This window comes from Myodes glareolus, chromosome X, assembly GCF_982192425.1.
Source record: "Myodes glareolus chromosome X, mMyoGla1.1, whole genome shotgun sequence".
Lineage (NCBI taxonomy): Eukaryota > Metazoa > Chordata > Mammalia > Rodentia > Cricetidae > Myodes > Myodes glareolus.
In genome coordinates, this window is record NC_142053.1 from 81,111,661 (window position 1) to 81,181,939 (window position 70,279).

Here is a 70,279-nt window from a genome sequence, read left to right on the forward strand (position 1 = left end):
TGGGAGTGGTCTGCGGGACAAAAGGATAATCGGTTGAAAGGGAGAGCAAGGTGGTAATAAAGATTAAAGTGTGCTGTGAGGGAAACTTGAAGGGAGAATGAAAGGAAATTGAACGCAGGGCGTCCATGAGACTACTGAGTGCCTGGTGAATGTTTTCCCATGTGGGGAGTGAAGGGATGGAGGGCACCTGGGAAGACAGCTGTCAGCTTCTGGGCTTTGGTGTGATCGCCGAGGGAGTCCTGAGGCTTCCTGTGCATTCTTCCTGTGTGAGTGCATTGTGAGTCTGAGGCGATCTACCCTGTAAAGGAGCCAATGCCAAGACATTCTTGGGGGTGATGGTGAGGGGAGGTGGTGGGTGAGAGGACATCCTGGTGAGGGTGGAGACTCTGTAAGCACAAAAGGGAGACAAAGGCCAAGGGAAACCATGGCAGGACAAATTGGTAGTAGTAGTAGTACTATTGGGGAGCCTGTTGGAGAAGATTCTAGCCACCGGAGAGGGGTTATTTTTGTTTGTTTATTCGTTTGCTTTGCTTTGTCTTATTTTCTTTTTGCTGAGATAAGAGCAGTTACTCTTTTTCTTTCCAAAATTTTTACTACATTTTAAAATTTATTTTGCATACCAACCATAGTCTCCCCTTCCTCCTCTCCTCCCACTCCCTACCATCACCTCTTTCTACCCACCCCAATTCACTCCTCAGAAAGTGTAAATCCTCCCATGGGAGTCAACAAAACGTGGCCCAACAAGTTGAGGCAGGAACAAGTCCCTCTGCCTTGCATCAAGGCTGAGTGAGGTAGCCCATTATAGCGAATAGTTTCCAAAGAGCCAGCTTATGTGCTAGTGACAGATCCTGGTCCCACGGCTAGGGGTCCTACGTGCAGACCAAGCTACACAACTGTCCCCCACATGCAGAGGGACTAGGTCGGCCCCGTGCCGGCCCCCTAGCTGTTGGTCTGGTGACTGCGGACTCCCACAAGCTAGGATCACAGTCTCTATGGGTTTTCCCATCATGATCTTGACCCCTCACACACACCTTGCTCATATAATCCCCTCCTCCTCTGGACTCCCAGAGCTCAGCCCAGGGCTTGGCTGTGGATCTCTGCATCTGCTTCCATCAGTTACTGGATGAAGTTTCTATGATGACAATTAGGACGGCTATCAATCTGGTTCTGAGGGGAGGCCAGATCAGGCACCCTCTCCACTATTGCTAGGAGTCTTAGCTAGGGTGATCCTTGTGGATTCCTGGAAGTTTTCCTGGCACCAGGTTTCTCCCTAACATCATAATGTTCCCATTTTCATTGGAAAAAGCAGCTACTCCTAGGCCATGGGGATCCAGTGGTATTTCTGCTCTCCACCCCAGAACCATGGAACAGCAAGACGAAGTGGATGTTGTCAGTGTGCCCTCCGACTCGGAATGTAACATGGGGAACGAGACTGGAGCCCCACTGGTCTTTTGTCCTGGCCTCAGAGGACGTGCAAGCCGCTGTGGCAGAGGCCGCAGTTCTACCACCAGAACCCAGGCCAGGTGAGAAACCCGCCTTCTTGTGCCTATGGTGTCTAGGTAGGGGAGGGGGTACGGCTTGCTTTGCAAGTGGAGATACACTGGTCTGGGGAATACACGGGCCAATGCAGTGGCGTTGGCGGTACAGTGGCATTTCGGCTCTCCACCCCAGACCTATGGAACAAAAAGACAAAGTGGATGTGTGCTTCTGGCCCCACAACACGGAATGCAGCATGGAGAACGAGACTGGAGCCCCACTGGTCGTCGGTCCTGGCCTCAGAGGGCCTGCAAGCCACCGTGGCAGAGGCCACAGATGTGCCACCAGGACCCAGGCCAGGTGAGTGAGCCGCCTCCTCGTGAGTGTGGTGTCTAGGCTGGGGAGAGGGTCAGGTTCCCTCTGCACTTGGGGATACATGGCATGGGGGATACTCATGGGGATACAGGGGCCATGGAGGTATAGTGGGGTTTCTGCTCTCCACCCCAGAACCATGGAACCAAAAAGCAAAGTGGGTGTCCACTTCTGGCCCTCCAACTTGGAATGTAACATGGGGAACGAGACTGGAGCCCCACTGGTCATTGGTCCTGGCCTCAGAGGACGTGCAAGCCGCCGAGGCAGAGGTGCCACCTGTGGTACCAGGGCCCAGACCAGGTGAGTAACCCGCCGCCTCGTGAGTATGGTGTCTAGACTGGGGCTCAGAGGGTCAGGCTCCCTCTGCACATGGGGATACAGCAGCATGCGGGATGCTCATGGAGGTGCAGTGGCCGTGGGAGTACAGTGGCATTTCTGCTCTTCACCCCAGAACCGTGGATCAAAGCAACCAAGTGAATGTCTGCTTCTCGCCCCCCAACTTGGAATGTAACATGGGGAACGAGACTGGAGCCCCACTGGGAATCGAATCTGGCCTCAGAGGACATGCCAACCACCCCGGCAGAGGCCACTGTTGTGCCACCAGGACCCAAGCCAGGTGAGAATTGCATTCCTCACACTCTCAGGTCTTTGAGTGTCTCAGGTGTGCTGCCTCCTTTTGGGTATCCTGTGTGAGTTGGGGAGGCGGTCGGGCCCCCTTTGCACAAAATTAACAGGAGTCCTCCATACCCCTACTGTAGGGAGCACAGCGAGGCCCTGCCTGCTCTGGGTTCTGAGAGGAAGGTGCATGGTGCACTGCTAAAGAGAAGACAGGTTCGACTACTAAGGACGACTAGGGCTGTAGCCGGCAAACCCCTCTGTCAGGGCAAGAAGTCCTCTGCCAAAGCAAGAGGTCACAGTGAGTGTCCTTGGCTGGGGAGGGAGGCTGGGTTTGATTGGAGGGAAGTGCAGCGTGAGTAACTATGTAGCCAGCCCTGTCTGTCTGAGAACTGCAGTGTGACCCTGAGCGAGTACACCCTGGACCTCAGTGCCCCAGGTAGAAGACATGGTATCAATGATAGCAGCACTAGTTTTCAGGAAGCAGAGATTTGGGGTGGGCTCTTTGCGCAGGTCCATTGTGAGGAGTTCTCAGAATGGTGGTGAGTATCTGCGGGAGAGGCTGGCAGGCAGCCAGCGGGAAGGAATTGGTGGTCTTTTTACAGCTGAGAATGAGAACACTGTAAGCCAGCCTGAAGTCCTGCCCCTCACAAGCCCCCAGGAGGTAAGGAGAATCTGTTGCTAGAGTGGGCGGCTCCTGCCTTTCACTGTCAAGTCCCTTTCAGCTGTGTCTTAAAGTCAGGGCTTCCACCTCTAACACTTGGTCAGCACACAGCCTTGTGTGTGGCCCTGGGAAAGGTCACTTCCCCTTGGGCCTCGGTCTCCTCAGTGCCGGTAGACCATGCTGAGATTGGAGTGGGGTTCTGCAGGCTCCTCAGAGCCCTGACATCCTGGGTACCTGCCCTCAGCCTAAAATTTGCCCAGCCCTTCTCTTCCTGGCTGGCCCGGAACCCAATCCCCGTGGTCCATGTCTCTGCAGGAGAGCTCCCAAGGGCCTCCGTTCCTCTGCTGGCCCCCAGCATTTTCACCTGCGCCCTACATGACAACGACATTGGGCCAGCGGTTGATTGCTTTGCCTTCCATGGTGGTCCATGAGGCTTTTGCCGTGTCCGACCCGTGAGTAGAGAGGGACCATGGAGCCGGCTGTGTCTCCTGTCAGTGTGTGTCCAGCCCCGGGATTGCTGCAGTAGGAGAAGCAGGAAGGGGATGATTGTGGGAAGGAGAAGGCTACTTGTCAGGCCGTGGGGGCAAGGACAGGATCCTCTCCGGATTTGACAGTTCCCACTCCAGAGACTTGGTACATGTGGCTTTATTTTCCAAGCATGCATTTCCTAGTGGGCATTTTGTCAAAAGCTTCCTATACCTCTCCCACTGAAGAAAGCACCGGCGCAAGGCCTGCCACACAGTGGGCCTTCAACACGTGGGCACTGCTTCTCTACATGGCTACAGATGGGTGAGACAGAAGGTCCTGGTGAAACCTAGGGTCATGCTGGCAAGAGCCAGTCCCCGAAAAGAGAAGGCCACCATATCTCTGCAGGGACTTTGCAGATCAAAATGCAAAAACTGGTGGTTCCCTGATGTCTTCCTCAATGTGTATCTGGGAGAGAATTAAAAAGGGCTTGTAACAATTAATGTCTCAGGAAAAAACGTGTCAGACGGGGTGTGGAAAGGAAAACAGGCTGTGCAGGACAAAGGGCATGCCCAAGCCATGGTGTCTAAGGTCTCCCACAGTCCTTCAGACGCCTACCTTCTGGTACTGCAGAAACCTTGTCAGTCTCAAAGTATCGGTGCTGCCCACCCATCCAAGTGTTTAATCCCCTCACCTCTTGTTTCCAGATGCACGGATCTGACCCCCCTGCCATGTTCCTCCATGGAGTATCATCCACCAGAGCCACAGGTCCCTGCAGAGAAGTTTGGGCTCCAGAATGTTGGGCAGGAGGAGCTAAGTGGATGTGTCGAGCAGACCGCCCAGGGGTTTGGGAGCAGCTGGGCACTGAAAGGGCATTTGTACTTCTGAGAAGAGGTGGTGGGTGCCCAGCTCCTGTTCTCCTCACACCTGTTTCTCTACAGGGCCCCGTTGCCCCTGACCAGGCCTCGGTTTCTGCCACCTTCGAGTGTGAGGAGATACTGGAGGCTGCCGCGGCCCTGATGACTCTGAAGAACTCTTCTTGGACCTGGCGCCAGACCCACAGCTAACCAGGTAGCTGGCTTCTTCAACAGGACCATGGGGTGGAGATGGGTGGGAGATGGGAGGCTCTGTGGCAAGTTGGTCATAGCTGGGCACAAGGGGGTAAGTTGGTAGCTTGAATGACTTGGGGCAGGGTACCCCAGACGTCTGGAGCAGACTTCAGAGAGGGCACTTGAGGATTGCTCAGAGAATGCCCAGCTCCTCTAGTTTTGTGCTCACCAGCAACCGGCTGGTGTCCTGATGTCCAGAGAGAGAAGGAGACCGAGGCTCTTGGGGGTTGCAGGCACTTGCCCCAGGGCGGGCCGCATGTTACATGGAAGAAATAGAATAAGCCAGGATCCTGCTTCCTCACCCAGGCCCCGTGGCCCCATTCTACTGCATACCGTAGTGGTCTGTAGAAGACATACATGGAAGGAGATATATATAGTCTCTGGTCTCAGGGCGAATCTCAGTCCAGATGCACAGCCTGGGTTCCTCCTCAAGGTGTATTTTGCCACCAAATCTCTAATGGCCCACCCAGAGGGCAAGGGCCTCATGAGCTGAGAAGCCAATTAAACGTCTAGGGTGTCTGGAAAGCAAGGCTGGACACTGTCGAGCACAGAGGCAAATGGGGCCTAGGGAGTGTAGGAGGCAGCCACCCCGGACAGACCTGCTGGAATGGAAGGGTCACGGTGAAGCTGGAGAGGTGGCTGACTGATCACAGGGCTCTGGCAAGGGTGGGAGAGGAATCCTAGGCCAGGGCTTCTCGAAGCTTCCTGTCTTGAAACCCCTTTCCAACTGAAGAAATGTTTATAGGACCCACACACAAGCAAAACATTTACAGACAATAAACTATAAAGAAATTTAATTCAATACTAGTCCTTGGTGTACATGTAATTTCCCATTTATTAAAGATAAATGTGAATGCCAAGGAAATGGACGTGCTTGTTTAATTTTGCCCAAAGAGTTAAATCTTAACCCAAAATTGGACACTGTGGGGCACAAAGTATCTTCCACATTTTTCCGAGTGGATTGGTACTTTTAATTTATTATCTATCGTCAGTGTCGAGGATGTTGCATCACAGAGATATGGAGTGAAAAATGGCAGAAGTATGTTTAGGGCCACGTCTCAAGTGTCAGGAGTACCGCCTAAATCCCAAGCCAAAACTCATCTGACAGTTTTTCACAAGCTTCAAGTCAGCACCTCAAACAGCAGTTTTAAAGTCAAGCATCCTAAAACATGGCGAGGAACCACAGAAGGAAAATATTTAGAGGTTTTTGTTTGCCTCATTTAAACCACCATGTTTCTGTTAGAGCCCTCAAACAGGTCTCAAAGCAACCTTTAAACAGGAAGGGAAAGACTGATACCCCAGGCCATATTCTGACTTTCCCATACCAACACTTATTCTGAAACAACACCAGTGTGTGTTCCCCCTCTTCTCTCGGTCTCTGTCTCCTTCTCTCTCTCTTTCTTACACACACACACACACACACACACACAAACACACACACACACACACTCACACACACACACGTCTGTGCATGCACATCTAGGCCAGGGACCTGGGTCATGGAAATCCAAAGAGCTTTCCTGACATCAGGAAGGCTATATTAGAGACCATGAGCTTGACTGGAATAGGTTGGTGGTCGGTGATGGAGGAATGAGGAGGGAATGTGAGGCTGGAGGTGGGGAATCCAGGCAGGAATATGTCTGTCAATCCACATGTGTCAGTGACAAATCTTCAATTACAGGAGACAAAGAAGAAAGGGGAGCGAGTCAGGAAAGGGATTCGGGGATTTGTGATCCTTAGGTGGTCCTCATCTCATCCTTTCTCCCTTCAGGTCTTGCATGAGTTGGAGCAGTGAAGCCTCCCAGCCCCTCCTTGTGACTGGGATCCACTGGCTGGCTCCCTCTCGCTTCCTACTGGGAATCCGGCCTGCACCTGCCTCTTGAGCTTAAGGGCCCAGAGAAGGGGGTGCAGGTTTGTTCGAACACTGAGTAGTTTATAAGTTGTACAATTCCTGTCTGGAATGCTTACATGTGCTTTATAAGCCTTCAGGCATTTCATAAGCTTTCAGACTCTTTTCATAATGTACATCAGTTCCTTGGCTTACATACTATGTTTTGTACCTCCATCCCTTGTTCCTTTGGAAGCTAGCACATTTTAATGTATGTTGTGTAGGTAACATGATAATATGGCCTGCCCATTGGTGGGATTCTGCATGGGTTGGTATTGCCAGTGTTTGCATTTGTTTTGTGATGGTGTATGTGCCTGGGCACTCCTGTACTTAATACCTGCATTGTGGACACATGAGATGTTTCAGTTTGTGTCTAGGCCTGTGTATGTGAATAAATAAACAATAAAACATTGGTGAGAAGCACTACTCAGGTCTTCACTGTAACTGGCTACACTTTCCCCAATGGTCCCTCTTCTGGGACTCTGACCCTACCACTTGTTCCAAGCCTTAGTCACTCTGCACACCTGTTAATGTCTTCAAAACATGTACCACCCCAAATAGAGACTCTTACACCTTACCGAGCGTGGCTGTAGCATGTAATTTTGCCTTGGCACCCTCTGGATTTTTTGGGTTAAGGCTTCACCCCAGCCCCTGGCATCCTTATATTCCAAAAATCTGATGTTTAGGTGAAATTTTGCTTCCATGTCCCCTCCCTTGGACATTGCCTCAGTCCAGACTCCACCTCTGAAAAAGCCCACCAAATAGTGAACATCCCTCAGAGATGCTCAAAACCACTCCCACATTGTATTGAAACAGCAACCCTGAGAACAAATATATGTTTCTCTGGTCTTCCTTCCCCTGCCTCCCTGGGAGCTTTTGTATCCACTAAACCTGAGCTTTTTCTAATTCTTTTTTTTTTTATTTTGCTTTGTTTTTCGGTTTGATTTGGATTATTGTGTTGGTGGTGAGTTTTATTGGGCTGCAAAAATTTTACATCTGGAGGTCCCACCGACAGGTTTGCTTTTCTCACATGCCAAGGGTCACATCCTGGGTAAACACCTCCCCACCCCCCCCGCTCATGCCAGGCTAATATCGGCTTTGTCTGGGTAACTTCCGATTTCCAAGTTCTTGCCTTTAGAGGCCCAGCGAGTCATACAATTCAGGCTGTCCTAGAAATATGCATTCTTTCCAGGGTCCCAATCTGACCAGAATAAGGACCTGCCTTTTTCCAGGGATTAGGGTCTCCCTTGTCTTTCTGGGATCCTTTGTCAAAATACATCCTGTTAAGGAATTTCTTACACCCATCTGGTTTTTGTGCCCCAAAGTATATCACTGTGGATTCACTGTGCTAAACATAGAGTCCCAAGTCTAGGGATGGACTTAGAAAAGGAATGCTGACAATTCGATTCCTGATCTCCAAATGCCCTTGGGCCTCTTTGTATAAAATCTTTTTCAGTTGGGAATATCTGACACCTTATGTATCTTATACCTAAAATATGTTTTCCTGGCACAAAACAAACAAGCCCCCAAAGGCCCATGATTTCTGGATGCTATGCTTCTTCTCCTGTTCCCCCTCTCTAACCTCCATCCTTGCTTCTCTAGTTGTTTGTTCTTGGACTGACAGATAGTCAGTCTTACGTTATAAGGAGTAAAGAAAAATAAGCCATTTAAAAATGGAAAATTAACAGAGGGTCTGGATTATGTATATAATTGTGCAATCTTTATATTTTGTTGACCATTTATGAACTAAGTACAGAGAGACATTTCATAGTGTGGGCTGCTAAGCTAAACCAGCATGTGTATTTTAAAGGTATCATGACTTACAAACTTGAGTCTAAGAATATGTTGTTTTAGAAATGAGGTTCTTCTTTTGTTTTTAAGAAAATGAGAATTTATGGATGGCTTCCAGATCAATATGGTTTGATAGATCACGCCCCCATGATAGGTTGTAGTGAACACCCTCAATAAGTACTTCGCCCAGCTGCTGACTGCGATGAACCTAGCACACAGGATACACCATCGAAGACCTGATTAACAGTGCCTCCAATCAGCTGGAGGCAGGATGGAAGATACTAAGCCCATATTCCCAAATATTGTGTATAAATGTTTATTTACATTTAAAGGGAGATATGCTATAGAGTTGGATACATTGCATTAGCATGCATTTTGGTTTACTGATAGAAATTTAAGGTCAATTTTGTTATATGTATATTTCTGTGTTGGATCCCAGGCCTTTCCTAGCTCCTCGAGGTGCTATGCAGGACTGTTTACCCAACCAGTCTAAGCTTCCTGCCATCTCCTCTGCTTGCTCCACTGGCTAGGGGAATTAGCATAGAGAGCTTTAGCCTATATTGGCATGGTAATTCCACCTGCAAAGAAAGGTTCTTGCAGCGGCGCCTGCCACGTCTGTCACTGCAGCTTGCTCAGTACCCCTCCCCGGTTCCTCCTGTCACTCAGCACCAGGCGCCCAACACCTTGATCTCACTCCAGATGGAAGGGGGTTCTCGTGCTTCGGCCCCCAAGTATTTAAACCTGGAATTTCGCAGAATAAAGTTGACATTTATGTTTTGGGCAAATGATCCAGGTCTCTGTGTGTGTGTGTGTGTGTGTCTGTTTTTAACTCCTAGGACATTGTTCCAAGCTCGTGGTTCGATACGGGAAGCGTGCACCCGTATCGGGGAATAGGGGCTCTCAGAATTGGGTGGAACATTTCTGCTCTTGATTAAGGTTTTGTGATTGGGTATTTCATTTAAAAATATAATGTGTAATTAAGAAAAATAGGTTATTAGATAGCCATCTATAATAGTCAAGCTTGTAGTCACATTAGTTAGAATTTTTAGATGTATAGAGATATATTTCAATTAGATAGGTAATCTTCAAATCTTTCAGAATATGGCATTTAAAGTGTGTTAAGAACTTAGGACTTTTCATGACAACGACACACTTCTGCTCCTAGCAGCACCAGTCTACTTCAAGAGGAAGATGGGCATTAAAGAGGCTCCCTATGGAGTTTGTGAGATGAACCGGACATGCAGGATCCACAGAGAAATGACTGATAAAACTCGCCTAATCGTGAGATGATTTTTCAGGATTCCTGCTTCATGAAAGTATCTGCGAGACATTCTGAAGGATACAGAATACCGAAGAGTGTTTGTAAATGCCTATAAGATGTTGAGAAAAGTTGGATTAACCAATAATGTGACGAAGCATGGTACTGATCTGATGATACTAGTAAAATTTGATATTGACCAATAATGCTGAGAAATATGATATTGACCTAATGGTTTTTGTAACCGCTGAGAAAAGTTTGTCATACCATGTAAATGATGGGGTTTAATGCGTATGTTAAAGATTTTTAGATTTTGATACAATGTATAAGATTTAAGAGGTTCTCCTGTTAAAAGAAGTCTCCCATTGGGGGATTGATTTATATCAGTGAGTGATTACAGTCTGTCTGAAATTTCACTTAATTGAAACATTACATAAGAGAAGAGGGTGGTTTCATGGCAGCCTTGGCTTTATCAGGTGCAGAGATTAACAAGGGAATAGGGACCAGAGAGAATGTTGAACTTTTCAGTTGGAGTGCTGTTACACAGAAGAGAGGTCAGTAGGACCCTGTCAGCCCTGAATCACACCTGGATAAATTATAGGTAATTATTTGTGGGAAGTACTACGTGCACTGGTGGATCCCACTACAGCCTTGTGCCTCACAAGTAACTTCCCTGAGCCTCTTACAGGTTGGATGCCCTTTGCTTATCGCCAGGGTAACACATTCAGTTCCTGGGACACATTGCAATGCTTTAAATCTTGCTTGCTTACGTACACCAGGACTAAGAGCAGTGTCAGACCAAAGAATAGTCCCGCCATGTCACCAGCCCTCTTACTATGAGCAGGTATGTATCTTGAAGAATTCTGCAAACATGCATTTACATACATCCATGTGTCCCCATGCATATACTCGGTTCTGTTTTCTTGGCATAAAAATAGGCCCATACTTCAGAGTGTCAAAACATTTGGTTTTTATCATTTTCCTTGAGGACTAGGTAATTTTCCATGTCATCTCATGGAACACCATCACATGGTGTTTGTAACATGTAATGTACTGCCTTATTTGTGTCCAGATGTAAGGACCTTGACCTGGCTCTTTACAGTTTTCAACTTTTCACATGATTCTTAAGTACCCTCATTCCAGAGTCTGTTTCTCTAGAGGAGAAACAGGGACACAGAATTTGAAGGCCACACTAAGCATACATTTAAAGAACCTCTAGTGAGTGTATCTCTAAGAAAGAGTTGTGAATCTGTAAGCCCAGGGTGGTGTTCACTGTCTTCAGCCTTGTTCATTTGGTTATCCCAGATACATTCCTCGAATGCCCGAAATCCGTATAGAAATTGGCTCTCCACCTGCAAACTCAGTGTCCAACATCTACTCTGTGGGTGTCTGGGCTTTGAATTGGGGGCAGTAAATGGGAGAATATGCATTAATGTTCCAGAGCAGAATCTAGGAGCCACACAATTTAGTGGATGCATAATTACCACCTCAGTTGGTCAGTACATGGTGCCCTAAGACAGGGACTGCTCATTCCCAAATCAGCAAGACAAAGTTCTGCCCATTGGAGTCTATGTATGGCAATTATGGCAGTGTCCCTAACAGAAGCCACACATTAGTGTGCAACAGATATGGCTGTACAAAGAGTACATTGTAAGTGGGCATGTGCAGTAAATCCTTGTGTAGAATCTCAAGGAAGGATTGATGGTGTGTGGACTGAGAGGGAAAGTCTCTTATAGAATCCCTTCATTTGGAAATGCCTGATGGATAGAGAAGCCTCCACGGACTGATTAGAAATATATCCAGCCATGTAGATGTTGGGCTTTCTAATGAACCATCTCTAGGTCATGACAGAAAGGCTAAAGCAATGCATACCTGAGTGGCTGCCCAAGTGGCAAAGCACAGATCATGTCCTCTGTGGCCTGGGGGAGCCTGAAGGAGCCATATAATTATGACATTGATAGTATTTAATCCAATCACCAGCCTGGCCACAGAAAAGGATGGAGTCCCCACCTCATATGGAAACCACGGCAAGAAGCAGAATTATGGGGTCAGGTCCCTGACACAGGAAGTCAAGGAGAGCAGGGAGATTTCAATGGGAATGAAAGGGATGATACAGGAAAGGCAGGGGGCTTAGAGGACAACGAAGGAACATGTCTGGCCCTCTGTCTAATCACAGGGCCTCATTCTGTGTTCTGATAAGGCTCCCTGTCTCTTCCTCAGAGCAGAATTGTTGAGAGATGTATCCTGTTTGATCTGCTTCCCTTTCAGGAGAACAAAGGTTTTTGGGCTACCTCCTGGAGATATATTTACCTACAGTTACTTATTATGCACCAGAGGCCTCCTGAATCAGTAGGAGATCACCTGAGAGTGGACAGTGGGTACCAGATCATCAGCCTTCACATTGGAACCTACTATTTCCTAAGTGCCAAGAGGATCCCACATACATCCTTAGATAGATAGATTGTGTGGATTACAACCAGTATTGCCAGGTGGTGTCAGTCAAGTTCATGGAGTAACTGACCCAGTGCAGGGGCATCACATGATCTGTTCAAAGTCATAAAGATGACTCATACCAAACCTGGGACTTGACCCTAAGTCTGACTGAGAGGTGTGCACATCCTGTGTCCTCTGAGCCACATGAAACTCTCCCAGTCTGACTCAGGCCCACTGCCACTTGTCCACAGTGCCAGCTCTCAGGTAGTCCTGTTATCTTCAGTATTAGTGACTGACATCTAGTAAATCACACCAAATATACCAGCATTACAGAATCGTTATTCTCCCAGAGTTTCTTGGATCAGGGATTCTGCATGACTTGTCTAGGTCTTCCACTTTTCACCCTTGCTGACACCTATTTGTAATCAAAGTGTCAGATGCCCAAGGACTGTGATCTCATAGGTTGACTGAAGGTGAGACAGAATCCAGTTCCTAATGGGCTGCAGCATGAGGGCCTCAGTCTGTTTCTGTCTGTTAGATGTGTTTCTGCCACCAACTCATTGTAAGCTGTTCATCTGCACAGGGACATGTGCAGTTCGTACTGGAGGGAGGAAGTTTGCCTGCTAGTGGGAAGGCTTAGTCTTGTGACGGCCTGCCCTTGGGAAGCAAGGACTTACTACTATAGTTTCCAACTGCTGTTGGCTACAAGCATGGCGTTGGGTTGGGCCATTTCATCAGGACACAAGTGCCTGGAAGGAGGTTGTCACTGCGGGCTGTGTTAGAAGTGTGCTTACCACACGTTTCTGCACTATTTGGAGTATGCAGTAATGAAAGGTTGTAGGGGGACTTGTTCAAGGAAGGAAGGGATTAAATGTAGATTTGAGAACACTGAATGCATTCCTAATACTTAAGGGACAATTCCAGGGAAAGCAACAGCATTTATAGCAACACAGATTTAAGTAACCAGTGGGGTTCCCATGTTATTTTCTGTGTTTCTTTTTGAGGAGTTGAGGTGGTTCCCTAAGACCAAGTGGAGGTTCCATGACCACTGCATGTTTCATTATAGAGCCTGGTGCATCATGGTGAGGACCTTGGTGAACTAATGGCAGTCCCTTCAGCCCAACAGATTCATTTGGCATGATTCCCAGTACCCAGTGATCCAGATTCCCTAATCAGCGCCTTCGCCAAGATCCAACCAGTTTTTGTGCCAGTAGTGTTGATGCTGTGAATTTTCTCATCATCCGGACACAGAGGTAGATCACGCTGTGTTGTAATTTTACTGAATTCTCCCCCAAAGAAGAAATAGATGGGGTGACACATTTTGACATAAACAGCCCGAGGTGATAAATGATGGAAGTCTGTTGGGTAAGGTCATTATTGTCAGAATATAAGTTATCACTTTCCTCTAAGCCCTAAATGTGGTTTCTGATTTCTGGGACATTATGGTTCCTTCTGACCCAGCTCCACAGCCTTCAGCCCACTGCCCTCTTGTTCAGCACTAGAGAAGTCACTCAGTCACTGATGGAGACAATCACTCTCTATAAAATATTTGATATTTGGTATCCTTTATGTCTCAGAGTCACTTACTGTCACCTTCAGTAAAACACATAAACCGTATACCAAGGAGATGATAAGAGGACAAAAAAAAACATTATAAACCAAATCACAGAACTGTGCTTAGCAGTTGGGCAACTTGGAAAGTAAGGACTGGGAACAGCAGACAGAACTTGGTCATCATCAGAGAGTCATGTCTGTGTCACCGCTGATCTTTGAGATTCTGAGTGTGTCTGTTGGGAAGGAGAAAAGAGGGACAAGTTGGTCCTTGAACACCTTGAGGAATTGACACATGGGCTATGGTTCTCTTGGGACATAAATGGGGACAGATAGACTTGCTGCTATGAGAAAGGCAGAGACTGTGGTCACAAATATCTGTAATCAGAAGGTGGTGGTGGAGGTTCAGAAACTCAAGGACATGATAGTGATGTCTATGCCAGCATGGGCTCAAGGCCTTGTCTTGAAACAAAGATAAGGAAAGGAAAGGGATTCCTCTGAAAAGGCAGACTATAATGGATCATAGAAAATCCCACGTTTTAAGCAGAGTCAGTCCTCTTCAGGAAAGCTATCAAAGCCTGCTCTGACATTTGCTGCCTTTTACCAAGTGCTGATTGGGAGGATTATGTGGATACAGTGGGTCCAGGGCTGTATTCATGATCCCCAGGACTCGGTGACTTCAACATATCCTACTGATATGGGCCATCCCAGCCAGCCCATATCTATATTCATTTCATAGAGCAGTGACATCCAGAGACCTGGGTCACTAGCCTTTTGTGGGCAGTGATCAATCACATTGAAGGGAAAACAGACTCCACATGCTTTTGAGTTTGCTTATCATGGGGAAGAAAGGGCGATCCAGCCACCTTCACTGTCAAGCTAGGACCCCACGCTTTCCCCTGTAGGAGAAGGTCTCCAGCCAGCCACAGTTTTCCTCATACAGGAAGGTCCTGTCTCAGCCACAGCAGGTAGAGACATTCAGATTCTTCCAGAAGTGTGCTGTGCATTTGGTGTAGGAAAGGAGTTAGTGTCAGAGGTGTGCAAACCCCTTAATCCTGTTGTGTCTGTGAACGCTGAGATCCGGTCCCTTCTATGAATTCCATCCCTGTGTCCCTGTCCCAGTTTCCCACCGCCCCTTCTGCAGATGAATACATGCTGGCCAAGCACTTGATACACTTCCCTCCCTCCTTTGAACCTTGGGATGCCTCAGTCACTTGTATATCTTTTTCTTGTCCTGTCCTCCTTTCTCCCCCAAGTCCATTCTAATCAAGCATACTACACCAAGGCCAATGGTGAAATGACTTATTGAAAGAGGTTTTCCCTACCATTTAGAATCCTCTAGCAATGATATTATAAGGCTTAAGACTTGGCATAAGGGGGAGTTTCAGATTGTTAACATCACATTTACCAAAAGGAAAACACAGTCACTTGTCAGTCACATCTTTCTAGATTCCAGCTCCATCCACATGTTGACAATTTCTGCAAACAGACAGGGAGACTCTTCCTGTATCTTAAATGGCCCATAAGCTCTCCATGACTAAAGCCCAAGGTCCACCAAGGATCTGTGATCAGACTCCAGGTTTCTCTTCCATGAATTGGTGACAGCCAAGAGACTCCAGAGGGAAGCAAAGAGGCAGAAAACGTCTCACGAGACCCTGAAGCCGGGAGCAGAAAATCTTTTTCTCTTTGATGTACTCAACATGCTGCCACACCTTTTGTTTCATAACTGGTGTTTATTGGTAGTACATAGAACTGAGTTTTGTGCCGACAGTGTCATTCAAGTATAGGAGGAAGCTTGCCTCCACAACCCCTACTCTCCCTTCTGTTCTCCTCCTGCTTATGGCAAGTGCCTCAATGTCTTCTAGACTGTTTCACTTCTTCTTTGATGTCATTTAGACATTCGTGATTTTATGAATATATAAAGTTTAGGATTCTCAAGTGTAAGAAAACATGCAAGATTTATCTGTCTGACTTACTTAACTTAAAATGCTACACTCCAAATGCAGAAGAATAAGACTATATCCCCACTTCTCTGTGGAGAAATCCATGGCAAGTGAACGACTAGGTTTACTGTAAGACCTGAAACCCTGATAATGAAAGAGGCAGATAGCATCACAGCCAAGGACTTCCTGAAAAGGCCTGTGCTTGTTTAGCAAATGAGGCCAGCAGCAAAGGGAGCAGTTAATCCACTGAAGAGATAGCGTTCAGAATGGGGGATAATCTTCACTAATCACATCTGGTAGAAGAGAACTACCTAGCTGTTGAGTCTTGAAAAAGGGCAGCATATCTGAGGATCTCTCCATGGTCCTGATCTTGAGGATTCTCTAGCCTAGTATGTAGCAGAGCTGGAGAAAAGCGTGCTAGAACATGATTGGCCTTGAGACCATGATATCTCAGATCCAGAACAATGATGTCTGTCAGAAGCAACTCTTAGTTTTACTGTAACTCTTGTGAAGAGTGCCACCCTATCTAACCCAGGCTGGCCTTGAACTCAGAATCCTTCTGTCTCAGCCTTCCTATGCTGGGGATAGAGGCATACACCAACACAACCAATGTAATGTATGGTTCTGATCTGCAGTAGGAGGAGAAAGAATTTGAAGGTGTACCATGTGCAAACATTTCAAGTTAGAGGTATCCTTGCTGACTGCTGTTTCCAAGAGCGTCTGAACTTGTACCTACCTGCAGTGTATGTCACCAGCTGGAATTCTTACAGTTTGTAGCGTTTCTCAGTTTACAACAGGATACAGGCAGCTGATTTCTATTCTGTTTCCTTCTGACTCATGACATGGTACTCTTATTCCTTTTGAGATGGCCATTTCATGTTTATATCTGCCATTCTCCAATTGTTGGTGTTCTCTTTTATTGTAGCTTATTCCTTTTTGTTCATTTGTTTGTTCATTTTTCCACTTTTGCCGTCAGAGTTCTCAGTGTGCTCCAATGTGTTTCTTCTGCATGGTTGAAATGAAGACTGTCTTGCTCTCAGGCTCATTCTTCTGTTTGCTATCTATTTCTTCTGATTCTTTAGATGATTTCCATTCACTTGCATAGTGGCTGTTTCTTTCATACTCATAATAACCATACGAGGGTGGCAAGATTTACCTGGATGTTCTGCTGGAAATAAAGCATCAATGAGACTTCAGGGGTTTCCCCTCCAGATTCTAACAGGCATCTCAATGTGTGTATGCTGGCCCTAATGCTATATCAGTACCTTGGGCCATGACAGACTGTTTCCCATCCGTAACTCCGCTCCACACCTACTTCCTCTCTGGTGTAGACATAAGAAATCACACAGAATTATAGGTTGACACAAACTGGTGTTTGGGCACATACCTGCCACCCTGTTACAGGAGACTGGATCTGGAGTGTTGTGAGTTTGAAGACAGCATGGGATACATACTGAGTTTCAGATCTTAGTCACTTCTGTATTGTTTGAGGAGACATCATGACCAAAGCAACTTTTGAGAGAAAGAAGCATTTTGTTGGGTGTTTGTTTTCAGTTTCATAGGTAAAGTCCTCAGCATCATGGCAGGGATCCTGGTCACAGGCAGGTAGACATGGTTCTGAGCAGATAGCACACAGGCGGCCATGCTGCTGGAGCAGTAGCAACATGTAAACTTACATGTTGAGACAACAACCAGGATGGTGAGAGAGCCAGAGCTGGCCCCATGGTGTGGTGTGGACTTTTGGAACCTCTCAGCCCACTCCTAGGTAAACAGCTACTTCACCAAGGCCATATCTCTTAATCCTTCCCACACGGTCCCACCAACTGAAACCAAGTATTCAAACACATGATCCTATGTAGGTCATAGTCATTCACAACGTCATAGCCACAGCGCTGGGTATAGTGAGAGTGTATTTAAAAAACACCCCCAATTCTCATGACAACCAAGGGAAACCTAAGCAACTGAAGCTCCCCAAGCATTACCACCACTCCCAACTCACTCTTAGGAACAGCCTAATCTACTGTCCCCACATCCTCACAAGTGACTCTCAGCAAACCCCATGAGAGAGAGCATCACAGAAGGGGCCCCAGAATAGGTGTGATGGACAGAATGCTATATGATCCTTGAGAGAGATGGGAGCCAGGGCCAGATTCGCCACTGACTGTGACTGTTACTTAGACCGTTACTTAGCTGCCTCTACAGGCCTGATTCACTAAAGTTTTCCGTGCAGCAGCAAGTGTTGATGGCTGCAGAATAATGTGATTTCAGCTGAGGTGAAAAGTCTGTGCTATCCCCAAAAAACCATTTAGCCAGCACACATTCCTCCTCTCTGTCCTCTAGGTACTGTGAATTACATCAGGACTTTATGTAGGCATAAAGGAGCAATAAATATCCTAAAATATAAGAAAGGCACGAAACTCAACAGCAAAGGAAACCTACAGCTGTCCCTGTGTGAAAATTGACTGAAGACCTGTGCAGACATTGTTAAAAGGACATGTACAAATGGCCAACAGATAGGGACAAAGGTCCTTGACAATAATCATCTGGAGAATGGGAATCAAATTTTCAGTGAGAGATCATCTCACCTTTTGTGCTGGGCTTACCATCAGAGTTGGGAATTAGTGCCAACAACGAGCAGAGTTACCCCTTGTACAAGACTGTTAAAGTGGGAATTGTTAAAGCAGCTATTGAAAACACTGTGCATGTGTCTCCAGACATTAACGTTAGAACTTCTATGCATTTTAACTGTACCTGTACTGGGGTTATATCCCAAAAGCCCTAAAGTCTGTTCTCCAAAAATATCTGAATTCCCACACTGACTGAGGCATCACCTACAGTACCTGTCCTAGGGACATAATCTAAATGTCTGTTAGTGGGTAAATACATCAAGAATATAGCTGGATCTGGGGGCAAAACCTGCAATTACAGGCACTTGGAAGGCTGTGCCAGAAGGATAATAAGTTGATGACTTGCCTGGGCTACAGAATGAGCTTAAGTATAAATGCTGTGCAAATTAGTGAGATACAATTGCATTTCCTTCAGTTTTAAAATGGACTGGGAATTTAGCCTATTGAGAGAGTGTTTACTTGCCAAGTGCAAAGACTGACATTCAACCTACGGGCTCTGTAAAAAGTACTCGTCCTAGAGTGTAGGACCCCACCTCTTCTGTGGATACCCACACCCAATCCAGGCAAGCGCTTTTCCCGAACTCGGGCCCACGAGAATGGACGACTGTCCTGGGGGTTTAAAGAGACACACACAAAAGAGACCTTGCTCACTTACCAAGAGTAAATGGCCACTTTATTAAACTCATGTCGGGTATTTATACCAGTGGGCAAGGGGGATCAAAAGGGCAAGGCCTCCTCCCATCAGGAGCAGAAGAAGGAGATTAAAGGCCCTGGCGCCTCAGGCAGAATCAGCTGGGAGAGGCAGGCTATGGGCCCACTGCTAGAACCTTGATTACAGGTGGAATCACCATAACAAAGAGAGCCAAATTCTTCCTAAGCTATCCCCTCAAGCCAGTGCTAGTGCAGAATCTCCAGGGAGCCGGAGGTCACACAGCCCTGCGAATCGCCAGGAAGAAGGGAAAAAGACCTTGGTACCTACAAGTCTCCCTTTAAATATATATAAAATATGATGACTAGCAGCTGTCTTAGGCATGTCGGTCGTTGGGTCAGTTCTCTAAACCTGTCTACGGGAATGTGTTCAGGTCCAAACACACCCCTTGTCTTAGGCGAGACCGCCCCCCCCCCCGTGCAATAAACCGGTCATTGCTTCACTAGTCATACATTGAATCCAGCCACATTTATGTTGTAAGATACTCCAAGGCGAACGCCAACTAGGGCCAAGCGGTGGCGGACCTGAAGCCATTGGCCAGGTGAAGACGCTCCAGCGTACGTACACATAAGCATTCCTGGAAGAGACAGTGCTTGCACAATATCTGAAACATTGGCTCAGAATAGAGCCCCTTGAGTAGGGCTACAGCACCAGCAAATGGGACCCCTGGTATGACTAGTCAAACTAAATTAGAGTCAATTAGCAATTTTGTATTCCGGGGTCCGAGAAAAAGCAGCAAAATCTTAACCTGCGACCAGCAGAGGTCAAAATCCACACCCAGTTGTAAAGATTAACTACAGCGTCCAATTGTGAATTTAAATTACTTGATAGTTATGGTAATTCTGTCTATCTGGCAAGGTTTTAGCCTTGAGCACCCAACACTGCAAACAGGGCAGGGGAGGTAGCTGCTTTCCCCTCAGGGGGTCAAGCAGCCTTGGCTGAAATGGACAGATCAAGACAGAGCAAGACAGAAAGCTGGGAAAGGGGTAAAATCAGGCGCTGGATCATCTCTCAGGAATCTGCCAACTCCGCTGCAGCCTCTGCCACCATGTCCTTGGGATCTCTTGATCTCGCCTCGTCCTCAGGTCTCTGAGTAGAGGAATCCACGGTCCATACCAATCGCTCAGGGACGGGGTGCTTTGCATCCTGTGGAAACACACAAACCGCTCCTCTTCCCCAAATCAAAACCCGGTCTGGACCATGTACATTAGTGCATGACCTGGACCATGCCAGACGCTAGCTGAGGCAAATCCTGCCTGCATGCGCCATTGAAATTTTCTCCCCTCGTGGGTCTCTGGGAGCGATGTGCTTAGCAGTTTAGGATCTAAACTACAACCAAGCAGGCTTGGACATATAGAGATCTGTAGGTCTCTGTCTCCAAGGAGCAAATTCTATTGGCCTGTGCCATTGCAACCGGCCTAGATATTGGGCTGAATTAGCCAACCTCAAAACATCATTTTTTATTGGCCTGCACCATCATAGCACATTTTGAACTGGGCTGAATGGTCAGTCCCAAAACATCTTTTAGAATCAGTTCCGTCTGGACTGCATCGTTACATGGACTGGGTTCCAGGGCTGAATAAAAATGAAAAAGAAATTGCCAGTGTCCCCTTCTCCATGCATTCTGTATTTTCCCAGTTGTGGAGTCTCGCCTGCCTGCTCCTGCCACTGTGAACTCTGTCACATCCCACCCCACTTACAGCCTGGATTAGACCCTTTTAATCTGTGAGCTGTTTTTGAAAGCAATAAAAACCATAACCAATACAAACTCCAACTGTTCTCTATCTGTGGGTCCGACCTGGCTGTCCTACAGAAGTAGAGAAGAAGGGCTTTAGGCTTGAAATTCTGTTGTCTTCCTGTACACTTTCTGGCCTCAGAGAAGACCCCCCCATTCTTTCAGCAAGGAAGGACTCACCCCTTCTCAGCAAGGAAGGACAATGCTTTCTCACAGCTGGTCCTGGTCAAGCACTTTTTTTCGCTCCATTAGTTTAAAGCATACAGGAGACTGTCATTTGAAAGGGGAAGGTTATTTGTGTTTTTCTGTGTCCTATTTATGTTTTCCTGTAGAGAAAATACATTTTATAGGTCAGAAAAACTGCCTAAGGATAAAAGATGAGTTGCATTTCATCCTCACTTGCAGCCTTGCCCTGGCATAAATGTTTCAGTACCTTTCAGGGTCCCCCTAGGAAGACAAGAAACCCTCATCACATAAAGGTTGTCCTTGTGCAGTAGAGACAAGCAAGTCTGTTTTTGGCCCCTGTCTTGTCCTGAGGAGCTGTGGGTGCTTGGGTGGTGTTTGTGAGCACAGTCTAGAGTCCTTTTAAAGGCTCCACAGATTCTTCGTGTATGCGTCCCTCCCCCATAATCTCTGCTCAAGACTTCACAGCTAAGAAGTTTGTGTGGACTACAATGGGAGAGGCCTGCAAGCCGCTCCTCCTGGATGTATGGAAGTATGGGGGTCAGAGCTGCCAGCTGTGAGAAAGAAACAGTAGTTTTGAGTGAGACTGCTTTGCAACAAAGACGGGAGCAAGTATCTTTGCCTCAGAGGGGAACTCGATGTCCTTGGAGAACTCAGAAAGACACTTGCTCTCCTCTCCAAGATCTCCCACCCCATCACCAAGACATCATCCCCAGCACATCTTAAGTTGATGTCAGCACAGAATATGAATAAAATATAATGGAGGCAAAACATTGTAAAGCATGAAGGCATTTATTTCAACCACACTGAACAAGATTCTCAGGAGGGCAAGGGCCTGGGCAGCAGAATGCCGTGGCTCCATTATCGGACCCCGGTAGACTCAGCCTTTTTCTGTCCTGCGGCCTATCCTGAGAAGAAATCAGAGAGACAAGTGGACCCTCAGAAGCCCTGTGGGAATTTAGGGGAGGGCTGGGGAGCTCTCTGGTAGAGAGGGATGGGAGTCATTGCAGCTTGCTGTGAGTGGTGGGAGGCAGGCTGGCTCAGAGCCCTCACCTGAAGAACTTGGACACACGTGCCAAGGCTCTCTGGAACCGACCCTTCCAGGGCCTTCTTGGAGGAGCAGCCTTCCTGGTTCCTCTTGGGCCACTGGATGAGTTCCCCATTGTGTGAACAAAGACAACACCTTCCTGGAAGTATTGTTGTGGGTTTCTCACAGTCTTAAAAAGGGAGTAGAGACCTCATGTTTGCGGTCCCTCATGACTGCTGTCCATTACCCGATGTGGGTACTGAGATATGTATCTGCTCTACTGGTTGAGGATGGAGAAGTGGGAGCCCTGGCCTGACCAAACCCCAGTACCCCTAGAGGATGTCCCAGAGCACATGAATGTGAACCTCACCTGCCCAGGAGGTGGAAAGAAGGGAAAGGATATCATCTTCCTAGAGAGTGACGACCCACTCAGGACTATTTTTCCACAGATGTGCTGAGGTCTCCACTGTGCTGGCTGTGGAACTGAGACCTGCCCCCTGCATAGCCCTAATCCCCACCCCTCCATGGCCCTAAGCCCCATTTCTCCTGCCCATGGTTCCTCCCTGCTTCAGTTCAGTACATTGTGCTCAACCAGTAGATACATTTCTGGTGCATGGACTGTGTCCTATCTCCCGCCCCCGGAACTTTCTGTTTCTTTCTCTGCATTTCCCCTTCACTCTGGCCCACTCAGCAGCCCGAATGCAAGTTCTGCAGGCTGGACTGAAAATGCAGAGGTCTTCGGGTACACAGTGAGTTCCCTGTGTGTGGGGTCTCCACAGATAAAAGTGCTCACGAGGCCTGTCTGTGGTAGCCCCGTTTAGTTAGGTCTGTGAGGTTTCTCATGGCGCTGTCTAAGTTCACTGTCCAAACCGATATAAAAATCCCAGAACAAGGTCTGGGCATGGCGATCTGAGGCCAGAAGGTCTGGATTCTACTTCTTTCAGACACGTTTGCTCTGCATAGGTTACCCGTATATCTGAGTGTCTGCGTCTGCTGAATGATGGAAAGTATTTTGGGGCCTGGAGAGTGTGTCCAATGTGTAGGACAGTGGTCAGGTCGTAGGTTTTAAAGTTTAGCAGTTTACTCTTAGAATCGTGATTCACTTTGGGTTATGTCTTGCAATCTGTTGGAGCCATCGATTCTTGTTTGCCTTTTCCCCCATCTGGGCATCCACTTTTCCTGTCCATTTCCTAAAAGAATTATCGTGGAGCCTTTGTAGTGCTGTCTGTGGCCTGCCTCTGATCTCACTGGTGTGTGTGTCCTTAGGTTACTCCGTGCTGTGGTGCTTTCCTCCGTGTTGGAGCATGATAGTGAAATTCCGGGCTTCAGACATTCTCCATCTTTGTCCTCTTCTGAATGTCGTTGGTCCTTTTGTGTCGTCAGCACTACTGTAGAACTCCGAGCCATAACTTTACTTTTCTTGATGATTACAGAAAGTGGAAACCTTCTGAGTGCTTTGAACAGTGAGCACAGCATATTTATTTTAATTTCTCTTAGCAAGATTTTAATAGTTTTCTCCAAACAAATGTTCCAGTACTTGTGCCAATATTCTTAACAGATATTTTATTTATTTTAATGTTATTGTCATACTTAAAATTCTTTTTTGGTGTATTTGTTTGTAGTTTATTGGTGTTTTCATACTAATTTATCTTCTAGCTTTGCAAAACCATTTCTAACAACCAGGTGATGACTTTTCCTGGGGTATGGAAATATTTTTTAAAAATATTCTTTGAAAATTTCACACAGTTATCACATTCTTTCCCATCCTTCTCTCCACCCGGATTGCCCCTCCCTCAAGATTCTGCCTTTTTCGTTTTCAATGTATGTGCCTCTGTTTCCATTTTGTGCCTGACTGAACCAGGTATGGCTTAAAGAATGTGTGCATGTGCTGAGGATCTGGAGCAACATGCTGCCACATTTCTAAAATATTGACAGGAAATTTCTGTCTTTCCGTTATCATGTGTTTTCTGTCACAGTATAGCCTAGACCATATATCAAAGTAGAAGTTGAGAGCATTTGAGGGAAGAAGGGAATGCCAAGGTTGTGAAAAGAGGGTAATAGGGAAAAATAAAGATAGGTGTCATATGTTTTGCCTGTGAGGAATCAACCTTCCACTGTAGGTGTTTACAACAGTCTGTGTGTAGGACCTGAAAGTACAAGGGATCCTTTTTATGTGGATGAAGGGGACCCAATGGACAGGGAACAGCAGAGGGTAATGGGGGTCAATGTGAGCAAAGTAGAGTAAACCATTGTGAAAATGTCATAAGGTCCATTATTTCGTGTGAAATCATAAAAATTAATAGAAGAGTATTTAGCATTTTACCATGAAGCATTTCCTGTAGACTTTGTTTTTTGCTTCTTGTTTCTTTACAGATAGATATTATCGGATTGAGAATATTCGGCTATGTTCCTAAATTAACATACCTCCTCATTTGATTTTGTTATCCCTGGAGTTTTCACATCATCACATGCCCTTTCTGGCACACATCTTAGTGACTACTCTTATCCGACTAATACAGTGAAATTCATTCATGGATTTCTTTTCCTGTCCTTTCTTTTGATATACGGTCTTACTCTGTAGAAGACGGAGTTCTCGAATTCGCAGTGTAGCCCAGTCTGGCCTCCAACCTATGATGTTCCACTTCTTACAGCTTCCTTTGTGCTAATAATATTACAGGAATGCACCACAGGCTAGCACTATTTGTGGTGTATTAATGTAAACTAGGGACTGGAGTGATGGCTCAGTAGTTATGGGCACTTTCCTGTTGTGAATGCTGGGATTTGAACTTGAGTCTTCTACAAAAGCAGTACACACTCGTAACTGCTGAGCCATCTCTCTAGTACTATCTTTTTGTTTGTTTGTTTTCGTACCCCATTGGCTCCAATTTGTGCTTTCTTCCCCATACTTCTGGGGATAGGGCCTTCTACCTGAACTTGGTCACCTTACCAGTAGCCACACCCTTAAAAGAAATCCTGACTCTTCCTTCCCCAAAAGCCATCAACTGTCCATTACACCTCAGTTACCGGTGGATGCTCATGAACCCCTTCCTGTTTCATAGTCGAATGTTGACTTCCTTTTGTGCAGAAGCACCCCTGTTTTATTTTCTGAGAACGTTCTCATGATATTGCTCAAATTTTTCTTGAAATAGCAGATATTATTCCCAAGTAAAAGCATTAGGAGAGAGGTTTGCATTGTGACTGCATTCTCAATTCTGAACTGAATTTTTAAAAACTTAAATCATTTAAATGATTTGTCTTGTATTTATGTGTCTAGATGTTTTGTCTGCTTGTATATCTGTGCAACATGTGCATGTGGTCCTCATGGAGGCCAGAAGAGGACATTGGGTCCCCTGGAACACGAGTTAACACAGGGTTGTGAGCCACCATGTGGGTGCTGGAATTGAACCTGTGACCTCTGAAAGAGCAGCAAGTATTCTTAACAGCCAGGCCCATCTCTCCTGCCCTTTTAAAAATTGTATGACCCCTTTTACTTTAAAGAGGTGTATAGAAACAATTATCACTGAATTATTCAGCTAACCAAATGTCTTGTTATTTAAAAATTATCCAGTTTTTAATGATGTTTGTTGACAGTCTCTGAGTTTTCTTGGGTGACAGATATTCTGCCCTCGGTCTCTTGTTTTCAGGTGTAGGGCAGTCAGCAGTCACATGGCATTTTCTTGGCCTTGGGTACTCTTTACTGCTTTGTATGACTTCCAGTGTGGGACCCAGACAATGCTTCTATTTTCTGTCTGAACTCTGAGAGACAAGCAGGGCAGCCTGCTGGCAAGCTAGTAATATGAATCATACGACAGTTTTAAAATGTGTCCTTTCCTGATGATTCTCCGCATACTTTTCTATACTGGAACTACTGAATTATTCTTATTGCTAACATTCTCTCTAAGTGTGTAAGCCTTGAGGTCTTGTTATACTGCCTACCTAGGCTGTCCTCCAGCTCCTGTGCTCAAGACAACTTCATGACTCGGCTTCTTCATTTTCTGGAACTACAGGTCACCCTGATTTTTATTACATTCCTGCTAAAGTCTGTAGAAACTATTTTGAGATCCATACTTTAAAATATTATTAATCTATATAGATTGTAATAAATCATTTAAATTATTTTAGAGAAACATTTTTTCAGCTGTATTCATTATAGTTTTTTCATTTTCTATTGGAATGATTTTTGTTCTTTGTTAGTCTTTTCCTTCTATTCACCTAGAATATACCATCTCCTTTATTGATTTACTACTTGGCTGTTTATTCAAATGGATTGTCAGACCATTGAGTCAAAAGTTTTATAATACAGTGATTTTGAAATTTATAAATTAATTAATTTTTAAATTTTCAGTTATGTGTATGCACATTTTACCTGCAATTTTATATCTATACCATGTGTGTGGCTGGTGCCGTAGGTGGCCAGAAAAAGCTATCAGATCCCTTGGAACTGGAGTTATGGATGGGTGTGAACCAAAAGTAGGTGCTGGGAATTAAACCCAGGTCCTGTGCAGGAGCAGTTAGTGCTCTAAATTGCTGAGCTATTTCTTCAACTCTCAATTACTTTTTAATTAACTAATTCTAAATTTTAATGTAAATAGCCATTTCAGTGGTATCTCATAAATAATATCATTTCATGTTTATTCGGTTGAAAATAGTTTACCTTCCATCTGATTTCTTCTTTGACGTATGGGTTATTAAAATTTCCTGGTAACTTCCAAATATTTTTGGAATTCTGGATAAGGTTTGTTGCCAGGTTGCCAGTTAATTTTGTCATGGTCATACAACACATTGTACAATGTCAGTCTTTTGAAACGTTTGGCTAAGAGCCTTTATTGGTTATATGAAAATATAAGTTTACTTTTGTGTTGTCACCCATAGACTAGGACAAATAACTATAAACTGTTCTTCAGTGATATGTTGAATCTGTGCATATATCGGGTTCCCAGGGAAGCAGAGTGAAGTAAAATGAGACTGTGTTACCTTAGCAGAATAGATACCCTTCACTTATTTGGTAAAATAAATACACAATGTAAAACTCTTCACACTTGGTTTTTGGGGTAGCCACAGGCTGACATCAGGACTATGACCTTCATATTCTGTGCCTCTTCTTTCTTCCTGCCCTCTGTCCTTTCCAGATGGCCAGTTCCTTCCCTGTTTCTGCTACTTAAGTGCCAGGGAAGAAAATCCCACTGACTTTGGAGACCCTTCCTGTCTCTGCCACTCGGGAATCCCTTTTTGGAGAGCCCCATCTCTGGATCCCCATGGCAGAGCTAAATTGGGGAAGAGCAAAATTAGCGCGTTTCTGGAGGAGGAGATCTTTGCTGGTGTTTGGGGAGGAGAGCAAGGCGGGATCAGTACAGGAGCAGCTGTGCCTGGGTGTAATTGTTGAAGGATGGAGAAACGGTCTGAAGGATCAGTGGGAGGAAGGGTGGGAAATTTGAATGACAGTCAAGAGGGTGTGCTAGTCAGGGAGAGAAAAGTTAGTCCACTAAGTGGTGTTTATTATGTCTATCAAGGCCTAATACTATTTCATAGGGATTCAACAAAAAAAATGTGTTGAACATCTGAAGACTGTTTGGAATGAAAGAAGGCTTGTGGGGACAATAATAACTGAATGGTTTGTAGAGAGTTGGGAGAAAAACACTTTCCTTTTATTGAGCTTTATATTTTTCTCTGCTCCCCTCCCTGACTCACTCTTCCCCTTCAACCCTCTCACATGACCCCCATGCTGCCAATTTGCTCAGGGGATCTTATATTTTTCTACTTCCCATGTAGATTAGATCTATGCATGTCTCTCTTAGGGTCCTCTTTGTTGTCTAAGTTCTCTGGGGTTATGAATTGTAGGCTGGCTTTTCTTTGCTTTATGTGTAAAAGTCACTTTTGAGTGACTACATATTGTATTTGTATTTCTTGGTCTGGGTTACCTCAGTTAATATGATGTTTTCTAGATGCATCCATTTGCCCAAAAATTTCAAGATGTCATTAATTTTCCCCTCTGTGTAGTACTCCATTGTGTAAATGTATCACATTTTCCTTATCCATTCTTTGGTTGAGCGGCATTTAGGTTGTTTCCAGGTTCTGGCTATGACAAATAATGCTGCTAAACACAGTTGAGCACATGTCCTTTTGGTATGATTGAGCATCCTTTGGGTATATACTGAAAAGTGTTATTGCTGGGACTTGAGGTACATTGTTTCCTATTTTCCTGAGAAATTTCCAATATACAAATATCCAAAGTGGCTGTATCAATTTGCACTTCCACCAGCAATGGAGAAGTGTTCCCTTTACCCCACAACCTCTCCAGCATAAGTTGTCATCAGTGTTTTTGATCTTGGTCATTCTTACAGGTGTAAGATGGAATCTCAGAGTTGTTTTGGTTTGCATTTCTCTGATGACTAAGGATGCTGAACATTTCCTTAATTGTCTTTCAGTCATTTTAGATTCCTCTGTTGAGAGTTCTCTGTTTAGGTCTGGACCCTGTTATTTTTTTTTATTGGATTATCTGTTCCTTTGCTGACCAATTTCTTGAGTTCTTTGTATATTTTGGAGATCAGACCTCTGTCCCATGTGGGGTTGATGAAGATCTTTTCCCAGTCTGCAGGCTGCTGTTTTGTCTTGTTGACCATTTCCTTTGCATCACAGAAACTTCTCAGCTTAAGGAGGTCCCATTTATTAATTGTTCCTTTCAGTGTCTGTGGTACTGGGTTTATATTTAGGAAGTGGTTCCCTGTGCCAATGCATTGAAGTGTACTTCCCACTTTCCCTTTTATGAGGATCAGTGTGGTTGGTTTTATGTTGAGGTCTTTGATCCATTTGGACTTGAGTTATGTGCATGGTAATAGATATGATCTATTTTCATTCTTCTACATGTTGATACCTGGTGTGGGAGAATTGTCTGTAATCTGTCAATCATCTATTTTAATAAAACGCTGATTGGCCAGGCAGGAAGTATAGGCAGATCAAACAGACAGGAAGTAGAGGCAGGACGATGAGAACAGGAGAAGGCTAGGAAGGAGGAAGCACATTCCACCATTCCTGCCCAGATCACCGAAGAAGCAACACGTGAGCTGACAGCTGAAAAGGGTACCAAGCTATATGCCTAACCTAGATAGGGTAGCATAAGTTATAAGAGCTAATAAGTAGCCTGACCTAATGGGCCAATAAGTTTATAACCTACTGTAGACTCTGTAACTTTCTTTGGGACTTGCCGGCTGTGGGGTACCGGGTGGGACAGAAACCCCAACAAGCTGGCCGCTCATGTTACAGATATCCAGTTATGGAAGCACCATTTGTTGAGTATGCTTTCTTTTTTCCACTTTATATTTTTTCCTTCTTTGTCAAAAATCAGGTATTTTTAAGTGTGTGGATTGATATGTGGGTCTTTGATTTGATTCCATTGATCCCCCTCTCTGTTTTTATGCCAATACAAGATTTCTTTTTACATACTGTAGTTCTGTCATAGAGTCTGAAGGCAGCAATTGTGATTCTTCCAGAAGTTCCTATATTGCATAGGATTGTTTGGCTATCCTGGGTTTTTTTGCTTTTATGTATAAGTTGAATATCATTCTTTTGAGGTCTGTCAAAAATTTGCTGGGCATTGCATTGAATCTATAGATTGCGTTTGGAAATATTCCCATTCTTACTATGTTAATTCTATCTACCCAAGAGCATGGGAGGTCTTTCTACTTTCTGCTGTCTTCTTCAATTTCTTTCTTCAGTGATGTAAATTTCTTGTCATACATGTCTTTCACTTGTTTGGTTAGAGTTACTTCAAGATATTTCATGTTTTTGTGGCTATTGTAAAGGGTGATGTTTCCCTGATTTCCTTCTCAGCCCATCTATAATCTGTGAATAAACTGTGTTTGAGACAGTCTCACAGTTGCACCAGTTTGTAGTCTCTACAGCAGTCCTCAAAAGGATCAGATTTCCCTTATTTTCCTCTGGATTGTGAGCATTTTTTTAGAGTGCTGCTACCCTAGTTAATGAATTGTTTCTTCATTGTGCTTTTGGTATTCCTTTCCCCAGGAATGATTGCTTCTGAGCAGCTTTTCTTTTCTTTTAAATTTAAATTTTCTATATTTCTGAGAATTTTGTCCACCTCCTCCCCGCCTCCATTTTACCTCCCCCTCCCCCTCCCTTTCCAGTCCCAAGAGCACTCAGGGTTCCCTGCCCCGTGGGAAGTCCAAGGTCTTCCTCCCTCAATCCAGGTCCATAAAGATGAGCATCCAAACAAACCAGGCTGTCAAAGTCAATCCATGCAGTAGAACCAAAACCCAGTGCCATTGTCCCTGGCCTCTCAGTCACCCTTCATTGCCAGCCACACTCAGAGAGTCCGGTTTGATCACATGCTCCATCACTCCCAGTCCAGCTGTCCTTGGTGAGCTCCCACTAGATCAGTCCCACTGTCTCCTCATGGTCCTGACTTCCTTGTTCATGTTCTCCCTCCTTCTGCTCCTCATTTGGACCTTGGGAGCTCAATCTAGTGCTCCAATGTGGGTCTCTGTCTCAAGCTCCATCCATTGGCAGATGAAGGTTCCATGGTGATATGCAAGATATTTATCAGTGTGGCTATGGGACAGGGCCAGTTCAGGCACCCTCTCCTCTGCTGCAGAATTTCCTACTTGTTGCAGGAGGCTCCTTGTTTGTTCCTGGCTGCACAGCCCTGAAATAATCACACAGAAACCATATTATTTGCAATACTGTTTGGCCTCTTAACTCTAGCTTCTTATTGGCTAGCTCTTACATATTAATTTAACACATTTCTATTAATCTGTGTATCACCAAGTGCCTGTGGCTTACTGGCAAGGTCCTGTCTGGCATCTGTCTCTGGCGGGGCTACTTGGCTTCTCTCTGACTCTGCCTTCTTTCTCCCAGCATTCAGTTCAGTTTTCCCAGCCTAACTCTACTCTGCCCCATCAGGCCAAGCCAATTTCCATTATTAACCAAAAGTATTCACAGTATACAGAGGGGAATTACACATGAAGTAGTTTAGCTACATCATTTTCACCCCTCCCTCTTCACCCCCAACTCCTCTCATGTCCACTTTATTCTCGCTCATATTTATGACCACTTAGTCTTTTTAGTAGTATTGTTTTGCAGAAACAAACTATCCTTTTTCATTTAGATACCAATCCCAGTTCCCATCCCTCCCTCCCTTCCATTCCATCCACCTTACCACTTACTGTACCTCCCCCCACTTCTCGGAGGGAAGGTCCGAGAACATTCCAACTAGGCTGAGCAAGGTATCCATCCAAAGAGAATGGGTTCCCCAAAAGCCAGTACAAGCAGTAGGATAAATCCTGGTGCCACTGCCAGTGGCCCTCTGTCATCCCCAGCCATACAGCTGTCAACCACATTCAGAGGGTCTAGTTTGGTCCTATGCTGGTTCCTTCCCTGTCTGTCTGAAGTTGGTGAGCTCCCATTATCTCAGGTAAACCGTTTCAGTGGGTGTCCCCATCATGGTCTTGACCTCTTTGCTCTTATTTCACTTTGCCATTTGTATGCTTTAAAGAAATGTCTATTTCTGTTCTTTGCTTACATTTCATGTAGGTTTTGTACTGTTGAATTATACCTTTTTCTTTGTTTTGAGATACTGTCTCCCTAGGTAGCCCAGAATGGTCTGAAACTCCTGATCCTCCTTCCTACTTCCTCCTTCCTCTTGAGTACTGGAATCAGAGGTTTTCGTCATCACCTCTAATTCAGAAGCATAATGTGATTCCGGATGAGAAGCAAGAGGACAGTCAGTGTAAAGGGGGAATCCAGGTGGTAATCAAGATTAAGGTTAAGTGTGCAAATAACCTTAATGAAAAGTTAAGGGAAGTAAGGCATTCTTGAGACTACTGTCTAAGAGCATGGGACATAAAATCCCAGGCTGGAAGTGAATGAATGAAGGCCATGAGGAAGACAATTAATGATGCAACAGAATGGAGTGTAGTGATTGTTGAAGATGCAGGACTGTCTGTGCTGAAAATGGGTTGTGGGGAGAGAAGATAAACAGAAAAACTCATTATCAGGTTGAACGGCTGTGGGACTGTGAAGAGCTTCGTACATGTGGGACTTTGGGAAGGGGACTATAAAAGAAGGCCTAGGTGAAAATCGAGAAAGCCATAGGGAAATGAGGAAGTGAAAGTTTACTTCAACAGTGAGAACAATAGAGAGAAAAGTCCCAGTTACTGAAGGTTCGTTGTTCTAAGGACAGAGTAAGTAACCTGGGGATGGGGGATCCAGGAGCTACTCTGACCTCCACTCCTGACCCTAAAGCCATGGAACACAAATTCATACCTGCTGTACCCCTGCTTTTCTGACCCCACATGTAACAGTGGGCAAGAGACTGGAGCTCTCCGGGGGAACGAGTTTGGCTTTAGAAGGCCTATAGGCCACTCGTACAACTTCTACAACCACTGCATCACTACCCAAATCAGGGATAAAAAGCATTTCTGCCTCTTCCAGGCCCGCAAATGTCACAGGGCACTGCCTTCTTGTGAGTGTCATGTCTGGCAAGGTAAGGATCGGGCCTTTTCCGCATTGCTGACCTTGGTCCTTCAATCCTTCACTTTAGGGACCAGCATGGGCCCTTGCCTGCTGTGAGCGCCTCAAAGAAAGAGCAGAGGACCGGGTTGAAGAGGCACCTGGATCAAGGGCTGATAAAGAATATGGCTGTTGCCCCTAAATTCTACAAGCATGGCAAGAAGCTGGCTGGTATGGCAGAAAGCCGCAGTGAGTGTCTTTGGTTAGTGAAGGAACCTGAATTTAGGTGGAGGGAACATGAGTAATTCTGTCAGCATCCCTGTCTTAAAATTGCAGTGAGACTGTTGGTATGCACTCATCAAACCAATGTTAGGAATTAAATGCTTTGGAGAAATGTCCACATCCATTGCTGATATTTTATGTAGGTAGACATTTGTTGCTGAGTGCTCAGTTTGTTACTTTGAGACACTGTCTTGCTACTTAGCCCAAAGTGTTCACCTGCCCCTCCTGCATCAGGCTCCACAGTGACCATTCACCAGAAGAAGAAAGGAACCCCAGAGTTGGGAAAGATGCATAGTATGTCAAAGCCTCCAAACGGGGCCAGAATATTTGGAAGGGTGGTGTCGGCGAGGCTTAAGTAAGCTGTGCCTGGTGTTTTACAGATGGGCAGAAGAGCGCTGTGCACAAGAGTGAGGCCAGGTACCACAAAGTTCCACAGGAGGTAAGGAGACTCTGTTGCTTGTGAGAAGTGCTTCCAGAATCTCCCTCCCTGTCCCTTGTACTGTGTCCTAATGTCATGTGTTTCATCCACACATCTGCCGTGATTTACCATGTGAGCTCGGGTTTAACTGCATCTTCCTGGATTTTAGTGTGAACTGAAAATTAAAATTAAAGGTAAGCTTCGATGATCTTCAAGGGCTTCAAGTTGTGACATTCTGAGTTTCCGTTGTCATCCAACAACATGTTCATCTCTCCTCTTTTCATGGTAGGACGGGTACCCAAATTCCTATTATTGTCTCTATTCCAGCAGGGAAGTTCTCAGGGAACTCATATGCCTAGCCGGCAGAGAGAATGGGCAATTCTGCCCAATGTTCCAGTGACCTTGGAGCAGCAACCAATGATTTCTTTTTCCCGGGAACCTCGTGGTCCATCTGTCAGGCCCAAAAGGTGAGTTGAACATGGTCCTAAAGCCAGCTGTATCTATATTACTCCATGCTAAGCACTGTGGTGGGTGCCATGGGAGGTAGGCAAAGGAGAAAGAGGAGAAGGAAGAAGAAATGTAATAGGAGAAGAGGAGGTGTGGAGGAGGAGGAAACATCACCTCAGAAGGAGGAGTGAAGAGATGGCACTTGGCCTTGAGAATTTCTAATCTTGAGGGTTTCGATAAGTGATTTCATCTTTCCAAGTCTATGTTTTTCGATAGCCACTCTGGGAAAACGGGTTATGTTTATGACATTGACGAGAGAAGTAGAAGAAGGTCTACCACATAGTAAGCCCCCAATAAGCCTGGGCTGTTGCTCCATATCACAACAGATTCTCTCTGTGAGAGAAGGTTCCGTTGGAGTTTGGGGTCATGATGGGGAGTGCCATAGAGGCCTAAAGGAATGCTAAAGGCTATAGAGGAGACTTTCTAGAGAAGGGCCTGTCTTGGCCTTCATTGTGAATTTCCCCCTCTCATTTGCATCTCGGTGGGGGAGAGGGGAGGGAGACAGAGTCACAGAGTTTCCTGGGAAACAGACTCCCTCCAGAGACCAGCATGGAGGTGCAGATCTGGTTCGATGTGTATGTTCACTGGCAAATATGCATACATTACCCAAGCAGCTAAGGTCATATTGAGTTACTGTCCAATGAGTCCAAATGGCATGCAACCCACATCATGTGAGGGTATACAGGGACAGTATGTCCAGGCAATGTGTCTGCAGACAAAGGGCAGGAAGCAGGCATCGCCCTGGGCTTTGATGCCAAATTAGAGGGTCTCCAGTTAGCTGGGACTCCATTATGAGTCATCTAGCGTTCCAGAGACTCAGGTATGCTCATACAGTCACAGGAGGTGCTAGCATTTTTCATGGTCCCTGTCTTTTAGTGACACCATCTGAACTGAGACTGACCCAGCACTTCATAACCACAGGGGACTGGGCAAAATGGAAGCAAGAGCCAGTACCGGAAAAAGGAGGGGCTCACATCTTTCCTGCTGCTTAGCAGATTAGAGCATAGTCTCTTTGGGTTCTTTCTCCTGTTCATTGCAGCACAGGGAAGAAAGATCTGACAGATATTAGCATGTCAAGAAAAATCTCAAAGTTTTAAAAGGAAGCAGGCCGAGAAGGTGGCTAGTTGAGAGGGACAAACACTTTGGAGTCGTTCAGATTTCCCCAGCCTGGTTTGAAAACCCCTGGTCTGCCAAGTGTTCCAGCAGTAGGTTTCCACCAGAGGGTTTCATCCCCTGGCCTCTTCTCTCCTTGTTTCTAGATTTTCAAGTGTGACCCTGCAACCCAGTGCTACCCCTGGCCCTCTTCTTCTGCAGCCACAGGTCCTGGCAAAGTAGTGGGGTCCAGGTCCCTGGGAGGGAATGAGCTTAGTGAATGGGAAGAGCTAAAAGCCTAGGGTGGGAGTGGGTGCTGGAGGGAACTGGGCACTTAAGGGGGTACCTGTGTTAGTGGGAGGAGGTGTGGTTTCCCAGATGCCATTATCTGATTCCATTTCCTTTGCAGGTCCCTAATGCCACCAAGCAGGCTTCTGTTGTTGCTGTCTCAGAGTGGCAGAGGAAGCTGGAGGCTGCCGAGGCCCTGCTGGCCCTGAAAAACTCTTCTCAGGACCCTCGCGATTCTGCCCCTCTGCAACATCGTGGCAGCATGCCAGGTAGCTTTCTGTCTTCAAGATGGAGCATGATGTAGGGGGACCTGGGAAATTGGAAGGGTTGTGGTGATCAGGTTGTGGTAATCTGTGGAAACCTGGATTTTGGACCTCTTGGGTCAGACATTTCCGACATGAGAGATGGTAATCGGGGCTTCTAGGTGAATCTCCAGTTTTGAAGTGTTTTCGCTCAACAGTAAATGGTCAGAACCTGGAGTAAAAACAGAACCACCACCACTGTGGCAACAACAAAAGAACCCTGTAGACTGAGCCCCCTTCCAAGGTGGCCAAGTCTTATTGGATGGAGTTCAAGGGCATGTCAAGGGAAGGAATAGAACTAGGTGTAATAACTCGCAGCCCATGGCAATATCTTCAGTCCACTGGAGACCGAGGAAGACTGGGAGGACATGCACGGAGGATAAGGGTCTGCAAAGGAATGAGACCGTGCTGACGACTTCAAGGCATTTCCCTTGTAGATTCAGAGCATGGATGCTTTCCAGTCGGGATGTGTCCCATCATGCTCACTGCTCCATGCAGTCACTGCTCAGAGGAAAACGGCATTGTTGGGGAGGCTGGACGGGAAGGCTGAGCCCCGATGAGAAACCTAAACAGAAACCTTGATGAAGTGTGTTAGTGGGAAGCCACTTTGGGTGGTGGACATCCAAGAACAAAGCACAGTGAAGGAAGCTGGACACCTAGCTTCTCACAGAGGTCTGACAGAGTCTGTGAAGCAGGCTTGGCCAGAAAACATGGGGGAGGGGTGTGAGGAGACAACACTTCTCTGATATGGGGAGAATCATATCTGTAGACCTCAGGATTGACAAAAATACTGGTGACCCTGACTGAGAAACGGTAGAGCCAAGACCACAGTTAAGGGGGTTGTGTGCTTGTTTCTGGTTTCAGTGACCAATCATAGATTGGGTGGGGCATCAAAGTGTGAGGGCTTGCTGAGTGGAGACATGTATGTAATCTGACTCTGGCTTTTCCTTTTCTTTTCAGGCCATGATGGAGAGAGAGGACCGCAGCCTCTTAGTTCGCACCTGCCACCAAAGCCTGCCAGCTCTGTCTCACTTTCTGGACATCCGGAGTGCATGTCCTACTTGACCTGAAGGCTGGAGTAGGAGGCCTCTCTAGAGCACTGCCTGTGTGGTATCCTGTTTCATGTCTAAAATGACCAATGTTTGTAAATTTTTTATTTTTGAAACAGGTTCTCATGTAGTCAGCCTGGCCTTGGATTCAGTATATAGTTGACAATGACTTTGAACTCCCAGTCCTTCTGCCTCCACCTCCCAAGTGCTGGGATTACAGGCATGTATCACCATGCCTGCCTTTTAAAAGATATCATTTGAAGTATTATAGAGTTTTATAAACTTTCAGGCCCTTTTTACGATGTGGGGAGTCTACTTGACTGAAGATCAATGTTGCACTGTATCCATTATTTCTTTGGAATAATTGTTTTTTATGATTCTTAGAAGAGCAGTATTTTGTGATCTAATGTGATCGATCAATGGGATTCTGAGTGGGTTTGCATGTCAGTGTTTTCATTTGTGCTGTGATTGTATATGCACTGGCACGCTCCTGTGTGTAATCATCCATGTGGGATCCTGAAGGTTTGTCACTGTGCCTAGGCATATGTGTATGTGAACAAATCATAATAAACGCGTTGTAGGCACTGAAAATACAAGCTCTTTTTAAGCAGTATCAGACCAATATCACAGAGGATTGTTTACCTTCACCAAGCACAAAGTGAACAAATACTTTAGTTTTTTAAATTAATGATTGGGTGAAAAGTTCAAAACTTGATGCAGCAGACATCAGTCACATGGGCTTTCCCAAAAATGGCCACAGTAATTGGTTACCCAGGGTAACACATTGGGCAATTGATGGGAATTATAGGAACATGTTTAAAGCCTGAATATTCTGAATCTTTGATTGATGTTCCAAACACATGCACTGCAGGCCTCACCAGGCAGACAACTAGCTAAGTGAACGTAACTTGAGCTGGACTCTTTATTCTTCCCTTCCTTCCTTCCTTCCTTCCTTCCTTCCTTCCTTCCTTCCTTCCTTCCTTCCTTCCTTCCCTGCCTCATTTAAAAAATCAGGGTCTCAGTGTGCCGTGCAGACTGGCCTTGAATTCACTGCATACCTGAGATTTGCCTATAAAGACCTCGTGGTGATTTTCCTGCCTCAGCCGCTCAAGTGTTAATATTCTAGTACCCTTCTCCACGCCTGGCTTCCTGCTTCTGTTTTCAATGGCACGTTTGTGATGATGATGCTATCTAATCTCCACAATTCCTTTGTCTTCGGAGGCTCTGAAGAGTCAGGATTCTTATAGTCTCCATCTGATGGTGGAGGAACAAACACGTAAAACCAAGGAGGATTCAGAGAACTAATCTGCACTGAAGCCCATCTCATAACCCTTGCTTCCCATGATCCCCCAGTTCATTATCCTCCAGTGACAGATGACGGTGTCCCCATGGTCCTGCAGTGGGGTTTGGTCCAAGCCTTGTCTTGGTTCCACAGTTGAGTTTGGAAAGGGGGAAATATGTTTTTGTTGAAGGATGTGGCACAAGGAGAGGGAAGACAACAGAAAAAATACAATACACATTTGAGGAAGGAAAGAAACTCATTGTTTGGGTCCTTTCATTTTTGTGAGGCCTATTGCCTTTCTTTCAGGATTTTCAGACCTGACACTCTCCCAACCAGTGTTTTATAATTAAAGGGTCTCTATCTGGCATATTTTAGTTCTCCTTGGATATCTGTGCAAATGTTCAGTGTTAAGTTTTTTGGTATGTCGCCCTTTGTCATGTACTGTCACAGTTCAGAGTCTAAAAGCCTCACCTCTGCTATATTTTGACTCTCATATGTTATATGGCATTATTGTTTAGGTCTCCACATATCCATCATTGCAGAGCATCTCTAGAGTGGGTCAATTTGAACAAGAAGTGTTAATGTAAAATAATATATGCTCTCACACAAGCCAAGCAAGGCTTTCTAGGGGGAGGGGTGTTTAAGGGGAATTCTCTATGTTGTCTCTTTTGCTGAATACACAGTGCCAATATGTCAGTGAACTCCCAAGGTGGAGATATTTTTTTCAGACTAGTACTTTAAATTACCATTTGAACATGGTCAGTAGTGAGATATTAACAATAATTAGAGATTAGTGAATTTGGATGCACATGGTATTTCTCCACTTACAGTACAATGAATGTGGTGAGCTTCTAGCAATTGCCAGTATTTAGGAATGGGTCTCAAGTGCCTGAAAATTTAGCAGTTCAGTGTTATGATGAGGAGAGCCTGCCCCAGCAGCCCACTGCTTCCCACCTTTTCCAGGAAGACTATTCAAAGTAGATCCAGTTAACACTGTATTTCCGTAAAGGTGAAGGACAGATCAGAGCCTTTGGAAAGTAGTATTTTAATAACAAAAGGGTTTTGGAAATGTTTAGCAGAGTGTAAAGTCAAAATCATGTATGTTGAAATGCACATTAGTGTACAGAGCCAAATATTGCTATGTGATTAGTTACAATCAAAGTAAACATCCTTATTTTAGACTAGTTTAGAACTAGATCAGGATTGAAGGATAAGGAGCACAGTAACTCCCCAAACCTCCCTACTATCTTTGCGAGACGAGATGCTACTGTTCTTGTGTCACACAGTGATACTGATATATTTTGTAGTTTCTGTAAATCTGCTAATAATTCCTGCCTGTCATCCAACTGACAAAATCAATTTCACATGGTTTCTAAATAGACGAAGACTTAAAAGTGTGTATTTAGTGAAAGCGAGGAGCATAAAACAGACCAAGATATGTAGCAACAAATTATGTGGATTAAAACTACATGGTACACAACAACGCACAGGTCACAAAACATAAATGGTATCTCAGACATGAAATCCCCGAGAGACTTGCACAGCCCTGAGTGGAGAATGACAATGTGAACAAAAGGAGATCAATGAGTAGCTAGAGGGAGAACCCTTGCGGAGATGCACAAACCACTGCAGCAAATCAAGTATTGGCTTTAGTTCAATTCTCAAGCCATGTTATCTAAGAAAAAAGGCAACAGTAAAATTCTGAATTGGACTTCTTCATTCAGAATCAGTAGATCGTGTAATTCAGATCATCTTTCCCAATGAAGTAACCCATAAAAGAAGACACTGACATTCCTTGAATTGCCAGACAGATGGTGAGAACCCCAAGTCTAAGATCTTGCATGGGCAAAGTCAGATATCAATGTCATTTAGGTATTGGATGTTTTCCTAGTAGCAAACATAAAGCTGAATGTCTGGTAGAACTTCTCGCGCTCTTTTGAGGAAACAAAACAAAGAAATGTTCCCAAGCCTGCCGAGAATGATAGCCTATGGTGTACTGCACAGCAGGGAGGAGCATGGCCCAGTCACTGGGGCAGCACTGGGATCCCAGTGGATCTTAAAGATTTACCCTCTGAGACATTAAGATGATTGTGGGGGAGGGAAGCTTCCCTAAACCCGCAATAGGTGGCATCTGAACAGCTCTTCTGGGAGGACTGAAAAAGCCAACAGAAACTTTAATACCTGTTATAAATGAGTTCTAATTTCTTCTGCTACTACTCATTCAGGAACTTATGCATTTGACACGTTTCACCGGACTGAGCTCCCAAGGTCCAAATGAAAAGCAGAAGGAGGGAGAACATGAGCAAGGAAGTCAGGACCACGAGGGGTGCATCCACCCACTGAGACGGTGGGACTGATCTAATGGGAGCTCACCAAGGCCAGCTGGACTGGGAGTGATGGAGCATGTGATCAAACTGGACACTCAGTGGCTGGCAATGAAGGCTGACTGAGAAGCCAAGGACAATGGCACTGGGTTTTGATTCTACTGCATGGACTGACTTTGTGGGAGCCTGGCTTGTTTGGATGCTCACCTTTATAGACCTGGATGGAGGGGGGAGGACCTTGGACTTCCCACGGGGCAGGGAACCCTGACTGCTCTTAGGACTAGAAAGAGAAGGGGAGGTGGGGAGGGGGAGGGGAAAGGGAGGCAGGAAGGAGGTGGATGTTTTTAATTAATAAAGAAAAAATAAAGAAAAATATAAAGAAAAAAATAAAAATCTATAAAATAAATTCTCTCTGCAAATTAAAAATATGGTGAGTAAAAATTTCAACTTACCCAGGTCTGAAACAGTCTTGAAAACATAAAGATGTGTGGAGAAAACCTAGAATTAATAACAGCTGTGTTTTTATTACCTAAAAGATATGCCTTTAGGTCAAAAACATGAGATGCTCATGATGAATAGATGATGCACATAGTTCAAAGTATCTGCTAAATTGGTAAAAAGCAAGTCCATCAGTTCTTCATGTCTGTTCTGTAGCTCATTTCCTGCTACTGACCTTTCATAGTCATGTCTAGGTGAATTACCTAACTACACGAAGGTGGAGATGCTAACCCAGAATTTCTTCAGTTTCCTTTTCCTCTCCATTATTGTCATCTCCAGACTCTTTGTGATTGTCCAGTCATGGTCTGGAACCCTGATGTATATCCTGTCTCACTGATCTTTCTCATTGACTTGAACACTGTTTGTCAGCATCTTCCACTCACCAGAGGGCTGGAATCCCATGGTTGATACTCATAAGGTCAACACACACAGTAAATGTGAGGCTTTGTCTAAGGTCGGGATGACGTTGGACCTGATCTCGTTTTCTTCACTTACTTTTCCAGTAATTCTGCAGGTGATGGTGTGGAGTACTTCTATGATGCAGAGAATATTCAAGATGTTAAATGTCTGGTTCACACGAACGCCTTAAAATGAAATTCCACAAAAGCCTGGAACACCTGATGTTTCCAAATCCTGTTCTTTCAATGATGTAAGACTTCATACTCTTTTCAGCTCTACATCAGCTTGTGTGTGTGTTTGTGTGTGTATTTAAGTGTGTATGTTTGTGTGTGTGTTGTGTGTGTATTTGGTGTTTGTGTGGGTCTGTTTGTATGGTACATGCATGTGTGTGAGTTTATTACCCCTTTATGTGTTGTATGCATGTGTGTGTGTGTGTGTTCTCACCTGTCTATGTTTGCATGAGTGTGCTTGTATGTGCATATGGAGTCCAGAGAGCAATGCTGAATGTTTTCTTCTATCATTCTCCAGCTTTAAAAAATATTCTGCTGGGCATTGGTGGTGCACACCTTTAGTCCCAGCACTGGGAGCAGAGGCAGGTGGATCTCTGTGAGTTCGAGGCCAGCGTGGTCTACAGAGTGAGTTCCAGGACAGCCATGGCTACATAGAGAAACCCTGTCTTGAAACAAATTGTTTATTTTACATGTATAAACATTTGCCTACATGTATGTATACACCACATGGGTGACTGGTCCCATGGAAGTCAGAAGAGGGGGTAGGATCTCTGGAACTGGAGTTTTCGACGGTTGCGAGCTACTGTGAGAGTGCTGGAACCACAACCTGCAGCTTCTGCAAAAGCAGGCAGTGCTCTTCACTGCTGAGCCATCTCTCCAGCTCCTCCCCTTTTTGGAGACAGACTCTCACTAAACCTGAAGCCTGCCAGCTAGGCCAAGTTAGTTGACCAGTAAGCCCCCAGTATTCACCTGTACCCCCAGCAGCTCTGGTGTTACAGACTTATGCCATGGTTTTTGGATTTTCCATCTGTACTGAGAATCTGAACTCACAGCAAGCTCTCCATCCTCTGAGCCATCTCTCCCGACCTAGGGTAGGGCGATGTGGTGCACAAATATGTTGTTCCCATTTTCAAAACATCTAATTTTCAACATTGACAATCAATATAATGGGCCAATAAACTGCACAAACAGTTCTAAAAAAAACTGTGGTGAATAAATACCTTATAAGTGTTCAACATACATAACCATCAGAGAAAGGCAAATTAAAACTACTTTGAAGTTCCTTTTCATCACAGCGAGAATGGCCATAATGAAGAAACTCCATCGACAAATTCTCGTGAGGTTGTGGGTAAAGGAGAATCCTTTCTGTCAGTGGAAGTATAAAACTGGTGCAGTCACTATGGGAATCAGTGTGGAGATTTCTCCAAAAGCTAAAAAAGAAGTTAGTATACCCCACCTGTATCACTTCTGGGTGTGTCGCCACATCTCCTATCAGACAATTGCACATCCATACTATTGAGGAAATCAAATCAGTGTAGATGGCCATCAACAGATGAATGGATAAAGAAAATATCTGTCTGATTGACCTGATCTTTGGTAAGAGAGGAGTGTTGAAATCTCCTACTATTAGTGTGTGGGGTTTGATGTGTGATTTGAGTTCTAGTACAGTTTCTTTTACATATGTGGGTACTCTTATATTAGGGTCATAGATATTCAGGATTGAGACTTCTTCTTGATTAATTGTTCCTGTTATAAGTATAAATTGTCCTTCTCCATCTCTTCTGACTGGTTTTAGTTTGAAATCAATTTTGGTTGATATTAGGAAAGCCACACGTGTTTGTTCTTAGGTCCATTTGCTTGGAAAACCTTTTCCCAACCCTTTACTCTGAGGTAGTGTCTGTCTTTGAGTTTGAGGTGTGTTTCTTGTAAACAGCAGAATGTTGGATCCAGTTTTTGTATCCATTCTCTTAACCTGTGTCTTTTTATAGATAAATTGAGTCCATTGATCTTAATCGATATTAATGACCAGTGGTTGTGTGTTTCCCTTCTTTGAGTTGTGTTGATGGAGGGTTGTCAGATGTCTGTGCTGTTGTGGGTGTTGTTGGCTTCCTTGGGCTGAGGTTTTTCTTCTAGTACTTTCTGTAAGGCTGGGTATTGTTCTTTGAAAAGATAATAGGTTGGGATGCCCTGAGCGGCCTGCGAGCCAGGCAGAGGCTGCCGCCAGAGCAGTGCAGGTTCCCCAGGCAAGGGGCAGAGTCAGGCGGCTGGATGCGGTGGACGGCAGAGTAAATGGACATAAGGCTATACATAAAGCTAAACATTTATTACTTAAAGAAGAGGGAGACATTTATTACTTAAAAAGAGGGAGACAGAGAGACATGGAAACAGACATAGAGAGAGAGAGACAGAGACATGTGTACACACGCCAGGAGACGGACAGAAGAGAGAGTTAAGATGGCGACAAGGAGGTCAGAAGTGGCTGGGAGTGGGCATGGTTAGTCCTTAAAGGGACCGCAAAGGAATAACATTCCTGGATCCTTTTTATAATAAAAAGTAGAAGGTTAGACATTACAGTTTGAAGGAATTGGGGTGGCGAATTCTCAAGACTGCTTCCGGCTGATATGTGGCCGTCATCTTTGGGGGGTGGAGGGAGATCCGAGAGAAGGCTGGGTGCTGTTTACATCCTGGCATAGTTGGTCTCTGCTCCCGACAGGTGTCTGTGGCATGGAAATGTCTGGTGTCTCTTGTACCTGGTTAGGGTATTAGCAGAACAGAGGACAAAGTTAAATTAAGAAAAAAATTTTAGGACCTGGGAATTGAGGGGTTATGTATCTGACCTGTTCACGGTGGGTTTTTATTTTGGCTCCCTGGAACTCACAAGAACTCCTTGGGTTTTTAAAAACAGAAATTTTAGACATATAATGAAAAGTATTTTTTATTTGGTGAAGCAACCTGGCAAGACCTCTTAGCTTTCAACCTGTCAGAGATCTTTGAGAAGGATAAGATTTTACTTGAGTTACTGATTAAAAGATGACAGAGAACTTACTTGCTTGGCACCTAGAGCTACTCTTTTGGGTCCTCCCTGGTCGCTGAAGGTTGTATTTTACCTTTGCTATTTAGTGCAGAGCCTGTCAGGCTTTTGAAGACCCTGTGGGCTAAGAAATCTGTAGGAAGACAGGCCTACCTTACCCTGGGCAGCTAGGCTGTCGATTCCAGTGATCCTGTTCACGTTTGGAGGTCTCCAGTTTAGGTGAAAGGCAGTTTTTTGCCCAATGGTCAGCATTTGGCAGTCGAAGCAAACTGCAGATGGACGCTGGTCTTTGATCGTTTGTCTTCTTCTTCCTGGAGGAAACAGAGTGCTTGCTGCTAGGAGCCAACCTTTCTCTTTTTGTTATGAAAAGTTATTTAGTAATTAAATATTTAAATATTATTTTCCCCAGATCTCTGAGCAGTTGAGGACTGATTACTAGGTATAGCTGCAGTATAGAATCTGTCTGGAAGGTTGGGTTTGAGTTTGACTGTACTGACTCTTAACAGGTAAGATCCACATTTGTAAAAAGACAGAAGAAAAGAAAAAAACCTGTTTGTAACATTAAGATTAGTGGCAGAATTGACAATGGTAGAGAATAACTTAATATTAAATATAAGAGAGTTAAAGTACATACCAGTTTAAAATATGAGACTTATGATTTTGTAGTCTGAAACGAGATGTAATGAACAATCATTAAACATAGAAAGATTGAACAGGAATTAGGCAAAGTGCATGTTTCTGATGGGCCCTATCAAAAAGCATGTCAGTATTTAAAACACCTGTAATCAGAGTTAAGGAGAGGATTTCAGTGAACACCGAGGAGGAGGAGGGGAAAGCAGGACATACATAAGAATGAGAGAGCTTGGTCGCATGATCTGGCTCTCAGTGAATCTAGCGAAAAGTCACCTGACCCCGATGAACATGGCGGCAGCCACATGTTAGGGGGGGAAAAGTTACAATTTCTGAGCTGTAAGAATTTTAAGCTTAAAGAGAGGGACTTGAAGGCGTTATCTGCCCTGTTGTTGAGCTGCCATGCCGAACCATAAGCCACAGAGGGGGGCAAAAGGCTGGAACTGAAAAAACTGTACCATGTCACGGTTGAAATGGAAAAGCCGCAAGAATTTTAAAAGCCTAGGGCTGCCTGCCATGGGCGGCTGCTATCCAGAGTCTGAATCGTGAAAACCTGCGCAAACAAAACTAACGCCCAGGATCATGTGGACGAGCGTCCTCGATCCACGGGTGGGGTGTTATGGGCCTAGCTGGATTTGGGCAGGTTACTCAGAAACCAAAGGCTGTGGCTGCTCCGTAGCGGCGGTACGACAAGTGGAGAGAAGAGGGAAAAAAAAGAAGTGAAAATGAAAAAAGATAAAGAAACTGAGGACCTGGTCCCCTGACAAATGTTGAATGCACAGCAGGGAAGTATGCCGTGCTAACACAGGTGGACCAACCCCCGGGGTCGTCCAAGCACGATTCCGGTAAAGGAAAACAACCGTCTGTAGCAGAACGAGGAGCGACTCACCAATTGAAACCGTCCGGGAAGCCAGTGGTGGGAGTGGAAAAGGAACCTGAAAGAGCACCCGGAGTGTGTCTCATATGCGTGGAGACCTGTGCCCAACAACCAGGTCCGAGAGCCACTGGATGCAAGAACAAGAGGCAAACTTTATTGTTCACAGGCCTGTGGGTGCTGCAGTCACATGGAGAACTGAGCACCCCGAGCTGCGTCTTGGGGCATCTTTTATAGGATTTGGACAAGCAGAAGCAAGTTACAAAAGCAGATACGTGGTTACAGGGATCTTATTGGTCAGTTTGAATGAGGCGAGGGGTGAATTTGAGGGCAGGTCTCGTGGTCCTTGGTCTGGATCAAAGAAACCAGGTAACTGACCAGACCCTATCTCAAGCACATATGGTAGTCTTTTGAAGTCTTTGTTTCCACTCAGGCCAGAATGTCTTGACCATAAATCCCCTGTCCTGCAGCCTGATAAGGCTGTCCTTGTTCTGACCTCAGGTATCCTGCTTTGCTCAGCATTCCAGGGGCCCTTCCCTGAACTGAGCTCCTTTGCAAAATGACATAACTGTGGCTAAAATGAGTTGGGGTCCTTCAGAACCCGGTTCAGGATATCGGAGTCACAGCACCAATACTGTTCTTTGAAAAGATAATAGGTTGGGATGCCCCGAGCAACCTGCGAACCAGGCAGAGGCTGCCAGAGCAGTGCAGGTTCCCCGGGCAAGCGGCAGAGTCAGGTGGCTGGAGGCGGTGGACGGAAGAGTAAATGGACATAAGGCTATACATAAAGCTAAACATTTATTGCTTAAAGAAGAGGGAGACATTTATTACTTAAAAAGAGGGAGACAGAGAGACATGGAGACAGACATAGAGAGAGAGACAGAGACACGTGTACACACGCCAAGAGACGAACAGAAGAGAGAGAGTTAAGATGGCGACCAGGAGGTCAGAAGTGGCTGGGAGTGGGCTTGGTTAGTCCTTAAAGGGACCGTAAAGGAATAACACTGGGTTTGTGGTATTGTTTAAATCTGTTTTTATCGTGGAATATCTTGCTTTCTCCATTGATGGTGAAAGAAAGCTTTGCTGGGAATAGTAGTCTAGGCTTGCATCCATGGTCTCTTAGTGTCTGCAGCACATCTATCCAAGACCTTCTGGCTTTCATGGATTCCATTGAGAAGTCAGGTGTAATTCTGATAGGTTTACCTTTATATGTTACTTGACCTTTTTCCTTTGCAGCTCTCGATATTCTTGCTTTATTCTGTATGTTTTGTGTTTTGATTATTATATGGCGAGGGTATTTTTTTTTTGAGCCAGTCTATTTGGTGTTCTGTAAGTTTCTTGTACCTTCATAGGAATATCCTTCTTTAGGTTGGGGAAGTTTTCTTCTACAATTTTTTTAATATGTTTTCTAGGCCTTTGAGCTGGTATTCTTCTCCTTCTACCTCTATAATTCTTAGGTTTGGTCTTTTCATGGTTTCCCAGATTTCCTGGATGTTTTGTGTTAAGACTTTGTTGGATTTGCTGTTTTCTTTGATCAATGGGTCCTTTTCCACTAGTGTATCCTTATCACCCGAGATCCTTTCTTCTATTTCTTCTGTTTGTTGGTTATACTTGTCTCTGTAGTTCCTGTTTGTTTACCCAGATTTTCCATATCCAGCCATCTTTCATTTTGTGTTTTCTATATTACCTCCATTTCGGTGTTCCAGTCTTGAACTGTCTCCTTTCCCATCTCTTCCTGCAAATGAGGCCAGCAAGTTTTGGCATCTTGGTCCAATCCTTGCTGTGGCTGACTGTGTATTTGGGGGTTTTTCTTGGTCTGCCCTCTCTTAGGTCCTCTCAGCATTGAAGCTGGCTGTCAGATCTCCCCTGCCCTGAAGTAGGCTGAGTTGGGGGATCCAAGGACACCACAGATGAAAAGGAGTGCTTGAGGGCAGGGTGGAATGTGATAAACAAAGCCAGAAGCCAGGAAACACCCTGCTGTCTGGTTCCACTCAGCATAAGAGCAGGGTCTTTTCCCAGGCTCAAGGACCTTGTAGACAAAAAAGGCAGGCTTGGAATGCAGGGCAGGGTGGTACAAAAAAGCCCCAGCAGTAGGGACACTCCTGCTGGCTCCTCAACCTCTCAGCCCTGGAGCAGGCTGAGTTGGGGGATCCAAGGACCTAGCAGATGAAAAGGGGTGCTTGGGGGGCAGGCTGGAATGTGCTAAAGAAAGCCAGCAGCTGGGAAACACCTCACTGGGTGGCCAGAAAAGCTTAGGTAGTTGGAGGGGGCCTGTACTCAGTTCCCTGGGACCATCCGGGTGTGCAGCCACTCACTCACCTGTCTGGATCCTCTTGTCTCAATGTGTTCCACATAATAGAAATAGAAGAGTCATTGCCAAACTCTTTTTATGAAGCTACAGCTACCCTGATACCAAAGCCACACAAAGACTCAACCAAGAAGGAGAATTACAGACCAATCTCACTCATGAACATCGATGCAAAAATTCTCAATAAAATTCTGGCAAATCAAATTCAAGAACACATCAAAAAAATCATCCATTATGATCAAGTAAGCTTCATCCCAGAGACGCAGGGCTGGTTCAACATACGAAAATCTAACCATGTAATCCATTATATAAATAAACTGAAAAAAATTGATCATTTCATTAGATGCTGAAAAAACATTTGACAAAATTCAACACCCTTTTATGATAAAGGTCTTGGAGAGATTAGGGATACAAGGATCATATCTAAATATAATAAAAACAATATACAGCTAACATCAAATTAAATGGAGAGAAACCCAAAGCCATTCCATTAAAATCAGGAACAAGACAAGGTTGTCCACTCTCTCTATATCTCTTCAATCTAGTGCTTGAGCAATAAGACAACATAAGGAGATCAAGGGGATTCAAATTGGAAAGGAAGAGGTCAAGCTTTCATTATTCGTGGATGAGGGGAGGAAGTGAAAAATTTGATTCCTCTTATTTATAAGGTAATAAAAAACTATCAGAAAAAAGAAAAAAGGCTTTAATGAATGACATTACTTCTGTGACAGAAATTATACTGACTCTTTTCGTCTGGGAAGAGCCGTACGCTTCTGTGTTCTGGATGAATTTCAGTTCTGGTGTATTTCGATCTTGGACAGCTCATGTTAAATCGACTGGCCAGAATATGATGTTCAGATACTTCTAATATTTATGGACAGAGAATTCCAGGTTTGGAATATATGAGTGTTTATAGAATGGGGAGTGCAAACATCAAGATGTTGGATGTAGCTTGTGCAGAACTATGCTTTGAGATTCCATCAATTGTGTGTTGAGTTGGGAAGTGATAACAAAGCACTCATGGAAGATACATTTCACAGTGTTCTGTGTAAGAAATAAGACCATGGGCTGGAGAGATGGCTTAGCAGGTACAATGTTTACTGTTCTTCCAAAGGAGGCAAGTTTGGTTATTCCACTCACATCAGGAGGCATATAAGTTCCTCTAACTCTGACTCCAGAAGGACTAATACTTTCTTTTAGCCTCCACAGGCACCTGAACACAATTACTAAATGTGCCCATAGACACCCACAAGCACACACAATCTACAGGTTCTCTTTCATCTGTTGTTGTGACACATCTGGTATAGCAGCTGCATTGTTGATTGAGACACTACAAAGGATCCGACTGGGCAATGGATAGATGAAGCAATAGATCATGGGAAGGTGTACTTACCAATTGGTCATATTGAACAAATAAGTGTTAACACAACACAGTTCTTTGAAGAAGCATGCCAAAGTAATTTATGGGAAGGTTTGAAAGGCTGAAATGGCAAGGTAAAGCTTCAATCCCTACAAAAACCTGGTGGAACAAGCTATATGAGTGTATGGTTTAGATAAAAGAGTGTGCATTGTATTGGTCTCCAGCTGGGTCTTCTCACACTAAAAATGGTGAGGGAAATGGATTGTTCCCCCAATTGTAGAGCTGCATGTGAACATTTTTAATGATATTCACTTAAAGATCATCTGGGAAATAGGGAGGGCAGAAGGCATACATGAAAGGAGATTTGCATTGAGTTCTTAAGGGTGTCAGTGAAGAAGGGTAACTGCTGTCTTCTTCCTGCATGATTCTCAAAGGTTGTCTCCACCCCAAAACACTACCACCATCAGCAGAAGGAACAGAAATGTTGCCCAAGAACAAACCCTGCTTTCCACACGTGGTGCTCTAATCTGACCCAACAAATACGGTGCTCAACACAGTGTGTTAATGAACCACTGTGAGCACACCAAGGGCTCCTGACTATAGTCCCAGAACTCAAGGCTGAGGCGAGTGAGAGGACAGCCTGGGCTACACAGGAAGTAAAAGGCCAGCCTGAGCTACATAGCAGGATCATTTTTCAATGGAATTTTTAGGAGCTGGAGAAATGGGTGGGCAGTTCTAGAGATTGAGGTTTGATTCCCAGAACCCATATCGGAAGCTCACAACCATCTACAACAAAATTTGGTCCCAGAGGGTCCACAAGGTCTTTCACCTTCTGAGAGCACTGTACCCATCTGGTGCCCAGACATGCATGCATGCAAGTCATGCACATAGAATATGACCGTAAATCTTTAAATAAATTTTAAAACAGAGAAAAAAAAAACAAAACAAAACAAAAAAAAAAAAAACAAAGAAGCAACAAGCATCATGATGTTAAGTAATATTCCAGGGTCGCTATTCTAAAGTAATGAAGCTTCTGGTTCTAAATAGGGCCTGAGTACAAATAATTCCTATTTACCTGAAATTAAGCAAAACACGGTTTGAATGTGGGTTATGTATCTGTGTGTGGCTGCATACTCCACTGTTTATGTGTGTGTGTTGGCACCAGAGGTGGACTTTGGGTGTCTTGCTCAATCCCTCTTCACCTTCTTTCTGTTCTTTTTTTTTTCAAGATATCGTTGTCTTTTTAAACTTATTTATTTATTTATTAAAATTTCCACCTCTTCCCTTCTTCCCATTTTCCTCCTTCTCCCCCTTCCCCTGCTCCCCTTCCCCTTCCTTCTCCGGGCCTAAGAGCACTCAGGATTCTCTGCCCTGTGGGAAGTCCAAGGTCCTCCCCACTCCATCCAAGTCTAGGAAGGTGAGCATCCAAACAGACTAGGCTCCCACAAAGCCAGTTCATGCAGTAGAATTAAAACCCAGTGCCATTGTCCTTGGCTTCTTGGTAAGCCCTCATTGTCAGCCATATTCCGAGAGTCCGGTTTGATCACATGCTCCAGCAGTCTCAGTCCAGCTGGCCTTGGTGAGCTCCCATTAGCTACCATCTCAGTGGGTAGATGCACCCCTCACTGTCCTGACTTCCTTGCTCATGTTCTCCCTCCTTCTGCTCCTCATTTGGACCTTGGGAGTTCACTCCAGTGCTCCAATGTGGGTCTCTGTCTCAAGCTCCATCCATCGCCAGATGAAGGTTTTATGGTGATATGCAAGATATTGATCAGTGTGGCTATAGGATAAGGCCAGTTCAGCACCCTCTCCTCTACTGCCCAAGGACCTAGCTGGGGACATCTCCTCGGACACCTGGGAACCCTTCTAGAGTCAAGTCTTTTGCCAACCCTAAAATGGCTCCCTTAATTAAGATATCTACTTCCCTGCTCCCATATCCACCCTTCCTCCATCCCAACCATCCCATTCCCCCAAGCTCTCCTCAGTCCTCACCTTCTCCCTTTTCTCTCTCCCCATCTTCCCTAACCCCCACCGCCTTGTGCTCCCAACTTTTGCCTGGCAATCTTGTCTACTTCCAATATCCAGGAGGATAACTTAGAGTTTTTCTTTGGGTTAGCCTTCTTACTTAGCTTCTCTAGGATCACGAATTATAGACCCAATGTTCTTTATTTATGACTAAAATCCACTTATCATATTCATCTTTTTGGGTCTGGGTTATCTCACTCAGGATAGTGTTTCCTATTTTCATCCATTTGCATGCAAAATTCAAGATGTCATTGTTTTTTACTACTGAATAAAACTCTAAAGTGTCTATGTGCCACACCTTCTTTATCCATTCTTCTATTGAGTGGCGGCTAGGTTGTTTCCAGGTTTTGGCTATTACAAATAGTGCTGCTATGAACATAGTGGAACTAATGTTTTTGTAGTGTGATTGGGCATCTAAATCAGTGTGGCGGTTTCTCAGGAAACTGGGAGTCAACCTACCTCGGGACCCAGCAATTGCACTCTTGGGAATATACCCAAGAGATACCCAATCACACCTTGTTTCTTGAGACACTGTATTTCACTGAACCTGGATCTCACTGATTTGCGTGAACAGGTAAGCAAGTCCCAGGGTTCCTCTTGTCTCTGCCTCTCCAGTGCTGGGATTGCAAGATCCTTCCTCCACAGTTGGCATTTTTATATGTGTTCTGGGGTTCAAACTCGGGTCCTCATGGTTGCTATGTACAGACTGAGCTGTCACTCCAGCCCCACATGATGACTAATTTCATTTGGTTTTTCGAGACAGGGTTTCTCTGTGCAACCTTGGCTGTCCTAGAATTCACTCTGTAGGCCACCCTGGCCACGAACTCAGAGAGATCTGCCAAGCTCTGCCTCTCGAGTGCTGGGATTAAAGACATGTGACATGACAGACACCCAGCTTTAGACCCCACGTACTGGACTTTGAAAAGGTGAACAAGAGCTTTGCAAGGAGATATGCTGAAATTGCTGATACCTCGCAATTCCCATGAAAAAGGAGGCAACCCGGGTAAAGACCACTAGGGAGCAGAAGTCTCACTTCTCTCCCCAGAGATGCTGGGGGCTAACATGGATCACTAGAAGTCAATGTGGGTCACACAGCAACCATAAGATGGCAACAAAGTCAGTGTGAGGGGAGTAAATCTGAAAGCTCATTGGTCCAGGGGCTGAGGAGAGAGAAAGGGGGACTGGCAGCTCATTGGTTGGAAACTGAGTTGCTCGAGGAAGGACCTGCATCTTCCCTCAGAACCCAGCTCCTTGTTTCTGATCCACTGGACACTGGGGTAACCACAGGGTGGCATCAAAAATAAGATCTGCCCATTCCTTGTCCTGTTCTCCTCCCTCCACCATCTTTGGGAACCAAAGTTCTTTAGCTCATTGTCTCCTTATACAACTGAAAGGGAGAGACTGAAGAGGTGACATCACCTACCCTGCCCACTCATGAGCACAGGTTGCCAGGGTTCCCAGCTTCGGGATCCTGAAGGAGGCTCCTGCTCCTTTTGACTCAGGTGGGGCAGAAATGGGTGGCTGGGTTTCCTGAGGGGGAACCTGTGCTCTTTGAACTGCTGAACGATGGCAGACAGACACAGGGAGGGATCGCAAAGGAGGAGAAGAAATGTGTGCTCATGTGTCACTGGTGAAATGTGGAGAAGCATCTAGAAGATTGGGCAGAGGCTATGGCAGAAGGCATGGGTTTTCTGGACAGCAGAGGGAGTATGTCCTGAGAAAAACATCCTGCTGAGGAACTATCTCCTGGCTTGAGCGTGGCGTAGCATTTAGCCCTGAGCCAAAAATATTAAAAAATATTTGTTTCAGTTGCAGAAGAATGTAGGGAAAAAGGAAGATGGAGGAGTATAAATGTAAGATTTCCAAGATTCTAGAGGATGGTGATATTTATTATTGTTATTATTACTATTATCTTTACTGTGGTTATTATCAGAGACAAGTTAACCTGGTGTTATGAGTTGTCATCAAACTCACCATTCTCCTGCCTCATCTTCCTGTGTAGTGGGATTTCAGGCAGGAGTGAGCCAAGTTGGCTTGGGAAGAACATGATTTCATAAGGAGCATGTGTTCAGTCACTTCCAAGGGGATCAAAGGAATTATTAAGATTAAAGTGGGGCTTGAGGATAAACTATAATCCAGGGAGAAGGGAATATATAATATCCCTTGAGCTAATGACTATGTCTATTCGCTTCATGCTGGTGGTCAGAAGTCAAGCTAATGTGAGGACTTTAGAGAGACAATTAAACCAGGGATGCCAGTTGTCTTTGTCAGGGCACAGGATGAAGCAACAGAACAGAGAGTTGTGATTGCTGATGAAGATGTAGGAGCACCTGCCTGTGCCTCAAAGTGTATGTGTGACTGTGTGAGTGTGTCTGTGTGTATTTGCATGTGTGTGCTTGTGTGTCTGACTGTGTGTGTGTCTGTGTGTGTGCATGTGTGTGTGCGTGTATGTGTCTGTGTGTGTGCATGTGTGTGTACATGGGTGTGTATGTGTGTGTGCCTGCGTGTCTGTGTGTGAGAGTGTCTCTGTGTGTGCATGTGTATGTGTGTCTGTGCATGTGTGTGAATTTGTGTGTGTGTGTGTGTGTGTGTGTGACTGTCTTAGGGGCTGTGATGAGCAGGGAAAGTCATGATTAGGCTTCCATGGGGCTTGAGAAAAGAGGTTGTTAGGAGAAGGTGAAGTGTGAAAGAGACTTTGATGAAGATTCTGAGTGACCAGGTAAAATGAAGGGAAAAACAAAACCCATGGTAAAAAGAAGGGAGGGAAAATTGGTCCCAGTCATCAGCAGGATGAAGGACAGGAAGAGTCCAGGCACCAGAGACAGAGTTATCTGGTGGTAGTGTAAGTGCACTGGAGGGTAAAATTCCGGCAGCCATTTTGGTGACCTCCCCTAAGTCTAGAACCACAGAACATGGAACTTGATGAATGTTCTGTTTCCTACTGGACTCCTGAGTAACTTAACGCTGGGGCAGATCACCAAAGAGGGGGTAAAACTTGGTCCCAGAGACCTGTAGTTTGCTCTGACCGTGTCTTGCCATAGGATCAGAAGAAACTGGGGGTATAACAGGTCTCTGTCTCTTACAGATGTGTAAATACACTGTCTCAGCAGTGTACTACCTCTAGGGGAGAGGTCAGGCCTCCTCCTGAATGTGTGACTAACTTGACTCTTTCAATCTCCTACTTCAGGGACTCTATGGGGCCTTGTCTGCTGTGAGTTCTGTGAAGAACATAGAATACATAGAAAAAGTGGAATTTCACTTGAGGCCTGAGGAAGGCTATGGCTGCTAACCGCAACACTCACGTGAATGTTAAGCAGCGTCTCACCAAGCCAGGAACCATGGGTGAGTGTCTCTGGCCATGCAGAGGATCTCAGGTGGCAGCAGTAAACCTAAATGCTTCTGTCAGCAGTCATGCCACAGAACTGTCACTCGACCTTCTACAAACCCTCCCTCCCCAGACCTTAACCTGTTCAGGTATCCTATCTGTGCCAAGTATCACGTTTTTACAGAAAGGAGAGATGTTGTGGGTGGGATATTCAAAAGATTGATGGTGACCCAAGTCGTCAGATTGGGGAGGGGGTGGAGTTAGCTACTTTGAAGAGAATATGGTGGGAAGGAAGGCTCAGTCAAGCTCTGCATGGTCTTTTCCAGATGGGCAGCGGGGTATCGTTCAGCAGCCTGAAGCCCTGCCTCACACAGTTATGCAGCAGGTAAGGAAAGTCATTGGCTACAGGGAGAGGCTCCATGCCAGGAGTCACTGTCCAGACAATCTCGAGTGTGTGCTAAACTCTGAAATTCCAGCATCATTCCTCGGTGCATTGCGACTTAGGGAAAGTAACTTCTCTTTGGTTCTCAGTGTCCTCCAGTAGAGGAATAACCAAAAAGGTGAGTCCGTGTGGCTGGTCACCAAGGTCTTGAGAGCTTTGCCATTCTCCATGGTCATCACCAAGGTCTTGAGAGCTCTGCCATTGTCCATGGCTGTCACCATTTTAATACACTTCTATCCCCTGAGTCTTGGTGTTCAGACCTGACCTTCAACATGAATGTGTTTCTTTGCAGGACATCTCCCAGGTGCCTTTGCTGCTACACTGGCCCACAGTAATTGTACCTCTGAACTATGTTCCAGCAAATTTGAATCCTCAAATGACAATTTCTTTCTCATGGAATCCCGATCAGCCCGTGACTATACCTTGCGCGTGAGTACAACACAGACCGTGGAGGCCACTGTGGCTAATGGTACTGTCTCCAAACTCGAGCTGGGTGCTGCAGGGGAAGAAGCAGCAAGGAGGAGGAACAGGAGAGGAAGGAAAACATGGAGCAAGAGGAGAGGAAAGAAAGGAAGGAGGATGAGAGGGAGGGAGGGATAGAGGGACCTGAGGGAGGGAGGAAGGAAATGAAAGAAGGGAAGGAAGGAAGGAAGGAAGGAAGGAAGGAAGGAAGGAAGGAAGGAAGGAAGGAAGGAAGGAAGGAAGGAAGGAGGGACCAAAAGATGTAGGGGAATGACAGAGCTACATTTCAGCCTAACTTGCAAGAGAGGATCCTCCCAGATTTAGTATTTCCTGAACAACATGCTAGGGAAGCATCCTCCTAAGTCACTCACTCCCTGTGGGCATGCTTGGAAAATATCGTACACAGGAGCATTAAAGAGGACAAGCATATTGCATACAGCAGGCAGTGGCCTACAAAATGTTGATACTATCCATCCACACTGAGATGAATGAACATGGGAGAAGGTTCTGCTGAAATCTGGAGACGTAGTCCGAAGGGCCAGAGAGACCCAGAAAAATGTTGCTGGCCCGCAGAGAATGTCTGCTAGATGGGCTTGGCTTATCCTTCATGACCGGTGGGGAGTGGGCAAACTGCAGGAAAGACCTAGTCTCTGCAGAGAACCATACTTACATCCTTCCTGGTGCTGGGCAGATCAGAACAGCTGTTGGTCATCTTCAGTGTGCCCGGGAAGGAGAGGGTTCACAAAAAGTAGTGTCTCCAGAGGGATCTACAGAGAGACGTTGGAGGGAAAGCAGGTCAAGTAGGGGGAGGATCCATCCGAGGCCCAGTGGACTAGTGTCATTTGTCCTAGTGTCCACACTCAATCACAATCCCCCAGCCTGATCGTGCAGAGCCCCGGCCTCCATATGCATTCGTGGTGGCTGTCATCCAGAGTGTTTAACCTCCTGGCTTCTCCCCTGCTTGTTCTCAGGATCTCTAACATGATCTTGGAGCCCTGCATCTGCAGTATCCCGCTTGTAGTGCCGTCACGCGTCATGGTAAATGAGTGGGGTCGAGGTCCGTGGGAGGGGTGGGCTTTGTGGATGAGAGGAGGAGAAGCTCACAGAGATGGCTGTTTGTGGAAAGGAGTGGAGGCTGAAGGGCCCACTGTGGTCGGGGAGGTGTCTTGTCAGAATTCACTCTCTCGTATCTCTTCCATTGCATCTGTGTCCAGGGACCTGACAATGCCGACCAGACCAAAGATGTCATCTCCACCCAGACCAGTGATGTCGCCAACCAGGATCTTGAAGTCAACACCCAGCTCCCTGGGACTTCCAACCAGGGTCTTGACACCCACACCCAGCTGCCAGACGTTTCCAACCACGGTGCACTCTCTGCTGAGGTGAATAGGCAGAAGGTACTGGATGCTGCAGAGGCACTCCTGATTCTTCATAACTCCCCTCGGGCCTGGCAGGAGACTTCCAGCATACCAGGTAGATGGCTGCTTGAACGAGGAACTGGGGGTGTATAGGGTGCGGAACATGGAGGGCTCCTGACGAGATGCTGGTATCTAGAGTGGGTTCATTCATCAACTCAGAGGCCAGAGGCTTGAGCTCTGCAGTCTGATTGAGAACTGGCACCCAGGGTCTACTCAGTACATCTTCGCTTTCAAGTGTTTTGCTCAACAGCAGAGGGCCAGTACCCTGAAGTCAAGAAAAGTAGGAGGCCTTCAAGGCGGCAAGTTCTTTCTGGAGGGCAGGCCGCAAACAAAGTGGAAGGAATAGGGCCTGGTGGATTGAATCCCAGCCCACACTGGTGTCCCAGTCTGTGCCTGCCTGAGAAGGCCTGGGAAGAGATGCACAGGGGTAAGGGCCTGGAATGGAGGGAGATGGTCATGTGGACTCAGGACACGTTCCATGTAGACATGGAAGGAGGAAGCCTGCCGAAGCTGACTTTAGCCAGCACATCTCAAGTCCACGAAGGAAGGAATCTGTGAGTTCAGGAGAATTTCCCAGTCAGCGAGGCTGAAAGGAAGGCTGCTGAGTAAAACTGATCAACGAAGAGCACTGTGTGAGTGGGAAGCCACTCTGGGTGGATGTCCTGGAACAGGGGATGTTCAACGAAGCTAGAGAGCTTGCTTCTCCAAGAGGTCTCCCTGGGTTGGTGAATGTAAGCTGTGCCGGAAGCTCTGGGACCACGGGTGAAAGATGCAGGCTTCTTGTCAGAGCCAGGATCTTATTCAGAGACCTTGGCCTTGACCAGAAGGGACCTATGGCTGGGAGTGATGGTGGCACGAGTACTGGAGAGAAGGAATTCAGGTAGAAACAGTTCTGGTCATTGGTCCCAGTGCAAATCTAAGACCGTTTGATACACAGAGTGATGACAAGGGGAGCCAGGCCTGACATATTTGTGATGCGACTTTGCCTTTGCATTTCTTTCTTCAGGTCCTGATGGGGAGTGAATACTACAGCTGTCCTGCCTCCAGATGTCACCTCAGCCTACGCACAATCACGCAATGTCACCTGAACATCTTGATAGCACCCCACTCTGGCCCTTAGTGAGATACACAGCTGGGCTGCCACGGACTCCCTGGCGAAGTCTGATTTTGCAACATGGTTCCTGTCCAAACTCATTATTTCTTTTTCTTAGGCCTTTAGGCAATTTGTGGGCTTTCAAACGATTATCTTGAGATAGGAAAATGATTTATCTGTGGTTGTGTGCTCTGGACCTGGCATCTTTTTTTTTTAGTTGTTTGTTTTATTTGAAACCCCTGAATCTTCCAGTGTGTCATAAAATCTGCACAGTGCTAGGCATTATCAGCTGCCAGCTGCCTGTTCACAAGATTCAGAGTCCTTAACTTGGCAGCCCTTTTTGTGTCTTCATTGTTTGCATATGTGAATGATTCTCATGTAGACATGTCTTTGGATACGTCAAGGTTCTTCAGCTGGTTCTAGTAACCTGTGTGCGAACATGAATAAAGTTTAATTGTTGTAAAGCTCTGAGAAGTATAGACTGACTCTTTAAAAAACATACGCCAGATATTTGGGATCCCTGCCTTCTTTGCTCAGCTCGCTGAGAGTTTATTACTTGTTTTATTAAGGCACCAAGATCACCAGGCCTTGGGTAGAAGGCTTTGTCAAATTGCGCCCCCCTTATTGACTTACCAGCTTGAGTCTGTGTGGTAAAAGCTCTGAAGAGGACTATTACCTGTCCCATGGCATATCAGTCTTTACCATCTGAGCGGAGTGAATTGGGATTTGGGCAGAAAGCACATTGTTCCACCTCATAGCTCCTAGTTTACAAGTAATGCATTGTCAAAGCTGTTCATGCCATATTGTACAGAGAGACTCCTCTTTCCTTTCCTGGCTGCCCAGATCCAAATAATCACACAGAAACTACATTAATGACAATATTGTTTGAACAATAGCTTAGGCATATTTCTAGCTAACTCTTACATCTCAAATTAATCAATTTTATTAATCTGTGAATCATCACGAAGCTGTGGCCTACTGGTAAGGCCCTGGCTGGTGTCTGGCTGGCATCATTCTTCTTTGGCAGCTACATGGTGTCCCTTTAACTCTGCCCACTTTCTCTGTGTATCTCTGTGACGACTTGACACCCGTCTTGACTCTACTAAGCCACTGGCCGGAACAGCTTCTTTAATAACCAATGGTAATAAGACATTTGCATATCATAAAGAGGGGAACCCCATATCACCATGTGTCAGGTTTATTTCAAGCGTTCCAACCCCATCCTCCCTTGGCTTCCAGGATCTAGCCCTCTGGGACACTAATCATGTGATGTCAAGAATCACCTTTTAGGAATTAAGCTGCACATATTGTTGTGCTTTTAACTTTCACGCTGATTATGGTTTTAGAAGTCCCTGATCCACAGTACCCAACTCGAAAGCATTTCAGATTTGAGGTGAAAATCATACACCTTTTGACCATGATTGAGAAGTAATTTGCCACTGTGGTTTTACATTCTTATCTTTACACTCAATACAACCTAGTTTTTAACCGTTTTTAACAGGAAACGTGTATTTTGTGCACAAAGGGAGTCAAAACAAAAAGTTGATGTTCGAGGAAACTCCTGTAAAAAGCTAACCCTTACACATATCATCTTACACTAAAATCTTTATGTCTAGATTTGCCTTGAATTGAAGGAAATGAACAGCAAGATTGATTCCTGATGACACATAGAACCTGTTTCGTGGTCCTTGATATGTTTACCGAGAACTAAAAGCAAAGATCACATTATATAAGGCATGATATGGAAATGCAGTGTAGACTCGACTGCACGAGCTTTCCTAGATCATGGCCAGAAATGTCTCAAATCTGCAGAATTCTCTGTTAGCCAGTAAAACTGTAAGTCTATGCATAGAGAAAGGATCTCTGGCAACATCATTTCTGCAATTGAAGAGGGTGACTCTTGTTCATTGCTACTTCTTGAGATCCTTTCTGCACATGTTCAGTGGCTTTTTGAGAGGAATCCATTGACACAGGAAGGCCTCTTGCTCAAAACATCTTGTGTAAATAAAGCAAGGTGTCTCTCATCCAGGTAAAATTTGAGAAAATTCCTGGTCTCCACTGAACTTTTTTCTTTATATATTTGCTCATTTATTCATTCATTTATTAAATCTTCTCTCATATATGACTCTGGCTGCAGTTTTCCCTCCCTACTCTCCTCCCTGTGATTCTCCCCATCACTCCTCTTCCACAGATCCACTCTTCTTCTGTTCCCTTTCAGAATTAAAGCAGGTCTCCCAGGGATATCAACCAAATATGGCATATCAAGTTACAGTAAGAGTACAGACCTACCCTCCTATCAAGGCTGGAGAAGACAGCCCCAGAGGAGGAAAGGGGTCCCGGGAGCAGGCCAAAGAGTCAGAGACTGCCCCCATCCCCACTGTTAGGAGTCCCACAAGAACACCAAACTACACAGCCATAACATTTATGCAGAGGACCTAAGTCAGACTCACACAGGCTCCCAGATTGTCAACGTCAGTCTCTGTGATCCCCTTTGAACCGTAATGAGTTGATTCTGTGGATTGTGTTCCTGTGGCTCCTACAATCCCCTCTGGCTCCTATAATCCTTCCTTCCCTTTTCCCCGAGTTCCGCCTAAGATTTGGCTGTGAGTCTCTGTCTTAGTTAGGTTTTCCATTGCTGAGAAGTGTCACAGCAACACAGAAACTCTTATAATGGAAAACATTTAATTGTGGTGGCTTACTTACAGTCCAGAGGTTCAGTCCATTACATCGTGATGGAACAAAGTAACATACAGGAGAACATGGTGCTTGAGAGGTAGTTGAGAGTTCTATATCGTGTGCAGGCTATAGAAATTGATCTGATACACTGGGTGTGGTTTGAGTCTATCTGAGACCTAATAGCCTGCCTCCACAGTGACACAGTTCCTCCAACAAGGCCAAACCTACACCAACAAAGCCCACACCTATAAGAGTCGTTCCTTTGGGGGTCATTTTCTTTCAACCACCACATTCCACACCCTGGTCTCCAAAATCTTGTGCCATATTATTTTGAAAAAATGCATTCAGTCCAAATTCAAAAGGCCCATAGTCTGTCCCTGTTTCAACAATGTTTAAAAGTCCAAAGTCTCTTCTGAGACTCAAATCAGTCTGACAACTATAATCCCCTTGTAAAATCAAAATCAAAAGCATATCACATGCTTCCATCATATAGTGACACAGTATCCCTAAAGAAAGAACTAAGTGGTTGAAACTCCCCAGTTCTGCAGCTTGCTGGGGCTGAAACATATACCCTTCAATTAATTTCATCTTCATCAACTTTCTGTTTTTGATGAGTTCATTCACTGCTTAAGCTTGGCTGTCCTGGAACTTCCTCTGTAGACCAGGCTGGCCTAGAATCAGAGACCTGCCAGCTTCTGCCCTTGGAGTTCTGGGATTAATGTCTTGCATCAACACAACAGGCTCTAAGCGTGTCTTTAATTGCTTTTCCCAAGTTGGAAATTTGTCTGTGGGGATCTTGCCCCAAAGTCACCACTCCTTCCATTCTGTTTCTTAATATGTTTATCTCTTTGAACACAGCATTTAGCTCTATTCCATTTCCTGGTTTTCTCCATTTCTTCACAAATTTTACGTTTTTCAATTTACCTGGCTCAACTTTCTCCTTTGTGTTATAAATATTCATCATATATACCACAAAGAATGAAAACACAGAAGCAGATATTGGGGTTCAACGTGAAGATCATAAAAGCAAAGCACACAATCCTCTAGAGAATTCTTACCTCTGTGAAATCTTCAGACTGAAGGAGCAAGTTCCTGTCTCATCCCACCTTATATTCCTCTTCAGTGCTGAGATTAAAGTCAAGTCTCACCACCGCTGGCCTCTGTGACTAACAAGTGTGCCTGCTGGAATTAAAGGTGTGTGCCAGCACTGCCCAAACTGTATGAATTTAGTTTTCTCTGTAACAGCTGTCCTAAAGCCTGCAGTTTCTCTATTGATAAAGATCATTGCTTAACCCATACAGATTTGTCTGTCTACTATTTTAAAAGTAGGGCTGTTGGTGCTTTTAGAAGAGCAGCAACTGTTTTTCCCTGTTCTTTTACTACCTGAATAGTCAGTGACTGTTCTCTATAATATCTTGCAATATATTTTCATAAACATGTTAATTTATGGTTCATTTCTAAGATTGGAGTAATGTTAATCTGAGTATTCCATTGCGGTAACAAATCACATCCCCACAAATTCATTTCTATGTTATAAACATTTGGTTTCAATTTCCTCTCTCTTCTCCTGACTCTAGATAGTCAACACATCTTGTGCTCTGCCTTGCCTGAGATGAAGTTCTCATCTCGAAAAACTGAATATTTACATACTGAAGAGGCCAATTTGGGTGCCAAAATTCTGACAAAATAATTGTTACATTCTCACCTGAGTCTACGAGATGTTCAACGACAATGGAATGTGCTTGTTTTTTTAGTTTAGGTCTTCATTCATTCATAGAAGTTTCCCAAAATACTCATTTTATAGTTTATCTCGAATTTATTTCTCTTCTACAACTGTTCTACTATCCAGAGCAGTGGGGCTTCTCACACTAGGCATTAGGACCTTTATTTGCTCTGGGAAAGATTTTCTTCTATAACAGCAGGAAATGACTAAACTGGATTTGGAATAGGGTCCTGTGAGAGGCCTCTCACAGAGTTTCCCAGTAGCAAAGGTTTACCTTGAATATTCTTCATTTGTGTACAGTCACTAGTCCAAGGCCTGCATTCGCAAAACTTTCCACATAATCCAGAAGGGAGGGACATTCTGAATGGATTGTTCATAGAAAAAGCATTTTTGTAGCAAAGTCCTGTCCACAGTCCCTTTTAAGATGACCTTGTTTGCCATAATGATCACACTTGATGTTTGGATTTTTCTTCAAAACTCTGGAAATTAGCTCTCTTATATGTATGATACATATATGTATCATCAAGTTCATGAGATTCTATATTAATTGTGCCTTGAATCCATTCCTCCAAATGGGCTGACCTTGCCTCTAATGGACTAATTATGCTTTTTCATAGAGAACTGGCATCTTCAAAAGCCAGAGTTTCAATTATCAGTCATCTACTTCCAATTTTGGTACCATTCTATTTACTGCTGAAGTCAACCTTTGTAAGTGCTGGGAAAAGGCTTCCTTTGGGCCCTTTATGACTTGAGTAACTGACCCAATCACTGTTCCTACTTCTTCCCTTCTGTCCCAGGCATTCAAAACTGCTGTGTGGCATAAATTCATGGTGTGGTCATCATATACAGCTTTCTCTGTTAGTATAATCTCTGTCCCCAAGAATTTGATTTCTTCCTCTAGCTCTACTCCATTGTTCAATAATCTTAGCCTCTTCTCTGAATCAGGTACTCCATTGCAATTGTGGACCATGCTCTAAAGCAGCTTTAACCAACCAATTCTATCCAGTCTTTAGGGATAATTCTCTTACACACTGACCTCGAGATTAACATTTGCTTCACAGAGGGCAATTGCATGCCATATGAGACTATTGCTTCCTTCAATCTCCTTTAATCTCGCATTGGCACAGGGGTACAATTAGCTGTAACAGAGCCTCTGTCATTTGACAACTCTTGTAAGGTTATTGGATATATTAAGGTTGGTTGTTGGAAAATCTTACGCTGTTCCTCTCTATTTTTATAATACTACACTGAAATCGGTTCTCCATTAAATTCCTCTGTGTGGTTTTGAATATCTTGTGATATGTTTTATTAGGTCTTTCTAAGGCCTGTATTGCAGCACTGAGATGAACCAAAATTTTAGTGATAAGACAAAAAATGATGAAGCCGATAATGTTTACAATTGACATTACACAAATCCCATCTAAATTAGATATCCTCTTATTTAATTGTTCTAGTTTCAATTATCAAACAGAAACACAAATCCTTCCATTGCAACGGTTTTTCCATATTTTGTTGTAAGAAAAAAAACTCTCTCTTTTAGCCAATTCCTCCTTTAAATATTCCCAATTGTCTTACCAAATCTACCGACAATGTTGATGAAGATGTGAGGCTTAATGCCTGAGTGGATTTCAAGGCAGCTACCTAGCTTGGAAGCAGCCGTGAAGGGGATTCAGAGAGAGCCTGCAACCAAGGCTGGAAAGAGAGAGAGAGAGAAGAAGAAGAAGAAGAAGAAGAAGAAGAAGAAGAAGAAGAAGAAGAAGAAGAAGAAGAAGAAGAAGAGAGAGAGAGAGAGAGAGAGAGAGAGAGAGAGAGAGAGAGAGAGAGAGAGAGGTCTGAAAAATGCACAGGGGATTGTTTGGGAAAGCACACGTGGTTGGAGCTGCCTGAAGGCAGGACCAGTTAGTTGGTCTAGAGTAAATGAGTCCTGTGGCGTTTGGACCCCAGGTTCTTCTGGGGTTTGCATGGAGGCTGAAGACTCTTTCTGAGAAGTTCCAATATGAAAATCCCAAACATGCTCAGAGGCTTGGGGAAAAAAGTAAAGAAAGCCTGGCTGAGTGGGGCTGGCTCTCAACGTGTAGCTCTGGTGGGAGCCCCATGTGCAGCTCCAGCCTGAGCCAGTGACTAAAAATCCAAAGGCAAATGGCTTTTTCATGAATTTGTATCCCAAACATTGGGTGCCAAATTTAACATGAATAATTAAACCCTGAGGCAAATACTGGGGATCAACCTGAAATCAGAAAAGCAAAGCAGACAAGTCATTAAAGAATTCTTACCACTATGAAATCTTCAGCCTAAAAGGGGGCCTGTTCCTGTCTCATTCCAACTTATATTCTTCTCTAGTACCAGGATTAAAGGTGTGCGCCACCGCCACCTGGCATCTATGGCTACCTAGTATGGTTGCTCAGATTAAGAGTGTGTGCCACCACTGCCTGGCCAGTATGGCTGACTAGTGTGGCTGTTTTGCGTTTTGGTCTTCAGGCAAGTTTTATTTATTAAAATACAAATAAAATATCACTACAATTAGAGTTACCACTAATAACCCCTTGACAGAGTCTATACGAGGCTGTTTAGAGATTTACTCTGACAAAGGAATTAATCCAAGACTTTAGCCTCAGGCAACCTCTCTGGAAAAGGGCAAAAGGTAGCCACATTCTTCACCACTATCTCAGAAAACAATACATAGGCCACATATTAATATTTGTCTCTGATACTTCTGGAGACACGCCCCAACATATCAAATCACTCTTAGCAACACTGTCTTCCATGTTTCTACTTGGATGGCCCTTTATGCATTTCACTGAATCCCCAACTCAAAATTTCAAAATTAAAATTATTCTATAGAAAAACATGGTTCAGTCTATCACACCAATACCCCAGCCCTGGCAACAACCTCTGTCTTTGTTATGGTTTCTCTTGCTGTGAAGAGATACAATGACCACAGCAAGTCTTATAAAGGAAAACATATAATTGTGGTAGCTCCCTTAGAGTTCAGAGGTTCAGTCAATTACCATCATGATGGGACATAGTGAGATTCGGGAGGTCATGGTGCTAGAGAGGAAGCTGTGAGTTCCCCTTCTTGTGCAGGCTACAGGAATTTGCCTGATACACTGGGTGTGGCATGAGTAGTGGTCCAAACAAGCCTGTGGTATCAGCTGCCAGAGGCACCCATGCCAAACTCCTGGCACAGTGGCCATAGGGAAGAAGGGTGAACCAGCCATCAGGATGGGGGTGGGGAGGCGTGAGTGCTGTGGGGGAATGCCTTCAGTTGGCCTGCCTGGCAGCTGTACCTCCTGAGATACTTCCCTAAGATGACAGGCCCTGGCCCGTCCAAGGATGCTCTTTCGACCCTGGAGAGAAGTCACTGAGCAGCAATCAGATTCTCACCTGCGTGCATTCTTCAGTCCTTTTCTGACATTCGGAAGAAATGCAGAGCCAGTGGTGCCCTCCGTGCAGAACGCAAGGTTGCCTGGATGCTCCTGAGCTGAGGTTTATTTCCCTCTTACTGCCTGCCTCTTGTGTTTTGGCACTTGTGGTTTACAGCGTTGGCATCAAATCCCGCTTTTCTTTTTGTTTCTGAGCCTCTGAGCCTCTTGTATCATCACCCTGGTGGAAGAGAAAGAAATCGGGAAATTTATCAAGAGTGGGTTTGCTATGAGGTGTGGCTTTGTGCGTTCTGCCTGTACCCACTTGTGCTTGCAACTTTAACTGTGCTGAAAGCACCACCAGCCGCCACTAGAGGCCTCCATCCAAGCTCTGTAGCCCCGGGCTCCTGTACACAATCCCTAATAAATGTCTTTAGGTCACAAAGGACCCATTTCAGGCATTCTCAGAAAACGCACAAGGGTAGTAACTGACAGGTGACATTGTTGTCTCAACAATGTTTGAAAACACAGGCGTGGCTTTGGATACTATTGATGGTTAGAGGCCGGCAGAGTTTTTGTTTGTACCTGCAAGCCCTGTACCACTGTGAGTAAAGGAATAACCAAGCAGATGTCCTGAAAACGTCCTGACTAGAAGGGAATCTATCCACACCTTGTTTACCAGAAGGGATTCTATCCACACTGTGTAGACTAGAAGGGAATCTATCCACACCGTGTAGACTAGAAGGGCATCTATCCACATTGTGTAGACCAGAAGGGAATATTTCCATACTGTTTATTCTATAAGAGATAATATCAAAACATGTGTGTGTGTCTATGGGAACACCGTAATAATAAATAAACCCAAAGCGAAAATTGAAAAAGTCCTGAATATATGTGTGGTATGTATTGGGTATGTATGTGTGTATGTATATGTGCATATGAATATGTTTATGTTTGTTATAGCAATGAGCAATGGGCATACAAAGAGAACTTCAACATCACAAAAAATATTAGGTGGGTTTCCAAGGGGGTAAGGAACTAGAACTTTTATTTGTGTGTGTTTCTGTTTGTGTGTGGGTGTGTGTGCAGCAAAATAGATTCATTAGCCTGCCTGGAACTTAGCATCTGCTCAACCAGCTGCCCCTATCTGCTTCTGAAAGCTGGGAAATTTTTTTTTGAGGGCTCCTGATAATCAGAACCTATTGATAGGCTGGTGGCTGTTGAGAAGCTTCCACCGCTCACTGAAGGTGGGGCTCTGTGGGACAAGCCTAGAGGTACCCAGGAAAGGAGAAAACCTTGGCCAAGGTCCACTGAAGGCTTTCCTCGAACCAGACAACAAGAATGTACCACACGTCAGGTCTATAACATGAGGAATAGTTGGCCTATTTAGAATTAATTTTCTCATTTTTTTCTTTGTAAAATTAATGTAGTGCTAAGGATTTGAAGCAAACAGGAAAGAGAGGTTTTGTACTGGTTTTATTTTCAGGGATATTCAGGGGTGGTCAGGTGGATATGTCCTGGGTTCAGATACAACTCTCTCTCTCTAATTCTCTCTCTCATGTCATCTCAGTGTGTGTGAGTGTATGTGTGTGTGTGTGTGTGTGTGTGTGTGTGTGTGTGTACATATGAAGGACAAAGGTCACAACTGGGTGTCAATCCTCAGACTGTATCCATTGGCAGACTAAGTCTCTGTGACATGGCTCCCTTACTGGCCATGAACTGTCCAGGTTGACCAGGCTGGCTACTCTGGGAATACCATGGATTCACCTCTCTGTCTCCCAGCTCTGGGATTACAAGTGCACATAATCATGAGTTGTTTTTAACATAGGGTCTAGGGAATGAACTCATTTTCTCATGTATGTAAGTCAAACTCCCTCTTCAGGCTTGCTCCCTCCCTCCCACACCCACCTTCTCTCTCTCTCTCTCTCTCTCTCTCTCTCTCTCTCTCTCTCTCTCTCTCTTTCGTTTTGAATCTCATAAGATTTGTAGCATGTGTTTTAGAATAAAACTTAGCATACAAGATATCATATGATACAAGGTATCATTATGGCATTTTGAACAAATTCTACTTTAGTAGATGTGTTTCCTTCTTACCCCTCCCATATCTGCCAGCTACCCATGACCCCCCTGTAACCTCACCATTTCAGTCTCTTTTTATAGACATTTGCTTTTGTCAGATGGACACAAGGACTAACGCAAGCCTAATTTCAGCCTAATAACCAGAGGCTGGTGGCCAAGACTCATTCTCAGAGCTGCATACTGCCTGAAGTCCACCAGAAGACTTTGTAATCAAACAAACACCTCTCAGTGCTGCTTCTTGTTTGTTGTTCACCATAACTGATAACCAATACCCACTTTCATGTCTCCACCCAGAGCTCCTGAATCATGCTGAAGGGAATCTCTCTCCCTCCCCCATCTCTCTCTAACAGTACTCTAATTATGTTTACTCGGGGTTGTCATTTTGTCCCAGGTATTTGTCACCTCTTCTACACAGCTGTCCCCTTCTGTATTTTTTAGTCCATTCCTATCCAAGTCCTCCCATTCCCACACTCAATACTGTTTAAAGTTTCAAAAATTGAAATAGTCTTATTTTTTTTAAAGAAAAATGCTCAATGTCTTTTATTAATGTCTAGAAATCCACTAATGAGTGAGTACATACCATATTCCTCTTTTTGGGTCTGGGTTACCTCACTCAGGAGAGTGTTTTCTATTTCCATCCATTTGCATGCAAAATTCAAGATGTCATTGTTTTTTACCGCTCAGTAGTACTCTAATGCGTATATATTCCACACTTTCTTTATCCATTCTTCCATTGAGGGACATCTAGGTTGTTTCCAGGTTCTGGCTATTACAAATAATGCTGCTATGAACATAGTTGAACATATGCTTTTTTAGTATGATAGGGTATCTCTTGGGTATATTCCCAGGAGTGGTATTGCTGGATCCTGGGGTAGATTGATCCCGAATTTCCTGAGAAACCGCCACACTGACTTCCAAAGTGGTTGCACAAGCTTGCATTCCCACCAGCAATGGATGAGTGTTCCCCTTACTCCGCATCCTCTCCAGCAAAGGCTATCATTGGTGTTTTTGATTTTATCCATTCTGACAGGTGTAAGATGGTATCTCAAATTTGTTTTGATTTGCATTTCTCTGATCGCTAAGGAGGTTGAGCATGACCTTAAGTGTCTTTTGGCCATTTGAACTTCTTCAGTTGAGAATTCGCTGTTCAGTTCAGAGCCCCATTTTTTAATTGGGTTAATTAGCATTTTAAACTCTAGTTTCTTGAGTTCTTTCTATATTTTGGAATTCAGACTTTTGTATGTTGCAGGGTTGGTGAAGATCTTCTCCCGATCAGTAGGCTGCCTTTTTCTCTTGATGACAGTGTCCTTTACTTTACAGAAGCTTCTCAGTTTTAGGAGGTCCCATTTACTCAATGTTGCCCTTATTGCCTGTGCTACTGGGGTTATACATATTAAGTGGTCTCCTGTGCTCATGTGTTGTAGACTACTTCCCACTTTCTCTTCTTTCAGGTTCAGTGTGTTCAGATTGATATTGAAGTCTTTAATCCATTTGGACTTGAGTTTTGTGCATGGTGATAGATATGGATCCATTTTCATTCTTCTACAGATTGACATCCAGTTCTGCCAACACCATTTGTTGAAGATGCTTTCTTACTTCCATTGTATACTTTCAGCTCCTTTGTCAAAAATCAGGTGTTCATAGGTTTGTAGGTTAATATCTGGGTCTTCTATTTGATTCCATTGGTCAACTTCTCTGTTTTTATGCCAGTACCAAGCTGTTTTCATTACTGTAGCTCTGTACTAGAGTTTGAAGTCAGGGATGGTGATGCCTCCAGAAGTTCCTTTATTGTATAAGATTGTTTTGGCTGTCCTGGTTTTTTTGTTTTTCCAAATGAAGTTGATTATTGTTCTCTCAAGGTCTGAGAAGAATTTTGTTGGGATTTTAATGGGGATTACGTTGAATCTATAGATAGCCTATGGTAGAATTGCCATTTTTAGTGTGTTAATCCTACCCATCCAAGAGCATGGGAGGTCTTTCCGTTTTCTAGTGTCCTCTTCAATTTCTTTCTTCAATGCCTTAAAGTTCTTGTCAAATAGATCTTTCACTTCCTTGGTTAGAGTAACCCCAAGATACTTTATGCTATTTGTGGCTATTTTGTGATCCTAGAGTAGCTAAATAGGAAGGTGAATCCAAAGAAAAACATGTAGTTATCCTCCTGGATATTGGATGTAGACAAGATTGCTAGGCAAAAATTGAGAGCTTGGGAGTGGGGTGGGGTGGGGGTTAGGGGAGATGGGGAGAGAGAAAAGGGAGAAAGTGAGGACTGAGGAGAGCTTGGGGGAATGGGATGGTTGGAATGGAGGAAGGGTGGATATGGGAGCAGGGAAGGAAGTAGATATCTTAATTAAGGGAGCCATTTTAGCGTTGGCAAGAAACTAGACTCTAGAGGGGTTTGCAGGTGCTGAAGGAGATGTCCCCAGCTTGTTCCTTTAGCAGCTAAAGAGAAGGCTTCTGAACTGGTCATATCCTATAGCCACACTGACCAATACCTTGCATATCACCATAGAACCCTCATCTGGTGATAAATAGAGATAGAGACAGAGACCCACATTGAAACACTGGACTGAGCTACCAAGGTCTTTATGAGGAGCAGAAGGAGGGAGAACATGAGCGAGGAAGTCAGGATCACGAGGGGTGCGCCCAACCACTGTGATGGTGGGTCTGATCTAATGGGAACTCACCAAGGCCGGCTGGACTGGGACTGATGGA

General features: G+C 44.8%; 3 protein-coding genes and 1 long non-coding RNA gene across 5 annotated transcripts in view; all 4 read left to right on the forward strand.

The window, feature by feature from the left end:
* The window catches only part of LOC148117378 (uncharacterized), a 2,620-nt gene extending 815 nt beyond the window's left edge, over nucleotides 1-1,805 (forward strand). Inside the window, exons 2-3 of the long non-coding RNA XR_015736908.1 lie at nucleotides 1,359-1,523; nucleotides 1,672-1,805. This is a non-coding gene — a long non-coding RNA (uncharacterized LOC148117378). The remainder of the gene's footprint in view (nucleotides 1-1,358; nucleotides 1,524-1,671) is intronic.
* A 229-nt stretch (nucleotides 1,806-2,034) lies between these two features.
* Nucleotides 2,035-6,615, forward strand: LOC148117379 (doublesex- and mab-3-related transcription factor C1-like). The gene is made up of 8 exons (XM_087902660.1): nucleotides 2,035-2,148; nucleotides 2,300-2,464; nucleotides 2,607-2,764; nucleotides 3,069-3,127; nucleotides 3,443-3,579; nucleotides 4,300-4,360; nucleotides 4,534-4,663; nucleotides 6,473-6,615. Exons 1-7 carry the CDS (start codon nucleotides 2,045-2,047, stop codon nucleotides 4,657-4,659), a joined length of 810 nt encoding a protein of 269 aa, XP_087758786.1. The 5' UTR covers nucleotides 2,035-2,044; the 3' UTR covers nucleotides 4,660-4,663; nucleotides 6,473-6,615.
* Nucleotides 6,616-22,490: 15,875 nt separating this feature from the next.
* Nucleotides 22,491-38,453, forward strand: LOC148117380 (doublesex- and mab-3-related transcription factor C1-like). 2 transcript variants are annotated; one of them, XM_087902658.1, is made up of 7 exons: nucleotides 22,491-22,595; nucleotides 32,399-32,556; nucleotides 32,970-33,028; nucleotides 33,335-33,474; nucleotides 34,774-34,834; nucleotides 35,016-35,163; nucleotides 36,157-38,453. In XM_087902658.1, exons 1-7 carry the CDS (start codon nucleotides 22,546-22,548, stop codon nucleotides 36,264-36,266), a joined length of 726 nt encoding a protein of 241 aa, XP_087758784.1. In that variant the 5' UTR covers nucleotides 22,491-22,545; the 3' UTR covers nucleotides 36,267-38,453. The 2 variants fall into 2 exon arrangements, with proteins under 2 accessions (XP_087758784.1, XP_087758785.1); XM_087902659.1 differs by having other exon boundaries at nucleotides 22,515-22,595; nucleotides 33,338-33,474.
* Nucleotides 38,454-53,917: 15,464 nt separating this feature from the next.
* On the forward strand, nucleotides 53,918-58,201 carry LOC148117381 (doublesex- and mab-3-related transcription factor C1-like). Its single transcript, XM_087902661.1, has 7 exons — nucleotides 53,918-54,055; nucleotides 54,175-54,329; nucleotides 54,639-54,697; nucleotides 55,047-55,183; nucleotides 56,188-56,254; nucleotides 56,431-56,689; nucleotides 57,641-58,201. The coding sequence occupies exons 2-7, from the start codon at nucleotides 54,266-54,268 to the stop codon at nucleotides 57,655-57,657; spliced, it is 603 nt and encodes a 200-aa protein (XP_087758787.1). The 5' UTR covers nucleotides 53,918-54,055; nucleotides 54,175-54,265; the 3' UTR covers nucleotides 57,658-58,201.
* Nucleotides 58,202-70,279: the final 12,078 nt, after the last annotated feature.

Bases quoted from the DNA above. Each gene is read 5' to 3' on its own strand.
- LOC148117379 (XM_087902660.1), top strand. From the start codon at position 2,045: ATGGGGAACGAGACTGGAGCCCCACTGGTCATTGGTCCTGGCCTCAGA. The intron at 3,128-3,442 runs GTAAGGAGAATC...ATGTCTCTGCAG, and splicing joins CCCTCACAAGCCCCCAGGAG to GAGAGCTCCCAAGGGCCTCC. The intron at 4,361-4,533 runs GTCCCTGCAGAG...GTTTCTCTACAG, and splicing joins ATCATCCACCAGAGCCACAG to GGCCCCGTTGCCCCTGACCA.
- LOC148117380 (XM_087902658.1), top strand. From the start codon at position 22,546: ATGCAAGTTCTGCAGGCTGGACTGAAAATGCAGAGGTCTTCGGGTACA. The intron at 33,475-34,773 runs GTGAGTTGAACA...CCTTGTTTCTAG, and splicing joins CCATCTGTCAGGCCCAAAAG to ATTTTCAAGTGTGACCCTGC. The intron at 35,164-36,156 runs GTAGCTTTCTGT...TTTTCTTTTCAG, and splicing joins ACATCGTGGCAGCATGCCAG to GCCATGATGGAGAGAGAGGA.
- LOC148117381 (XM_087902661.1), top strand. From the start codon at position 54,266: ATGGCTGCTAACCGCAACACTCACGTGAATGTTAAGCAGCGTCTCACC. The intron at 55,184-56,187 runs GTGAGTACAACA...GCTTGTTCTCAG, and splicing joins CCCGTGACTATACCTTGCGC to GATCTCTAACATGATCTTGG. The intron at 56,255-56,430 runs GTAAATGAGTGG...ATCTGTGTCCAG, and splicing joins TAGTGCCGTCACGCGTCATG to GGACCTGACAATGCCGACCA.